General features: G+C 47.6%; 1 protein-coding gene across 1 annotated transcript; it reads left to right on the top strand.

The window, feature by feature from the left end:
- Positions 1-3056: 3056 nt before the first annotated feature.
- hipk3a (homeodomain interacting protein kinase 3a) lies at positions 3057-53623 on the top strand. The gene is made up of 13 exons (XM_078220921.1): positions 3057-3173; positions 3909-3995; positions 5914-6098; positions 15474-15633; positions 17944-18067; positions 18488-18609; positions 22258-22382; positions 24161-24328; positions 29546-29848; positions 37718-37864; positions 40449-40708; positions 48217-48344; positions 49599-53623. The coding sequence occupies exons 1-13, from the start codon at positions 3168-3170 to the stop codon at positions 50073-50075; spliced, it is 2292 nt and encodes a 763-aa protein (XP_078077047.1). The 5' UTR covers positions 3057-3167; the 3' UTR covers positions 50076-53623.
- Positions 53624-62427: the final 8804 nt, after the last annotated feature.

Here is a 62427-nt window from a genome sequence, read left to right as displayed (position 1 = left end):
CCCATTAAGTCTGCACTGGCTCTCTGAAAGAGCATTTTACCTCTTCCCACTCCTCTGCCTTATCCCCGTAACCTTGCACGTTATTTCATTTCAGATAGTAATCCAATTCCCTTTTGAATATCCCGATCAAACCTGCCCCCACCACCCTGTCAGGAAGTTCGTTCCAACCACCCTCTGGGTGAAAAACCTTTTCCTCACATCATTCCTACTCCTTAGCCACTTATTTTGAATCTGTGCCCTCCAGTTCTTGAAGAAATTTTAAGAAAGTCATTAATAAGTCTGATGAGGATTCCAGGATAAACTTCTTTATCCAGAGAGTGGTGAGAATGTGGAACTTGTCACCAGAAGGAGTGGTTCAAGTGAATAGCAGATTTAGTTGAGGGGAAACTGGATTAACACATGAGGAATAAAAGGAGACAGTGATGGGGCTTAGATGAAGAAGTGTGGGAGGAGGCTTGTGTGGAGCACAAACACCGGCATGAACCAATTGGGCCAAATGGCTTGTTTTTTGTGTTGTAAAATTCTATGTAAGAAGAAGAAATATATCTAAGCAAACTGTGCTATTTATGTCGCAAAACACTTTGGCACTGACCAGTGGATCTCGATGCATTTCTAAATTTATGATTTCTATGTATAAACATGATGACTTTGCACATAGCTGGAGTGTTAAGTGAGATGACACAATCTCCTTGGCACAGCAACTGAATGCCAACTCACTTAACTCAGCGTTTTCAAATTAGTCCAGTGGAACGTCGCTAATGAAAGTCCACTCCCCTTGGTTCGATGGCAGTGTCGCCACACTTGGAGGCCTTACCTCATTTCCCAATCCCTTGAAGTCAAGCTGCTTTAACCCTGCCTGTACTGTAGCGTGCCACTCGTTCATTCTTGTCTGCAATTCCAGTTTTGTTCACTGGCACGTACCCATCGTAGAATGTTCGCAAGCTCTAGCGTTCCAGCTCCGAAATGCCACAAGCTCTTTTCAAAGCAACATGCGCTTTGAGGGAAAGGTTGTAGAGCTGTATTTGCAGCGTCTGCTAGTGAAGCACACAGTTTAGAGTAAAAGCATGGTCTCCATTAGGTCAGACATTGCGATAAAGACCCTACGTGGGGGATTAGTACCTGTTAAAAACAGCATTGCACCTGATATCAGATTAAGACTATAACCACGTGTGAGCCAAAAGAATCTGATCTGAACTTGGAGGATAATACATCTAGTACAACATGTATCAATGCTTTCTCATTGCAGAAGATTGCAAGCAGTTATTGCGCTGGTGTGATTCTTAGCACTGCTATTTTTCTTCCCCACGGTAAATCACATTTTAAAGTAACTGCATTGAAATCTCTCATGTCTGCACAGTCAGTGCAAAGTCACGATTAGCTAGGACCATACCTACTAGCCTGCAAACTCAAAAAATAGCAACACAAATTTAAAATGTTCCAGCTAGACAGATAACGTCTTATTACCTGTGCATCACATGTTCAAATTCTCCCATCCTGCGCCTGCTTCATCAGCACTGCTATAATTCCACTGGGCATCGATGTATGATGCAAAGTAGTTTAACCCTTTGCCCAGCAGGCAAATAGAGTTCCAAACCCACTTCAGACTTTCAATCTCCAATCGTTCAATCTCATTTCTAATAAACTGCATGCAAACCAGGAACAGAGAAGCCCAGGAGATATGTCGCAGTGAGAGGATAATGTGATTCCAATCAGGAACAAAGGGTTTTTATGGAATGGACCACGGGTAGCATCTTAAAATTTCGCAGCGGTGTTCTACTGTTGAAGATTGATCTTCAAAGTCAGGAGGTCCTGATTCAACCAAGACTTTTTATAGATAGGGCCTTTTGTCACTCAGCAGTTTTGGTGCCTTTTAGGCCTCCAACAGAGCTCTCCCCCTCTTTTTCTCTCTCTCTCTCTCCTTCCAGATACTATCTTCGAAGAAAGCATTGGTGACCATGGACTTCCATGTGTTTGTCCATGGTTATGCTTGGCAAGGTACTGCAGTAGCTTGCTGACGACTTCTGCAGGTCATGGCTGATCAGGAGACCTCCCCGCTCTTAGTGCCTGCCAAGGGCATATTGGAAGGATTTGGTTGGGTTGATAATTAACTGTTGGGTCACATTATGAACATACTTTGTATGGCCATCAAATCAGAGTGGGGCTTGAACCCGCAGCTTCTGGCTCAAAGTTAAAGGCACTGCCACTGCACCACAAGATGTTGCCTTGAGAGGTCTCAGATTTGGAAGGTGCTGTTGATGGAAGTTTCTGCAGTGCGTGGATGGTACACACTGTTGCCACTATGTGGTGATGATGAAAGGAATGAATGTTTAGGGTGGTGGAATAGCCTCCTCTTGTATCAATCATAGAAACCCTACAGTGCAGAAGGAGGCCATTCGGCCCATTGAGCCTGCACCGACAACAATCCCACCCAGGCCCTATCCCCATAACCCCATGCATTTACCCTCCTAATCCTCCTGACACTTAGGGGGAAATTAACATGGCCAATCAACCTAAAGCACATCTTTGGACTGTGGGAGGAAACCGGAGCACCCGGAGGAAACCCATGCAGACACGGGAAGGAGGTGCAAACTCCACACAGAGAGTCACCCGAGGCTCGAATTGAACGCGGGTCCCTGGCGCTGTGAGGCAGCAGTGCTAACTACTGTGCCACGATGCCGGGCTGCATTGTCCTGATGCTGTCAAGCTTCTTCTTGAGTTGTTGGAGCTGCACTCTTCCAGGCAATTTGCAAATATCCTTAATGTACCAGCCGTGAGATGTTCTCTGGGAGAAGAGGATAGGGTAAATGAGGATAAGGTACCTTGGGATGCTGCAGCTGTCCTAGCCTTTTGGGTTGTGAAGTTGTAACAGTCTCAGCAGTATTATTGAAGAGTGTTTAGTACGTGGCTCATTAGTGTTGCACTGTTTTTCATTAGTGTTGCAAATGTTGGACGAATAACTGTTCGAATGAATCACGACTTCCAATATTTATGCTTTGCTCACATTTCACTAGGTTTACCACATGGGGTAATTCATCTATTTTTTTATTCTGCAGATACGTTATATTTCACAAACACAAGGGTTGCCGGGAGATCATCTATTAAATGTGGGGACAAAAACAACACGGTTCTTCTCGACAGAGACCGACACATCATATTCAGGGTGGAAAATGAAGGTAATTGTGAACTCAGATCAAAATTCGATGCATATGAACTAAGAGCAAGAGTAGATCATTCTGCCTTTCGACCTTGCTCTACCATTTGATAAGATCATGGCTGACCTGATTGTGACCTCAGCTCCACTTTCCTGCCTACCCCCTTAGATTTTTGACTAACAGGGGAGTCAATCTGAACCTACCTTTGAAATATTCAATGACTCTTCCTCAGAGTTCCAGAGACTCATGACCTTCTGAGAGAAAAAGTTTCTCCTCACCTCGGTCTTAAATGGGAGACCCCTTATTTTTAACCTGTGTCCCCCGAGGTCTAGTCTCGCCCATAAGGGGAAACATCCTTTTAGCTTCCACTCCTATCGACCCAAGATTGAATCATGATTGAGCCTGTCTGGTTCTGGTTTACTGACATGGAATTTACTGTTCCTGAGGTATTTTTAGTTGTGCGTTTCTCCCCGATGCAACTCCTGCCCCTTGGCATCTAAAGATGTAAGCATACGCTTGCAGAGAGCTGATGTTAGGAGGTTTGTGGTTATCACTGAGAAATGGAAAGCACTGGACTAAGTCCACGTTATTAAGGAGAGCTCTGCATTTTGTAACTAATCAACTGCTGGCATAAAAAACTTGAATTGACTAACCAGGGCTGCTAAATGAAAGTCAGCTGTGAATTTGTGGGGATTTTCGTCCTCTCGTGTTCTTTATTTGTTAATTTTATTTTTCAATCCTCCGTTTTTGCTCTAGACTCCGGAAGAGCATGAGGCAGAAACAGGGATGAAGTCTAAAGAAGCCAGAAAGTATATCTTTGGTTGTTTGGATGATATAGCGCATGTAAGTAAAAGCAGTCCAGAATTAGTTATCGTGCTGAGAGTGAGGCCTCCTGCAGGAAACCTGCTGTGTTAGGGACAGAGAGGCGGATCATTGAGGGCATTCCTCCTCAGGATAAATGCTAGGGGAGAGACTGCACTCGCAACATCCGTCTATTTGAAAGTGTTCTGGGGCTACCTATGATCACAAGATTCGTGTTTTTAATTCTCAAAAAAAGGCACAATAGTGTACTTTACAAAATCATTGTACATGAGAGTTCACATTTATTTTATGAAAAACATGTGCACTTCTGATTTCCATCATCCTCCCACTGGTGGTCATGCCTTTAGCTGCCTATACACCATGCTGTGGAGTTCCCTCCCTAAAGCTCGCTGCCTCTCTACTTCTCACCTCCTTGAAGACACTCCTTACAATCTATCTCTGTGACCAAGCTGTTTGTCACATCAGAACGCCAGAAAAAGGAGCAGGAATAGGTCTCACAGGCATCCACGCAGACATTGGGAGAATGTGCAGATTCCGCACAGACAGTGACCCAAGTCAGGAATCGAACCCTGGTCTGTGGTGCTGTGAGGCAAGGAGTTTGCACGTTCTCCCTTTGTCTGCAAGAGTTTTCTCCGGGTGCTCCGTTTTCCTCCCACAATCCGAAAGATTTGCTGGTTAGGTGCATTGGCCATGCTAAATTCTCCCTCAGTGTACCCGAACAGGCACCAGAGTGTGGCGACTGGAGGATTTTCACAGTAACTTCATTAAACTTTGCGTAGAATGGTTGCAGCTCCGAAAGAGGCCATTTGATCCATTGAGTCCGTGCTGACTCTCTGCCAGAGCAATTTATTTAGTCCACTCCCCCCAACCTTTTCCAGTAGCCATGCAGTTGTTTATCCAATTTCTCCCTGAAAGCCATGATTGAATCTGCCTCCATCAACCTTTCTAGCAGCGCATTCCGGATCCGAGCCACCCGCTGCATTAAAAGGACTTCCCCTCATGTTACCTTGTTTTATTTATTTTCCAATCATCTTAAATTGGTGTCCTCTGGTTCTTGACCCTTCCATCAATGGGAACAATTTCTCTGTATCTATTCTGTCTGGACCCCACATGATTTTGAATACAACCCCATTTTCTCCAGTCTGTCCACGTAACTGAAGTCCCTCACCCCTGGAACCATTCTCCTAAATCTTTTGTGTATATGTGTCGACGTGTGTAGTAGAGACGAACAGCGTAGGTGCTTTAAGGTGAAGCTCGATAAATACAGGAGGGGGAAGAAAATAGATATGTAAATTGGGTCGGATGAAGTAGGGAGGCCCACGCGGAGAATAAACACTGGCATGGGCTAATTAAGCCAAATGACCTTCTGTGCTCAATCATAAAGCTCCTAGTACAACTCCACAGTGTCACAGCTAAAAGGAGGGAATCACCTATCAGCTCTCTGCTAAGAACTGAGATATTGCTGACAGATGAAGAGTCATAGAATCCCTACAGTGCAGAAGGAATCCATTCGGCCCATCGAGCCTGCACTGACAACACACCCACCCAGGCCCTATCCCCGTATTTACCTTGCTAGTCCCCCTGACACTAAATGGGAATTTAGCCTGGCCAGTCAGCCTAACCCAGCACGTCTTTGGACTGTGGGAGGAAACGGAGCACCCGGAGGAAACCCATGCAGAGACAGGGAGAACATGCAAACCCCACACAGTGACCCGAGGCTGAAATTTAAGATGATTGGAAAATAAATAAAACAAGGTAACATGAGGGGACGTCCCCAGCATTGTGAGGCAGCAGTGCTAACCACCGTGCTGCCTGTAAGCCCTTCTATATGCTCAAAGAAATAGCGGGTTGGGAATTAATTTTCAGTGAAGTGATGAGAGTGAGATTACCCTGCCCTGTCCCATCCTGCTGCTAAATTGCAATTGTTCTCTTGTCTCAGGTGAACATGGTGATGGATTTGGAGGGAAATGACCTACTGGCAGAGAAGGCAGATCGCATGGAATTTGTCAGCCTGTTGAAGAAGATGTTGCTGATTGACGCAGAGAAGAGGATCACTCCGGTGGAGACGATGAACCACCCCTTTGTAACCATGCAGCACTTGCTGGACTTTCCGCACAGTAACCAGTACGTCCTCGCTGTAAATACGTGCTTTGCCTATGCTCCTCCCCTTGGATGGATAAAACGTGCCCTGCAGGAATATCTTAGCCATTCAGTCCTTGAATCATTTGTCACAGACCCTTTACATTCAGTTGATGGGCTAATGATTTACTTTAAAATAGCACCTTACTGTTGCTAGGGCATGTCAACATGCCTGAGGAAATGCTTTTGAAGAACTATGATGTTATGCAGGCGAGTTATTTGGCTCGTACATCTATGCCAGTGTGAGCTTTTATTATTTTTTTCTGAGATGGGACATTGCCAGTTCTTGTCTATCCCTAATTGCCCTTAGGAAGGTGGTGTTGAGCCGCCACCTTGAACTGCTGCAATCCATTGGTATAGATAGAGGGGGAGTTTGAAGATTTTGACCCATCGAATGTGAAGGATGTATTCCCCCAAATCAGGGTTTTGTGTAGCTTGCAAGTGAATAGTAGGTGATCCCATGCATCTGTTGCCCTTGTCCGTTTGGGTGGTAAAAGTGACAGGTTTAGAAGATGCTGTCGAAAGAGCCTTGACAAGTTGTTACAGTGCATCTCGTAGATGGTGCACACTGCTGCCACTGTGTGTCGTTGGTGGTGGAAGGAGTGAATGTTTGAGATGATGGATGGGGTGCCATTCAAATGAGCTACTCTTACCTGGATATTAAACACATTATACATGGAATGTGCCAACATTTTAGCGTTTGAATCTTGTTGCTGGCATCCTGGAGGGGTCAGAAGAGGTCATGTTGGGCGAGATTCTCCAGTCTCCCAGCCGAGTGTTTCCCGCCATCGGGAGCTGGCGGGTTGTTTGCTGGCAGTGGGATTCTCTGGTCCTGCCGCTGTTGATGGGAATTCCCATTGACGTCACCCCACGTCGGCAGGAAACCCATCGGCAGGGGCATGCTGCCGGCGGGACTGGAGAATCCCGCCAGCGTGAACTGCTGGAGAATTCCGGACGTTAAGTCTTAGGAATATCCATCTGCATGAATGTCTTGTGGACCAAGAGACCCCACAAGACCTGTGCAGTTACAACCTTCTCTCTACCCCCATCCCACCACAGAAACACCCCTGATGGTAAAGCTCCTTCCTCCCACTAACATGCCGGGAACTGTTCATGTGGTCCTCAGCTGAGACCCCCTCCAAACATAATCATGTCTGCTGACTTGGAACTAGAGTTGGATGTTGTGCAGCAATTTAATTTAAACCAAGCTCTGGCATTAGGATCAGAAAAGGCTACCTGTTATTACCCTCCCCAACACCGTTCTGGCCCCCTGACTGAAAGTCCCACATCGAGGCTGATATTTCAGTGCTCCTTCACTCACCATCAGTAACAGATTGACTCATTATTCATTTTGTTACTTTTTGTAAAATCTCACACTGCAAAAAGGGGGACAGATAAAACACTGCGGATGCTGGAATTCTGAAATAAAACAGAAAAGGTTGCAAAAATTCTGCAAGTGCGGCAGCATCTGCGAAGAGCGAAACAGAGTTAACCGGCGCAATCTTACTGGCGCGCCATGTCGGTCGATCAGCGTGATGAGCTGGGGAGTTAGCATGCGAGGCCAAAAATCTGATTCGTGTCTGGAGGATCCCCCCTGCCCCAGCCCACCCACCCCCAACCCACCAGCAAAGCTCCCAGCTGTCAAGGAAAGTGACAGAGTGCCGGAATATTGCAGTGCTGAGCTCGCCCGAAGGACTGGCATGGAGGATTCCCATTTTCACACTCTTCTGACACCTAGAAACTTTTTGGGAAAACTCCATCCAACATTTTGAGTCCAATACTCTTCTTTATTGGATTCAAATCATTAACTAGGTTTCTTTCTCCACAGATACTGCAAGACCTGTTGAGTTTTTCCAATATTTTCTGTTTTTATTGTAAAAGGACTGTTGTGTTCACTCATATAATACTGCAGTTCAGATTACTTTATTGCATGCAAAGCACCTTAAGGTGTTTCTGAGGGACGCAATACCATGTTTGATAAATTTAACAAATTAATCCTCCTCCCTTTTTTTCCACCCTTCCTCTCCCTGCCCTGCACTCTCTCATCCACGTCATCTCCTGCACGTCTCCTTACTCCCTCTCCCCTCCCTATCCCACTCCACCCCTACGTACAATGATGTGCAATGAACTATATAAAACACTGGTTAGACCACAGCTGGAATTTGGTGTACAGTTCTGGCCACCACATCACAGGAAGGACAGAGGATATTTGGAAGAATGTTTCCAGGGCTTGGAAATTGCAGCCACGATGAGAGATCAGATAGGCTGGGGTTGTTTTCTTTAGAACAGAGGAGGCTGAGGGGTGACCAAATTGAGGAGAAAATGATGAGGGGCTTCGACAGCACAGACAGGAAAGGCTTGTTTCCCCCTAGCCAAGGGGTTAATTACCAGGGGGCATAGAATTAAAGTGATTAGTAGAAGGGTTACAAGGGACATGAGGAAGAACCTTTCACCCAGAGGATGGTGCCTCATTTGGTGGTTGTGATTGAAACGCTCAACTCATTTAAAAGTTACCTGGATCTGCATCTGAAATGCTGTCATCTGCCAGGCTACAGATCAGGTGTTGGGAAGCGGGGTAAAAATGAAAGGATAGTTTCTCTTCTATGGGCTGGTACAGATACATGGGCTGAATGGCCTCTCTGCACTGTATATTCCTATAGTTCTATGCTTTCCCACTCCTCCCCTCCCTGTCCCACTCATCCCCTCCCTGTCCCACTCCTCCCCTCCCTGTCCCACTCCTCCCCTCCCTGTCCCACTCCTCCCCTCCCTGTCCCACCCCTCCCCTCCCTGTCCCACTCCTCCCCTCCCTGTCCCACTCCTCCCCTCCCTGCCCCACTCCTCCCCTCCCTGCCCCACTCCTCCCCTCCCTGCCCCACTCCTCCCCTCCCTGCCCCACTCCTCCCCTCCCTGCCCCACTCCTCGCTCCCTGCCCCACTCCTCCCCTCCCTGTCCCACTCCTCCCCTCCCTGTCCCACTCCTCCCCTCCCTGTCCCACTCCTCCCCTCCCTGCCCCACTCCTCCCCTCCCTGCCCCACTCCTCCCCTCCCTGCCCCACTCCTCCCCTCCCTGTCCCACTCCTCCCCTCCCCCTCCCTCCCTCCCCCTCCCTGTCCCACTCCTCCCCTCCCCCTCCCTGTCCCACTCCTCCCCTCCCCCTCCCCCTCCCTGTCCCACTCCTCCCCTCCCCTCCCTGTCCCACTCCTCCCCTCCCCCTCCCCCTCCCTGTCCACTCCTCCCCTCCCCCTCCCTGTCCCACTCCTCCCCTCCCCCTCCCTGTCCCACTCCTCCCCTCCCCTCCCTGTCCCACTCCTCCTCCCCTCCTGTCCCACTCCTCCCCTCCCTGTCCCACTCCTCCCCTCCCTGTCCCACTCCTCCCCTCCCTGTCCCACTCCTCCCCTCCCTTCCCACTCCTCCCCTCCCTGCCCCACTCCTCCCTCCCTGCCCCACTCCTCCCCTCCCTGCCCCACTCCTCCCTCCCTGCCCCACTCCTCCCCTCCCTGCCCCACTCCTCCCCTCCCTGCCCCACTCCTCCCCTCCCTGCCCCACTCCTCCCCTCCCTGCCCCACTCCTCCCCTCCCTGCCCCACTCCTCCCCTCCCTGCCCCACTCCTCCCCTCCCTGCCCCACTCCTCCCCTCCCTGCCCCCACCTCCCTCCCTGCCCCACTCTCCCCTCCCTGCCCCACTCCTCCCCTCCCTGCCCCACTCCTCCCCTCCCTGCCCCACTCCTCCCTGGCCCCACTCCTCCCCTCCCTGCCCCCACTCCTCCCCTCCTGCCCCACTCCTCCCCTCCCTGCCCACTCCTCCCCTCCCTGCCCCACTCCTCCCCTCCCTGCCCCCCTCCCTGCCCCACTCCTCCCCTCCCTGCCCCACTCCTCCCCTCCCTGCCCCACTCCTCCCCTCCCTGCCCCACTCCTCCCCTCCCTGCCCCACTCCTCCCCTCCCTGTCCCCCTCCTCCCCTCCCTGTCCCCCTCCTCCCCTCCCTGTCCCCCTCCTCCCCTCCCTGTCCCCCTCCTCCCCTCCCTGTCCCCCTCCTCCCCTCCCTGTCCCCCTCCTCCCCTCCCTGTCCCCCTCCTCCCCTCCCTGTCCCCCTCCTCCCCTCCCTGTCCCCCTCCTCCCCTCCCTGTCCCCCTCCTCCCCTCCCTGTCCCCCTCCTCCCCTCCCTGTCCCCCTCCTCCCCTCCCTGCCCCACTCCTCCCCTCCCTGCCCCACTCCTCCCCTCCTTGCCCCACTCCTCCCCTCCCTGTCCCACTCCTCCCCTCCCCCTCCCTGTCCCACTCCTCCCCTCCCCCTCCCTGTCCCACTCCTCCCCTCCCTGCCCCACTCCTCCCCTCCCTGCCCCACTCCTCCCCTCCCTGCCCCACTCCTCCCCTCCCTGCCCCACTCCTCCCCTCCCTGCCCCACTCCTCCCCTCCTTGCCCCACTCCTCCCCTCCCTGCCCCACTCCTCCCCTCCCTGCCCCACTCCTCCCCTCCCTGCCCCACTCCTCCCCTCCCTGCCCCACTCCTCCCCTCCCTGCCCCACTCCTCCCCTCCCTGCCCCACTCCTCCCCTCCCTGCCCCACTCCTCCCCTCCCTGCCCCACTCCTCCCCTCCCTGCCCCACTCCTCCCCTCCCTGCCCCACTCCTCCCCTCCCTGCCCCACTCCTCCCCTCCCTGCCCCACTCCTCCCCTCCCTGCCCCACTCCTCCCCTCCCTGCCCCACTCCTCCCCTCCCTGCCCCACTCCTCCCCTCCCTGCCCCACTCCTCCCCTCCCTGCCCCACTCCTCCCCTCCCTGCCCCACTCCTCCCCTCCCTGCCCCACTCCTCCCCTCCCTGTCCCCCTCCTCCCCTCCCTGTCCCCCTCCTCCCCTCCCTGTCCCCCTCCTCCCCTCCCTGTCCCCCTCCTCCCCTCCCTGTCCCCCTCCTCCCCTCCCTGTCCCCCTCCTCCCCTCCCTGTCAACCACCTCCCCTCCCTGTCAACCACCTCCCCTCCCTGTCCCCCTCCTCCCCTCCCTGTACCCCTCCTCCCCTCCCTGTCCCACTCCTCCCCTCCCTGTCCCACTCCTCCCCTCCCTGTCCCACTCCTCCCCTCCCTGTCCCACTCCTCCCCTCCCTGTCCCCCTCCTCCCCACCCTGTCCCCCTCCTCCCCCCCTGTCCCCCTCCTCCCCTCCCTGTCCCCCTCCTCCCCTCCCTGTCCCCCTCCTCCCCTCCCTGTCCCCCTCCTCCCCTCCCTGTCCCCCTCCTCCCCTCCCTGTCCCCCTCCTCCCCTCCCTGTCCCCCTCCTCCCCTCCCTGTCCCCCTCCTCCCCTCCCTGTCCCCCTCCTCCCCTCCCTGTCCCCCTCCTCCCCTCCCTGTCCCCCTCCTCCCCTCCCTGTCCCACTCCTCCCCTCCCTGTCCCACTCCTCCCCTCCCTGTCCCACTCCTCCCCTCCCTGTCCCACTCCTCCCCTCCCTGTCCCACTCCTCCCCTCCCTGCCCCACTCCTCCCCTCCCTGCCCCACTCCTCCCCTCCCTGTCCCACTCCTCCCCTCCCCCCCCTCCCTCCCCCTCCCTGTCCCACTCCTCCTCTCCCCCTCCCTGTCCCACTCCTCCCCTCCCCCTCCCCCTCCCTGTCCCACTCCTCCCCTCCCCCTCCCTGTCCCACTCCTCCCCTCCCCCTCCCTGTCCCACTCCTCCCCTCCCCCTCCCCCTCCCTGTCCCACTCCTCCCCTCCCCCTCCCTGTCCCACTCCTCCCCTCCCCCTCCCTGTCCCACTCCTCCCCTCCCTGTCCCACTCCTCCCCTCCCTGTCCCACTCCTCCCCTCCCTGTCCCACTCCTCCCCTCCCTGTCCCACTCCTCCCCTCCCTGTCCCACTCCTCCCCTCCCTGCCCCACTCCTCCCCTCCCTGCCCCACTCCTCCCCTCCCTGCCCCACTCCTCCCCTCCCTGCCCCACTCCTCCCCTCCCTGCCCCACTCCTCCCCTCCCTGCCCCACTCCTCCCCTCCCTGCCCCACTCCTCCCCTCCCTGCCCCACTCCTCCCTCCTCCTCCCCCCCTGCCCCACTCCTCCCCTCCCTGCCCCTCCCTGCCCCACTCCTCCCCTCCCTGCCCCACTCCTCCCCTCCCTGCCCCACTCCTCCCCTCCCTGCCCCACTCCTCCCCTCCCTGCCCCACTCCTCCCCTCCCTGCCCCACTCCTCCCCTCCCTGCCCCACTCCTCCCCTCCCTGCACGACTCCTCCCCTCCCTGCCCCACTCCTCCCCTCCCTGTCCCCCTCCTCCCCTCCCTGTCCCCCTACTCCCCTCCCTGTCCCCTCCTCCCCTCCCTGTCCCCCTCCTCCCCTCCCTGTCCCCCTCCTCCCCTCCCTGTCCCCCTCCTCCCCTCCCTGTCCCCCTCCTCCCCTCCCTGTCCCCCTCCTCCCCTCCCTGTCCCCCTCCTCCCCTCCCTGTCCCCCTCCTCCCCTCCCTGTCCCCCTCCTCCCCTCCCTGTCAACCACCTCCCCTCCCTGTCCCCCTCCTCCCCTCCCTGTCCCCTCCTCCCCTCCCTGTCCCCCTCCTCCCCTCCCTGTCCCACTCCTCCCCTCCCTGTCCCACTCCTCCCCTCCCTGTCCCACTCCTCCCCTCCCTGTCCCCCTCCTCCCCACACTGTCCCCCTCCTCCCCTCCCTGTCCCCCTCCTCCCCTCCCTGTCCCCCTCCTCCCCTCCCTGTCCCCCTCCTCCCCTCCCTGTCCCACTCCTCCCCTCCCTGTCCCACTCCTCCCCTCCCTGTCCCACTCCTCCCCTCCCTGTCCCACTCCTCCCCTCCCTGTCCCACTCCTCCCCTCCCTGTCCCACTCCTCCCCTCCCTGTCCCACTCCACCCCTCCCTGTCCCACTCCTCCCCTCCCTGTCCCCCTCCTCCCCTCCCTGTCCCCCTCCTCCCCTCCCTGTCCCCCTCCTCCCCTCCCTGTCCCCCTCCTCCCCTCCCTGTCCCCCTCCTCCCCTCCCTGTCCCCCTCCTCCCCTCCCTGTCCCCCTCCTCCCCTCCCTGTCCCCCTCCTCCCCTCCCTGTCCCCCACCTCCCCTCCCTGTCCCCCTCCTCCCCTCCCTGTCCCCCTCCTCCCCTCCCTGTCCCCCTCCTCCCCTCCCTGTCCCCCTCCTCCCCTCCCTGTCCCCCTCCTCCCCTCCCTGTCACCCTCCTCCCCTCCCTGTCCCCCTCCTCCCCTCCCTGTCCCCCTCCTCCCCTCCCTGTCCCCCTCCTCCCCTCCCTGTCCCCCTCCTCCCCTCCCTGTCCCCCTCCTCCCCTCCCTGTCCCCCTCCTCCCCTCCCTGTCCCCCTCCTCACCTCCCTGTCCCCCTCCTCCCCTCCCTGTCCCCCTCCTCCCCTCCCTGTCCCCCTCCTCCCCTCCCTGTCCCCCTCCTCCCCTCCCTGTCCCCCTCCTCCCCTCCCTGCCCCCCTCCTCCCCTCCCTGCCCCCCTCCTCCCCTCCCTGCCCCCCTCCTCCCCTCCCTGCCCCCCTCCTCCCCTCCCTGCCCCCCTCCTCCCCTCCCTGTCCCCCTCCTCCCCTCCCTGTCCCCCTCCTCCCCTCCCTGTCCCCCTCCTCTCCTCCCTGTCCCCCTCCTCCCCTCCCTGTCCCCCTCCTCCCCTCCCTGTCCCCCTCCTCCCCTCCCTGTCCCCCTCCTCCCCTCCCTGTCCCCCTCCTCCCCTCCTCCCCTCCCTGTCCCCCTCCTCCCCTCCCTGTCCCCCTCCTCCCCTCCCTGTCCCCCTCCTCCCCTCCTCCCCTCCCTGTCCCCCTCCTCCCCTCCCTGTCCCCCTCCTCCCCTCCCTGTCCCCCTCCTCCCCTCCCTGTCCCCCTCCTCCCCTCCCTGTCCCCCTCCTCCCCTCCCTGTCCCCCTCCTCCCCTCCCTGTCCCCCTCCTCCCCTCCCTGTCCCACCCCTCCCCTCCCTGTCCCACCCCTCCCCTCCCTGTCCCACCCCTCCCCTCCCTGTCCCACCCCTCCCCTCCCTGTCCCACCCCTCCCCTCCCTGTCCCACTCCTCCCCTCCCTGTCCCACTCCTCCCCTCCCTGTCCCTCTCCTCCCCTCCCTGTCCCACTCCTCCCCTCCCTGTCCCACCCCTCCCTTCCTGTCCCACTCTTCCCCTCTCTATCTCTCCTCCTCTCCCTATCCCTCTCCTTTCCTCCCTATCCCTCTCCTTCCCTCCCTATCCCTCTCCTTCCCTCCCTGTCCCTCTCCTTCCCTCCCTAACCCTCTCCTTCCCTCCCTATTCCTCTCCTTCCCTCCCTATCCCTCTCCTTCCCTCCCTATCCCTCTCCTTCCCTCCCTATCCCTCTCCTTCCCTCCCTATCCCTCTCCTTCCCTCCTTATCCCACTCCTCCCCTCTTTATCCTACTCCTCCCCTCCCTATCCCCCTCCTCCCTATCCCACTCCTCTGCTCTCTATCTCTCTCCTCGCCTCTTTATCCCATTCCTCCCCTCCCTATCCCTCTGCTCTTCTCCCTGCCTCACTCCTTTTATCCTTTCCTCCATTTCCTGCCTCTGCCTTTACATATCGAGTCGCAGCATGTCACCCTTCCCAAAAGAAACAGTTGGGAGAGTCTGCGTACCTTTCAGCAGAGACAGGGCGACACGATGGCACAATGGTTAGCTGCCTGCTGCCTCACAATGCCAGGGTCCTGGGTTCGATTCCCGGCTTGGATCACTGTCTGTGCAGAGTCGGCATGTTCTCCCTGTGTCTGCGTGGGTTTCCTCCGGGTTTCCTCCCACAGTCCGAAAGATGTGCTGGTTAGGTGCTTTGGCCATGCTAATTTCTCCCTCAGTGTAGCCGAACAGGTGCCGGAGTGTTGCGACTGGGGGATTTTCACAGTAACTTCATTGCAGTGTTAATGAAAGCCTACTTGTGACATTAATAAATAGACAAACTTAGAATAAGGAGGTGAAGAATCTCACTGAGCTGGTGGTCTGCTGGCAGAGAAACAACTCTTGCTGCATCATTCCAGTTGAGGTAGAATCATAGAATCCCTACAGTGCAGAAGGAGGCCATTCAGCCCATTGAGTCCGCACCAACCACAATCCCACTGAGGCCTTATCCCTGTAACCCCTCATTTACCCTGCTAATCCCCCTGACACTAGGATTAATTTAGCATGGCCAAACAACCTAACCTGCACATCTTTGGACTTCAATCTGGGTACACAAAGGTATTCAATCTGTGTGGAAGAAAGGATCATGCTTGAGCTAGAGAATGCTGCAAGCCTATAAGGAGAGAGCGCAGGGCAATGGGATTATTCTAGCATAGGGCTGGAACAGACTCAATGGGCTGAATGGTTGTCTTCTGTGTGGTAAACACACCTGTGATTCTAATCACAGTGCAAAAGTTGAAAATTGTGATTCCTGCAAATAACCTCTGGGTTGTTTACATTTTTCCCGCAGCGTCAAGTCTTGTTTCCACATAATGGATGTTTGCAGATGGAGGCCAAACCTGTACGATGTAATAAACCGCAATAAGATGCCATTTATGAGACCCATAGCCTCAAACAATGCCACAAATCTGAGCATGGCTTTCAATAAAATGGGCTCTGTACATAGCCAGGTAAGGAGAAAGTCTGCCTTTCAGTCAAGAACTTGTTGGGTGTGTGTGTGTGTGTGAGGGAAGGGGCGGGGGGGGGGGGGCGTTGTGGAGTAGTGGATGAGTCGGTGGTGGAAGAGAGTGGGGGCAGTGATTTAAAATGACTGCGACAAGAGAATGAGTAGTTTCGATTAGAAATATCTTTGCACAGTGGTTGAAGGAGAGAGGCTTCAAGGAAAATTTGGCAAACCATTTGAAACAGAGCAAGGTTCAGAAGTCATGACTGCGTTTTGGACCAACTGGCCCTTCCTGTGATGGCTCCGGAATTACGGATTGGCATGGCCCTAGATTTTTTTTCTCCTGCATACCCCTGGCTTTGCATTACCACTCATCCCCTCGGAGAGATGCTGCACCAGTTCAACAGGTCATCAAAGTCAGACATCGACCCCCCCCCACCCCCGCAACCCTAACCATAACCCCCACCCCCTCCAAAGCCTCATCTGCACAGCTGTCCCCAGCTGGTCCTTAGGGTTGAACGGAAGGCAATCCTCCTTCAATCCTCACAGTGTTTAATCTAACTGGGTGAGGCCCACAGCTCTATGAACCCCTAATTGAATCACTGCCAATGCTTCATACTTTCCCTTTCTGGCAGAAACTTGTGAATTTTCCGAATTCACTCGGCCAACAGCCCAGGAAGATTCAGTAAATAATTGCTTTACTCTCTAACTTGAAGTCCAGGAGTTTGCACATTCTCCTGGAGTTTGCACATTCTCCTCGTGTCTGCGCGGATTTCCTCCGGGTGCTCCGGTTTCCTCCCACAGTCCAAAGATGTGCGGGTTAGGTTGATTGGCCATGCTAAAATTGCCCCTTAGTGGCCTGAGATGCGTAGGTTAGAGGGGTTAGCGGGTGAAATATGTAGGGACATGGGGGTAGGGCCTGGGTGGGATTGTGGTCGGTGCAGACCCAATGGGCCAAATGGCCTCTTTCTGCACTGTAGGGTTCTATGATTCATAACTCTTGTGGCCTCCCTCAGCCCTGCGACCGATCACTGCAGTCACCCCTGATTTTCTGCACTGCAGCACTGGCAGCCATGCCTGTAAGTTGCCAGACCCTAAGCTCTGGAATTCCTTCCCTTAACCTCTCCCGCTCTCTCTCTCTCTCTCTCTCTCTTTCATCCTTTAAGACGTGCCTTGAAACCAAGCTTGTGGCCACCTGTTCCATTATCTTCGCACGGGGTTCGGTGTCTAATCTTTGTGAGAAACACCTTAGAACATTATTCTGCGTTAAAGATGCTATATTGGCACAATTTGTTGTTGCTTGATCCTAAAACTGGCTGTAAAACTCTTATCTCAGATACAGTGAAACCAACAACTGAACATGAAACAGCATTAGTATCTTGAGTGGCAGAAGAGATGGCCATTACTCAAGAGACTGCTTTAAAACAACGTGAGAATTATCCGTACATTACTCAACAGCACTACCTTGTGGTGACTGGCAGTTAATACAGCCACTGTACCATTACTGAGCAGAGACAGAATCATAGAACTCTACAGTGCAGAAGGAGGCCATTCGGCCCATCAAGTCTGCATCGACCACAATCCCACCCAGGCCCTATCCCCATAACCCCATGCATTTACCCAAGCTAGTTCCCCCTGACACTAAGGGGCAATTTAGCATGGCCAATCCACCTAACCCGCACGTCTTTTGGACTGTGGGAGGAAACCGGAGAACCCAGAGGAAACCCACGCAGACACGGAGAATGTGCAAACTCCACACAGACAGTGACCCGAGGCCGGAATTGAACCCGGGTCCCTGGTGCTGTGAGGCAGCAGTGCTAACTACTGTGCCACCGTGCCGCCCTTTCAAGGTTCCTGTTGGACAGGTCCTTGGTCCTGCCTGGTTAGACGGAAAGGTGATGAACTAACCAATGAACTTGCTGTATTTTAATCCCCAGTTCAAATGGCGGCAGCGAAACAAGTTTGCTTTCGACCAATGGTGAGTGGTGTTGGTTACTGGAGAGGTAACATTGTATTAAAGGGTAGCGAAGCAATGGGCAAGCATAAACAGATACACCCTTGTTGACATGAGCAACTGTGTGGCTGGTATGAGTCACTCAGCTATTATTCAAACGTGTGAGCAGCTCAGAGGTTTAACATACACTGCAGGGCGTAAGGGTATACACGTGTTGAGTTGTCGTGAGGAGCATCTCTGCTTCAGTTGTCTGTTGTGTATGAAACTTTGAGCTGTGGTCCACAGCACACGGAAGCTTTATGAAAACATTGGTGCTGTGTAGTTTTGAGACTGTGACACTGATGCTGTACTGTGTTCATTCAGCATATACCACCGACTGGACCTTCCCTGATGCACCATGGGATACCACTGCAGCCAGGGACTACTCAGTTTGGGTGCAACGAGTCTTTCCAGCAAACTCTCATCCTGTGCCCACCCACACTTCAAGGTACGAGGGAGAAACAGTGACTGCGTGCTAGATCAGAATGCTCAAGTACTCTGAATTTTAAAGTTATTCAGAAAGCAACAGTAATCTTGTTATTCACAGTGTAAGCAGATTAAATATTAATATATGAATTGGATATAGACTTGAAACCTGCAGAGCTCTTGGAGAAAGTGCAGGGAGAGTGGGACCAGCTCTTTGAAAGAGCCAGCACAGACATGATGGGCTGATTGGCCTCCCTCTGCCTTCTGATTCTATGTGGTGGGTTAGGAATGCTATGAGTAGGAAGGGCAGGCCAGTAAGAAAGTTACACGTGGGTTGGAAGAGATGGTGGTTCAGCTTCGAGTGAAATGTCAGGCTGTGACCTGTCGGGCTGTTGTGCCTATAGAAGAGATAGTCTTACTCCCCTTGTTCTTCTACCTGCAGGCATCCCAACTAACCCAGGTAAACACACAGGATTCTCTGTTCGAATGGACAACACAGTGCCTCTTGTTACACAGGCACCTACCATGCAGCCACTTCAGCTGAGGCCTGGAGTTTTGACACAGGTTTGTGCTTTCTGTTCAGGTTATATGGAAGCAAGTTTCCTCAGGTGCTAAAATCACACCTGCCTTTCAAAATAAATCCGCATTTCATAAGTAGCAGGTTTGGCAAGGTGGGTAGCACCCACCCCCATCTCTGAATCAGAAGTCTCTAGGTTCAAACTACACAACTTTGGTGCATATTTTAGGTTTATAATTAACTGGTTTACTAATGTCCTTTAAGGAAGGAAACTTGGCGCTCTTATCCAGTCGAGGCCTATAGGTAACTCCAGATGAAAGCAAATGTGGTTGGCTCTAAGCTGCCCAATCAATTGGTTCAGCAGCCCAGTCATTTGCATAAACTATTGTCACCTTCTCAAGGGCAACCAGACGATGAGAAATGAGTACTGGCCTTGCCAACAACTTCCACATCTCACGAATGGAAGTTATTTTTTACAAGTACCATTTAAACTCTGAGGTAGAATTTTCTTTAAAAAATGACTCTTTCATTTTGGGCGAGAAAACCATGCCAGCATGTCCGGCACGAATCAGATCGCAATTTTACCACACTTAGTCATTTTTTTGGGAGAGGGGCAGCTTTTGCACTGGTTCTGAGCGAGGCAAGGGCCTAAACATGCCGGCAAGTCCGGCTTCACCGAGATCGGGCACCGGTTTTAAAGCCTCCTCCTTTCCTAAACATCGGGAATCACCCCCCCCACCCCTCCCCAGTCCACCAACCCACTCTCCCCAACAGAGATTGCTGGCATTGGGGTCCTCCCAATGGGTCCCCCTTCATGCACCCCCCCCCCCCCCACTTCATGCTCCACCCCCTTCATGACCCACCTCAGGCCCCACCCCCTTAGCACTGCCTGATGCCAGTTGGCACTGCCAGGTTGGCACTGCCCATCTATGCACGCGATCACCCGGGGGCTTCAATGGCCTCTGAACTCCCTGGTGTGGCCATCACAGTGATTGTGGAGACCAGTAGTGATTCTCGCTGGGTTCCCACCACACCCATGGGTCGGAGAATCCCGGGAGCTGGGAGAATCGGCTTGAAGCAGACAAAGCATATGTAAATGCTCATTTAAATATGCTGAGGGCAGGAAGCAGATTACATGCAGGCGTGGTGGCTGGGAGAATCCCAAGTGGGTTCACGCCAGTGCTAAATGCAAAAGGCCTCTCCCCTGTAATTCTCTGACCCCGTGCCACCCCAACGCAACCTGCACCAGACACAAACCGGCCAGAAAATCACGGCTCTTGTCTTGCTCGTGGTTTTATAATTCTCATCTTTGTTTGCACGTTCCTCCATGCTCTCACCCCTCCCTATTTCTGCCATCTCCCAAATCCTACCACTTTCAGAGGTTTCTGTGCTCCCAAATCTAGGACCTTGCACGTCTCTCATTTTCATCACTGGATCGTTGGCCCGATAATATAAGCATTGCAATACAAAACCGGGTGTCCATCAGCAGCAGCAGAACTGTGTACCACCACCATCTGTAACCTTGTGGGCCCGGCACATCTCCCACTCTACCATTGCCGTTCAGCTGGGGGGATCATCATTCAATGAAGAGTAGAGGAGGGTATGCCAGGAGCAGCATCAGGCATACCTGAAAGTGAGTTGTTAACCTGATGAAGCTACAACACAGGATTACTTGCATACCAAACAGTGAAAGCAGATACAATAGTCAGAGCTAAGTGATCCCACAACCAATGGATCTACGGTCCTGCTAGATCCAGTCGTGAATGGTGGTGAAAATTAAACAATTAATCATAAGGGGGAGGATCTACAAATATCACCAGCCGCAATGATGGGGGAGCCCAGCGCATCAGTGCAGAAGACTAGGCTGAACCATGAGCAACAATCTTCAGCCAGAAGTGCCGAGTGGATGATCCATCTCAGCCTTCTCCAGAGGTCCCCAGCATCACATCCCAGTCCTTCAGCTAATTCAGTTCACTCTACATGATATCAAGAAATGGCTGAAGACATTGGATATTGCAAGGACTGACAATATTCGAGTATGCTCCAGAACTTGCCGCGTCCCTAGCCGAGCCTTTCCAGTACAGCTACAACACTGGCATCTACCCACAATGTGAAAAATTGTCCTGACATAGCCTATCTGCCAAAGGCTGGACAAATCAAGCCAATTACTGCCCATCGGTCTGCTCCTGATCATCAGCACAGTGATGGAAAGTGTCGACAGTGCGATCAAGCAATACTTATACAGCAATAACCTGCTCACTGATGCTCAGTTTGGGTTCCGCCAGGGCCATTCAGCTCCTGATGTCATAAACGCCTTTATCAAAACAAGGAGAAAAGAGCTGAATTCCAGAGGTGAGAATGATTGCCCTTGACATCAAGGCAGCATTTGACCAAGCATGGCATCGAGGAGCCCTAACAAAACTGGAGTCAATGGGAATCAGAGTAAACTCTCCATTGGTTGGAGTCATACCTTGCAGAAAGGAAGATGGTTATGGCTGTCAGAAGCCAATCAGCTCAATCCCAGGACATCACTGCAAAATTTCCTTAAGGTAGTGTCCTAGCCCCAACCATCTTCAGCTGCTTCATCACTGACCTTCCCTCCATCATCAAGTCAGAAGTGGGGATGTTCACTGATGATTGCACGAGCTTCAGCATTTGCAATCTTCAGATACCGAAGCAGTCCATGTACATATACGGTAAGAATTGGGACAATATTTAGGCTTGAGCTAATATCTGGCAAATAACATTCGCATTCCACAAGTTCCACACTGTGACCATCTCCAACAAGAAAGGATCCAACCATCTCCCCCTGACATACAGTAGCATCACCATCACTGAATCCCCCACTTTCAATGTCTTGGGGGTTACTATTGACCAGAAGCTGAACTGGACCAGCCATATAAATACTGTGACTGCTAGAAGAGGTCAGAGGCTGGGAATTCTGTGGAGAGCAACTCACCTTTTGACTCCCCAAAGCCATCTACGAGGCACAAGTCAGGAATATGATGGAATGTTTTCCATTTGCTTGGACAAGAGCAGCTCCAACAACACTCAAGAAGATCAACACCACTGTGTACAAGCAGTTTGTTTGATTGGCACCCCATCCACTCCCTCCAACATCTGTGTACGGTGGCAACTGTGTGTGGCATCTACAAGATGCACTACAACAACACACCACAGCTCCTTCAACAGCAACTTCCAAACCCATGCCTCTCCCATCTAGAAGGACAAGGGTAACAGATGCGGGGGGGACCATCACCACCTTCATGTTCTCCTCCAAGCCACAAACCATCCTGACCTGGAATTATATCACCATCCCTTCACTGTTGCTGGGTACCTCCCAGATAGCACTGTGATTGTGCCTTCACCACATGGATTGCAGCGGCTCAAGAAGGCAGCTCACCACAACCTTCACAAAGGTGTTTTGGAATTGGCAATAAATGCTGACTGAGCTAGTGACACTCACAGCCCGTGAAAGAATTTTTAAAAGTTGTCTCTCCCATTTTAAGATGCTCCTTAAGATCTACCTCCTTTACCAAACATTATAGTAATTTTATATGGTTTTGTATCAACATTTGAATAACAATGCTCTTTTGACGTACCTTAGGTTGTTAAAGGTATATTTATATGTTCACATGCCATTTGTCATTGCTGTTGTTTTGAATGTATGAAAAGCTGTGTTTTAATTGTTGTAGGCATGGTCTAGTCGAAGCCAGCAATTACTGGTCCCTACCTGGCAGCAAGTGACACCTATGGCACCCTCCACGACATCACTGCCATCCGATACTGTGGCTGGTCCACAGAGACTGGGCGACTGGGGGTATGTAAGATGCAAGAGAGAAGGAGTATGGGGTAGCAAAGTAGTTTGTCTTATATTCTCATTATACTGAAAATGCAGGAACAGGGGAGGAAGAGTAAGCTATTGAGCCTATTCCACCATTCGTTTAGATCGGGGCGGATATGTATCTTAACTGCGGCACAGTGGTTAGCACAGCTGCCTCACAGTGCCAGGGACCCAGGTTCAATTCTGGCCTCGGGTCACTGTCTGTGTGGAGTTTGCACATTCTCCCCATGTCTGTGTGGGTTTCCTCCTGGGTGCTCCGGTTTCCTCCCACAGTCCAAAGATATGTGGATTAGGTTGATTGGCCATGCTAAATTGCCCCTAAGTGTCTGGGAGATTAGCAGGGTATATATGTGGGGTTACGGGGAGAGGGCCTGGGTGAAATTGTTGCCCGGTGCAGGCTCGATGGGCCAAATGGCCTCTTCCTGCAGTGTAGGGATTCTATAATACCCAGCTTTGTTCTATAACTTTTAATGCTTTTACCCAACTAAAAATGTATCACTTTGTGTAAAGAAATGTTTCCTTCCTTTCTCCTGAACGACCTAGTTCTAGTTTTAAGTTAATGCCCACTTACTCTGGAATGTCTGCAACTGAAGGGAAGACTTTCTCTCCATATATCCAATTGAATTCCTAAACACCTCAATTGGATCACCCGTTAATCTTCTAAATTCCAGGGAATACCAATGGCTGTTAGTATCATTCAAAAGATCCACAAGGTCAGAGTTTTGGTGCTGATTGCCTTATCAAAACAGGGAATCTCGAATGATGATCAACTGGCCCAGTGAGTGCATGTTCAAGCTGTACCCTGGGCTAGTACAGAATGCCAGGCATTGTATCCGGAGCTCAATAGTCGCAAACAGCACAGGGCCAATCAGCACCTGCAGTGCCGACTGGTGAAAATGGGTCATTGGTGCTTGGTACCCCATCTCTCAGCAGCGTGTGGAATCTAAACGGTGTATAGTAGCAGTGCATGACTGCGTTACACCATGTTGCAATTCATAATTCAGGGGACCTTTGTGTAAAGTTAGTTGTTGGTGTCGTTAATGGGATTAGAGTAACTCATGTTTGCCCTGGAATTCTTAACAGTGCTAAAAGGTAGCGCATCCCAGACTGGCTTACAGGTCATCACCTGGGCCACGCTTTGAGATTCCTGCTTGGAATAAACAAACATTGCAGCTGCTCTCTTCCTGTTGCATTTAACTTGTCTGTTTATTTCAGTTTTAATTATCATTCATAAAAGCAGTCTGTTTAAATTAATGTTGCCTCGCATTTACCATGGGTCATAGAAGTAAACAAGCATTTTATACACTGTTGTGACAAATCCTTTCTCCCTATTTAAACTCTCCTATTTCTCCCTTGCTTTCTATTTCATTCTCTCTTCCCACTTTCTCTCTCGCTCTCGCTTTCTTTCTCTCAAAAACTCTTTCTGCTTACAATTCACTTACCCTTTCTGGTTCTCTGCTTTTGCACTGTATTCTAATTTAGATTGAAGGACTGGAAATAGAATATTACCCATTCATTCATATTCTGGTCATTGTCCTTTGATTGTTACCAATATAACTTGACGAGCATTTGAGCATTAACATGGCTAACATTGCTGCCTCCCCTGTTTGAACATGGGTTTGAGTCCATTCACATTCTTAGATGGAGAACTATTGTCCCACTGCGTTAAGCATTCAGTCTCTAGGTTTGCTAAGCCGATGCATGTTATTCCTTGTGCCTATGAGTGACCAGTGTGTTTCCTTCTTTCCCCACAGGAAGGTGCATGCCCCTGGCAGCCATTACAGTTCCATGTTGCCGCAGCATCTTTTAACCAACCAAATGGCACTTTCAGCCGCGAATCCCATCAGTGTGGGAATAGCCCAGGTGATCTGGGCTCAGCCCTCTGCAGCTAACCGGAAGAGAAATAAGCACTGTCAGAAGAGGTAAGTGACGGGTAGGCTTTCAAATGGCAGAGAAGCACCTCAGTCTATAACAAGGTGTCCTGGCTTTAGCAAAAGGCCACCAGTGTAAGACTGCTGTCAATAAATCCAGCAGGGGGGAATTCAGGAGAACCGTTTACCCTGACAGTGGTTAAAATGCAGAAATTGCAATCACAAGAAGTGGTTGAGGTGACTAACTTGGATGCATATAAAGGGAAGCTGGATAAGAACTTGCGGAAGAAAGGAGTATAAGGAAATGGTGATTAAATTAAGATGGGAGGAGGTTGCTTTGGGGCATAAACACTGGCATGGACCTGTGCTGTGCTGAAAATTCTCATTTCTGCCCTACTTTGTCAAATGCAAGCCATTTTACTTCAAGGCTGCATCAGTATAGAACATAGAACATAGAACATTACAGCGCAGAACAGGCCCTTCGGCCCACGATGTTGCACCGACCAGTTAAAAAAAAACTGTGACCCTCCAACCTAAACCAATTTCTTTTCGTCCATGAACCTATCTACGGATCTCTTAAACGCCCCCAAACTAGGCGCATTTACTACTGATGCTGGCAGGGCATTCCAATCCCTCACCACCCTCTGGGTAAAGAACCTACCCCTGACATCGGTTCTATAACTACCCCCCCTCAATTTAAAGCCATGCCCCCTCGTGCTGGATTTCTCCATCAGAGGAAAAAGGCTATCACTATCCACCCTATCTAAACCTCTAATCATCTTATATGTTTCAATAAGATCCCCTCTTAGCCGCCGCCTTTCCAGCGAAAACAATCCCAAATCCCTCAGCCTCTCCTCATAGGATCTCCCCTCCATACCAGGCAACATCCTGGTAAACCTCCTCTGCACCCTCTCCAAAGCCTCCACATCCTTCCTGTAATGTGGGGACCAGAACTGCACACAGTACTCCAAGTGCGGCCGCACCAGAGTTGTGTACAGTTGCAACATAACGCTACGACTCCTAAATTCAATCCCCCTACCAATAAACGCCAAGACACCATATGCCTTCTTAACAACCTTATCTACTTGATTCCCAACTTTCAGGGATCTATGCACACATACACCTAGATCCCTCTGCTCCTCCACACTATTCAAAGTCCTCCCGTTAGCCCTATACTCAACACATCTGTTATTCCTACCAAAGTGAATTACCTCACACTTCTCCGCATTAAACTCCATCCGCCACCTCTCGGCCCAACTTTGCAACCTGTCTAAGTCTTCCTGCAAACTACGACACCCTTCCTCACTGTCTACCACACCACCGACTTTGGTGTCATCAGCAAATTTGCTAATCCACCCAACTATACCCTCATCCAGATCATTAATAAATATTACAAACAGCAGTGGCCCCAAAACAGATCCCTGAGGTACACCACTTGTAACCGCACTCCATGATGAATATTTACTATCAACCACCACCCTCTGTTTCCTATCCGCTAGCCAATTCCTGATCCAATTTCCTAGATCACCCCCAATCCCATACATCTGCATTTTCTGCAGAAGCCTACCATGGTGAACCTTATCAAACGCCTTACTAAAATCCATATATACCACGTCCACTGCCTTGCCCCCATCCACCTCCTTGGTCACTTTCTCAAAAAACTCAATAAGGTTAGTAAGGCACGACCTACCTGCCACAAAACCATGCTGACTATCACCTATCAATTCATTACTCTCCAAATAACTATAAATCCTATCCCTTATAATTTTTTCCAACATCTTGCCGACAACAGAAGTGAGACTCACCGGTCTATAATTCCCGGGGAAGTCTCTGTTCCCCTTCTTAAACAATGGGACAACATTCGCTAACCTCCAATCTTCTGGTACTATACCAGAGGCCAACGACGACCTGAAGATCAGAGCCAGAGGCTCTGCAATCACTTCTCTTGCCTCCCAGAGAATCCTTGGATAAATCCCATCCGGACCAGGGGATTTATCTATTTTCAGACCCTCCAGAATATCCTGCACATCCTCCTTATCAACTGTAATACTGTCTATTCTACTCCCTTGCAACCCAGTGTCCTCCTCAGCTATATTCATGTCCCCTTGCGTGAACACCGAAGAGAAATATTGGTTCAATGCTTCACCAATCTCCTCCGGTTCCACACATAACTTCCCTCTGCCATCTATAACTGGCCCTAAACTTGCCCTAACCAACCTTCTGTTCTTGACATACCTATAGAACGCCTTAGGATTCTCTTTAACCCTATCCGCCAAAGTCTTCTCATGTCCCCTTTTAGCCCTTCTAAGCTCGCTCTTCAACTCCCTCTTAGCCAATCTAAAGCTTTCTAGTGCACTACCCGAGTGCTCACGTCTCATCCGAACATAAGCCTCCTTTTTCTTTTTAACCAACAAAGAAACTTTTTTGGTGCACCACGGTTCCCTAGCCCTACCAATTCCTCCTTGCCTGACAGGGACATACCTATCACAGACTCGCAGTAGCTGCTCCTTGAAAAAACTCCACATGTCGGACGTTCCCAGTCCCTGTAATCTCCTAGTCCAACCTATGTTTCCTAATTCTCTCCTAATAGCCTCATAATTACCCTTCCCCCAGCTAAAACCACTGGCCCGAGGTTCATGCCTATCCCTTTCCATCACTAAGGTGAACGTAACCGAATTGTGGTCACTATCACCAAAATGCACACCAACTTCCAAGTCTAGCACCTGGTCTGGCTCATTTCCCAGCACCAGATCCAATATAGCCTCACCTCTAGTTGGCCTGTCTACATACTGAGTCAAAAAACCTTCCTGCACGCTTTGAACAAAAACTGACCCCTCTAACGAGCTAGAGCTATAACAATTCCAGTCAATATTAGTCAAGTTAAAATCCCCCATAACAATTGCCCTATTACTTTCACTCCTAAGCAGGATTGACTCCGCAATCCTTTCCTCAACCTCTCTAGAACTTTTAGGAGGTCTATAAAAGACTCCCAACAGGGTGACCTCTCCTCTCCTATTTCTAATCTCCGCCCATACTACCTCAACAGATAAGTCCTCATCAAACCTCCTCTCTGACACTGTGATACAATCTCTGACCAATAATGCTACCCCTCCCCCTCTTCTACCTCCTTCCCTACTTCGACTAAAACATTTGAACCCCGGGACCTGCAGCATCCATTCCTGCCCCTGCTCTATCCATGTCTCTGAAATAGCCACAACATCGAAGTCCCAGGTACTGATCCACGCTGCAAGTTCACCCACTTTATTGCGAATACTCCTGGCATTGAAGTATACACATTTCAAACCCTGCTCCACCCCACCTCTGCAATGCCGTGCATTGCAGTCCCCATCCATGCATCCCTCACTTTCAGCCCCACTACTCAGGATCCCTCACCCCCCCCCCCGAGTCAGTTTAAACCTCCCTGCATGGCCTTAGCAAATTTACCCCCCAGGATATTGGTCCCCTTCTGATTAAGGTGTAGACCATCCTTCTCATAGAGGTCACACCTTCCCCAGTACGAGCCCCAATTGCTTAAGTACCTGAACCCCTCCCTCCTGCACCATCCCCTCAGCCATGAATTCAAACCTTCCCTCTCCCTATTCCTCTCTAAACTATCCCGTGGTACAGGCAAGAGTCCAGAGATAACCACTCTGTCAGTCTTGGCCTTTAGTTTCCACCCCAACTCCATAAATCCCTGCCTAATATCCCCTTCCCCTATCCTCCCTATGTCGTGTGTCCCCACATGTACAATAACTTGTGGTTTATCTCCCTCCCCCCTAAGAGTCCTGAATACCCTGTCAGACACATCCCGGACCCCAGCCCCTGGTAGGCAACACACCAACCCTGAGTCCCTACCTTTAGTATATTTAAGTTTATTGCTGAAAAAAGAGACACGCTGCCATGGCTTTTCATCAGAACAGATACAAGAATGTCAAATTTCTTTAGAACAGATGAGGAGGCCAAGGGGAGATTTAATTGAGGTGTATAAAATTACGAGGACGCGAGATAGAGTGGATAGGAAGAACCTATTTCCTTCAGCAGATAGAAAAGTAACCAGGGGCCATGGATTTAAAGTAGATTTAAATAGATTTAAAGTAATCGGCAGAAGTGGAGTTGAGATGTTTTTTCACCTAGAGTGTGGTGTGAGTCTGGATTTCACTGCCTGAAAAGGCGGTAGCGACAGAAACTCTCATTGCATTTAAGAAGTATTTAGATACGCACCTGAATTGCTGTAATCTACAGTGCGATGGACCAAGAGCATTTTCCAGCTGGCACAGATGTGAAGAGCCAAGTGGCCGCCTCTTGTTTTACAAATTTTTCATGATTTTATAAATGGTATCTACTTTTCTCTAAGGGCATGACCAACACAGCAGTTCGCTAAATCAATGTGCCTTCCTTGGCACACCTCAAAAATGTACTTTAGTTTGAACATTGAAACAGTGCTGAGCTTGGGGGTGTCTGCTGCACAGGCTGGAATATCGAACATCAAATTTGCCTGATCAGCGAGTGTTGTTACCCACTTGAAATCTGTCAGAACTCACTTAAAATCATATAGGGCAGGAGACCATTCGGCCCATTCTGCATGTGCTGGTTCTTTGAAAGAGTTCTCTGATTACTCTCACTCCCTTTGCTGTTTCCCCATAGCCCTGTAAATGTTTCCTTTCCAAACATTTATTCAAATCCCTTCAGAAATGGACTGTACAGTCTGCTATCACCACTCTTTCAGACAGAAGACAACTCGCTGTGTAAAAACATTCTCCTCATCTCCACTCTAGTGATTTTGCAAATTAGTTTAAATCCATGCCCTCTGATTACCATCCCACATGCCAAAGGAAATAGTTTTCCCCTTGTTACCCAATCAAAACGATTCGTTATTTTAACACCTCTATTAAATCTCCCCTTAGCCTCTTCTAAGTAGAACAATTCCAGCTTCTCTAATGTCTCCATATCACTGAAGGCCCTCAACCTTTGTACCATTCTGATCCATCGTCTCAGCACCCGCTCCAATGTCTTGGCCTCCTTCCTGAAGTGTGGTACCCAGGATTGGGTGCAATATCCCAGTGTGGCCCAACAATGATTCATAAAGATACTTTTGTGGTCTATTTATAAAGTCCAGGACCTCTGTTAGGAAGTCCTGGAAGATTAAGGGAGCAGACTGCAAGCCTCTTGACATTTGTGAAGAGCATAGATATGCATTAACTTGCTCAGGTGGACACAGCCCCTTCAGTTTGTACTCAACATTGTTCTTTTTTTATTGTTTCCTGCCAGGAGCAATATATCACACTACAATAACCTGCAGGACTCTGCGCCACTGTCTCCAAAGATCACCAACAGTCCAAAGACCGGCGAGTCAGAAGGCTGCCCAGCAGCACAGGACAATCACAGTGGGAAGAATGGAGAGGGCTGTTGCCTTGAGGGCTCAGTGGGGCAGGACCTGGATGGCAATCTGATCGCCAACAAGCAACGCCAGACCATCATAATTGCTGACTCCCCAAGCCCTGCCGTCAGTGTCATCACCATCAGCAGCGACACGGACGATGAGGAGGCTTCCCAGAGCCACTCACCAGAAGAGTGAGTCTTCGAAAGACAATCTGTGCTTCTGATTCAATGTGCGCTCGTAACATTAGACATAGGAGAACGAGGCCATTCAGCCCCTCAAGCGTGTTTCTGCCAGTCAGATCACAAATTTAGACTCCATTTGCCAACATTTGTTGTACATTACCTAAGAAAAATCTGACACTGTCAGTTTTGAAAGATCCAATTAATCTGCAACCTTTTGGGAAAGAGTTACAGATTTCCGCTGATCTTTGTGTGGAAAAGTTCTTTCTGACTTTATCCCTGAAAGGCCAAGCTCTGATTTTAAAGTTATCTCCCCTTGTTCTGGAGTCTCCCACCAAAGTAAATACTTTCTCCATATCTACTCTTGTTAAATTCCGTTAACATATTGCACACCTCGATTAGATTGTAAAATCACAGAGCACAGAGGGAGGCCATTGGCCCATGGTGCCTCTGCCGGCAATTTGAAAGAACTATCCAATTAGTTTCATAAATTTTGGACTATGTTCAAGCCCACTGTGAATAACATTTGAAGTTAGCGGATTTTCACAAATGGCTGTCCTTTGCATATCACTCACTCGATCGGAAAACACAATCGTCCAAGCCTCACAAAATGCAGACTCCATCAGACCTCGAGAGTTAAATTTGTTCAGCAGTTTGTGAAGATGGTGACACTGTATGCCACCCTGTGGTTTAAAAATATAACGCCACAACAATTAACCCATCTCTTCTCCGCAGTGTATGCAGGCACACACAAAGCCTCTGCAAACAATGAAAGGCTAAACAGAGACCAGGTCACCATTCGGGGACTGCTGAGTCTTTCTTGCTGAATGGCCCTTTGTTTTATTGATTGTGGTTCGGACAGTTGAAAGCTACAGCTTGTGCCTCATGGGACCCTGCAATCCCACCCACCAGGCAACTCACTTCCTTTATCATTATGTTCCTCGCTTTTATTTAAATGTTGTGGATCTAGAGAATGGAGTATGTTGTGGAAGACAATGTGTGCTATGTTCAGAGGTCAAGGTCATGTTCATTTATCTCATGGAACATTGGCTTTATTCTCGCTCCACAGATGCTGTCAGATTGGCTGAGATTTTCCAGCATTTCTGTTTTTGTTTCAGCTACAAGCATTCGCAGTATTTTGCCTTTAGCATTGAGCTTATCTAATGCTCTGCGGCCCATGGAACGCTATTTGAACCTGCCAAAAGCTTCCAACTCCATACCAGCTCCATCACCAAGACCACCTATCACCTATCCCTACTTCCATATCCCAACACTGCCCCTGCCTCAGCTTATTGGCTGCGGACACTTGTGTCACTCCAAAACCCAGCTATTCATAGCTCTCTCGGCTGACTTCCCATCTTCCACTTTCCAAAAAACGTGAGCTTATCTCATCAGAAAATGCTGGACAATCTCAGCAGGCCTGACAGAATCTGTGGAGAGAGCATAAAGCCAACGCTTTGAGGCTGGATGACCCTTTGTCAGATGACGAAGGGTCAGTCAGACCCTGGTTCTAATCTCGCTCCGCAGATGCTGTCAGATCAGCTGAGATTTTCCAACATTTTCTGTTTTTGTTTCAGATTCCAGCATTTGTGGTATTTTGCCTTTATTTTTCAGCTTATCTAATGCTCTGCTGCCCATGTCTTAACTCACATCAAACCCCAATCACCCATATCTCCCGTGCCCAATGACCCACATTGGCTCCCAGACCAGCAAAGCATTGATTTTAAAATGTTCAATCTTGTTTTCAAATCCCTTCTTGTCTCACTGTTCTCCTCAGTTTCTATTTTTCCAAGCATCTTTCTTTAGTAGCATCCTTCTATATCTCCTGTCACTGAGCCGGATCTGTTTCAGCTCTGTAAAGGGCCTTGGGCTAGATTTAAAGTTTGATAAAAATGCAAGTTGCTGTTGCCTCCCTCACAATGCAGCTCAGTTGTGAGGAGCCTAATGATTGTTTTCAACCACTTGTACTTAATTCTTGCAATTTACGATAGAGTCTACCTCATTTATTTAATCCCATGAGAGAAACGTCTGCAAAATTTCTCTATCCCCAAGGCATTACTCCATGCCTCTACTTGCCATCCATCATTATGAAGTGCTTCGAAAGGCTAGTCATGGCACAAATTCATTCCAGCCTCCCGGACTACCTGTTTGCCTACAGTTTGTCTACCGCCGCAACAGGTCCACAGCAGACGCCATTTCCCTGGCCCTGCACTCAACCCTGGAACACCTAGATAGCAAAGACACCTATGTCAGACTCCTATTTATTGACTACAGCTCAGCCTTCAACACCATTATTCCCACAAAACCCATCATTAAGCTCCATGGCCTGGGCCTCGGCACCTCCCTCTGCGACTGGATCCTGAACTTCCTAACTCACAAACCACAATCAGTAAGGATAGGCAACAACACCTCCTCCACGATCATCCTCAACACCGGTGCCCCACAAGGCTGTGTTCTCAGCTCCCTACTATACTACTTATACACCTATGACTGTGTGGCCAAATTCCCCTCCAACTCGATTTTCAAGTTTGCTGACGACACCACCGTAGTGGGACAGATCTCAAACAGTGATGAGACAGAGTACAGGAATGAGATAAAGAATCTGGTGAACTGGTGCGGCATCAATAATCTTTCGCTCAATGTCAACAAAATGAAGGAGATTGTCATCGACTTCAGGAAGCGTAAAGGAGAACAGGCCCCTATCTACATCAACGGGGACGAAGTAGAAAGGGTTGAGAGCTTCAAGTTTTTAGGTGTCCAGATCACCAACAACCTGTCCTGGTCCCCCCATGCCCTCATTATAGTTAAGAAAGCCCACCAATGCCTCTACTTTCTCAGAAGTCTAAGGAAATTTGGCATGTCAGCTATGACTCTCACCAACTTTTACAGATGCACGATAGAAAGCATTCTTTCTTGTTGTATCACAGCTTGGTATGGCTCCTGCTCTGCCCAAGACCGCAAGGAGCTACAAAGGTCATGAATGTAACCCAATCCATCACGCAAACCAGCCTCCCATCCATTGACTCTGTCTATACTTCCCGCTGTCTCGGCAAAAAAGCCAGTATAATTAAGGACCTTATGCACCCCGGACATTTCTCTCTTCCACCTTCTTCCGTCGGGAAAAAGATACAAAAGTCTGAGGTCACATACCAACCGACTCAAGAACAGCTTCTTCCCTGCTGCCATCAGACTTTTGAATGGACCTATCTTGCATTAAGTTGATCTTTCTTTACACCCTAGCTATGACTGTAACACTACATTCTGCACTCTCTCGTTTCCTTCTCTATGAATATCGTTTGATAAGGTTCACCATGGTAGGCTTCTGCAGAAAATGCAGATGTATGGGATTGGGGGTGATCTAGGAAATTGGATCAGGAATTGGCTAGCGGATAGGAAACAGAGGGTGGTGGTTGATAGTAAATATTCATCATGGAGTGCGGTTACAAGTGGTGTACCTCAGGGATCTGTTTTGGGGCCACTGCTGTTTGTAATATTTATTAATGATCTGGATGAGGGTATAGTTGGGTGGATTAGCAAATTTGCTGATGACACCAAAGTCGGTGGTGTGGTAGACAGTGAGGAAGGGTGTCGTAGTTTGCAGGAAGACTTAGACAGGTTGCAAAGTTGGGCCGAGAGGTGGCGGATGGAGTTTAATGCGGAGAAGTGTGAGGTAATTCACTTTGGTAGGAATAACAGATGTGTTGAGTATAGGGCTAACGGGAGGACTTTGAATAGTGTGGAGGAGCAGAGGGATCTAGGTGTATGTGTGCATAGATCCCTGAAAGTTGGGAATCAAGTAGATAAGGTTGTTAAGAAGGCATATGGTGTCTTGGCGTTTATTGGTAGGGGGATTGAATTTAGGAGTCGTAGCGTTATGTTGCAACTGTACACAACTCTGGTGCGGCCGCACTTGGAGTACTGTGTGCAGTTCTGGTCCCCACATTACAGGAAGGATGTGGAGGCTTTGGAGAGGGTGCAGAGGAGGTTTACCAGGATGTTGCCTGGTATGGAGGGGAGATCCTATGAGGAGAGGCTGAGGGATTTGGGATTGTTTTCGCTGGAAAGGCGGCGGCTAAGAGGGGATCTTATTGAAACATATAAGATGATTAGAGGTTTAGATAGGGTGGATAGTGATAGCCTTTTTCCTCTGATGGAGAAATCCAGCACGAGGGAGCATGGCTTTAAATTGAGGGGGGGTAGTTATAGAACCGATGTCAGGGGTAGGTTCTTTACCCAGAGGGTGGTGAGGGATTGGAATGCCCTGCCAGCATCAGTAGTAAATGCGCCTAGTTTGGGGGCGTTTAAGAGATCCGTAGATAGGTTCATGGACGAAAAGAAATTGGTTTAGGTTGGAGGGTCACAGTTTTTTTTTTTTAACTGGTCGGTGCAACATCGTGGGCCGAAGGGCCTGTTCTGCGCTGTAATGTTCTATGTTCTATGTTCTATGAATGGTATGCTTTGTCTGTAGAGCGCGCAAGAAACATTGCTTTTCACTGCATGCTAATATAGGTGACAATAATATATCAGTCATGAACTCTGCTAGCTGTGTTTCACAAATTGCATACTCTTGACCTCTGAACATAGTAGCCATTGTACTCCATAAAGGTTTTGATCATATCTGTCCATACTTATCCCTATAATTTCTGTTATAAACTAAGCTTTCAAGTTTGGAAGCCCATCCAGGCAGACTGACTAAAATTCTCTCTCTCATAAAAGTTCCAAGCATCTACTGAATTTGAAGATTTTCAAACCAAATCTAGTGGACTTGCATTCATAGCAGGATGGCGTGGTGGCACACTGGTTAGCACTGCTGCCTCACAGCGCCAGAGACTGGAGTTCGATTCCCGCTTTTGGCCACTGTGTAGAGTTTGCATGTCCTTCCTGTGTCTGCGTGGGTTTCCTCCGGATGCTCCTGTTTCTTCCCACAGTCCAAAGACATGCTGGTTAAATGCATTGGCCATGCTAAATTCTCCCTCAGTGTACCCGAACAGGCGCCAGAGTTTGGCGACTAGGGAATTTTCACAGTAGCTTCATTGCAGTGTTAATGTAAGCCTACTTGTGACGAATAAATAAACTTAAAAAACTTGCTGAGAGCACTGTTTTGGATGATTAAATCTGTAATTTTCTGGCCTTGCACACCCCGTCGCTGCTGCCAGCGAGGATGGAGAATGTGGCGCTCAGCCAAATCTCCGTTCACTGCAGCGGGGCCAGAGAACTCTGCCGGTGTGAATGGCCGGAGAATTCCAGCCATGTGTCTTTACATTGTATTGTAAGAGATGAATCGCTGAATTTTGCAGGACAGAAAGCAGCCCATCACCATTGCACTCTATTGGAATGACTGTTGACTGGGTTACTGTAAAAGTATCTGCCATGACCCAGTCAGTAACTTTCTCATTTCTGAGACAGTCATGTGTTCAAGCCCCACTCCAGGAACTTGAGCACAGTGGTTAGTACTGTTGCCTCACAGCGCAAGGGACCCGGGTTCAATTCCGGCTTCGGGGCACTATTTGTGTGGATTTCTTCCGGATGCTCCGGTTTCCTCTCACAGTCCAAAGATGTGTGGGTTAGGCTGATTGGTCGTGATAAATTGTCCCTCGAGTCAGGGGAATTAGCTGGGTGAATGCGTTCACTCAGCTAATTCCCCTGACTCAAAGGGGCAATTTATCACGGCCAATCAGCCTAACCTGCACATCTTTGGACTGTAAGAGGAAACCGGAGCACCCGGAAGAAACCCAGGCAAACACGGGGAGAATGTGCAAACTCCACACAGACGAGGCCGGAATTGGACCCACGTCCCTGACGCTGTGAGGCAGCAGTGCTAACCACTGTGTCACTGTACCGTCCAATTTTAAGAAATGAAATGCACAGTGTAGTAAAACCTTGAAATGCCTCATGACCAATTCTTTGTTGGGGTCATGTGAGTCTCCTACTTTGTGCATGTGTGTGTCACCAGAAAACAGGAACAGCGCAGGGAGATGGGGCCTGTCCCTGGCATGGTGACGAGGAGTCCTAAAATAATAACACTTGAAAATATAAAGCAAAATGCTGCAACTGCTGGAAATCTGAAATAAAAGTAGAAAATGCTGGAAAACCTTCAGGTTGGGCAGTATCTGCAGAAAGGGAAACAACGTTAGTGTTTCAACAACAACATTGCATTTATATAACCTTTAATTTGATAAGGTGGCGCACAAAAGATTAATAGGTGAGATAAGGGCTCATGGAGTTGGGGGTAATATGTTAGCGTGGATAGAGAATTGATTAACAGATAGAAAGTAGAGAGTGGGCATAAACGGGGCGATGTTAAGTTGACAGACAGTGAATAGTGGAGTGCCGTGAGGATCAGTGCCGGGGCCTCAGCTATTTATGATTTAGGTGAAGAGATGACACCAAACTGGGTAGAAAGGTAAGCTCTAAGGAGCACACAGAGAGGCTGCAAAGGGATAGAGACAGGTTAAGTGAGTGAGCAGCAAGATGGCAAATGAAGTATAGTTTAGGGAAGTGTGAAGTTATTCACTTTGGTTGTAGGAATAAGAAAGCAAAACATTTTTTTGAAGGGTGACAAACATGTAGGTGTTGATGTTCAACAGAAACTTGGGTGTGCTTGTACAAGGAACACAGAAGGGGGAATTTTCCCATCTCTCCTTCCATAAGGTCCATGGACATTGGATGGAATTTTCCGGTTTTGGGGCGAGCGCGGCTGGAAAATCCCACCCAGAAAGTTAGCATGAAGGTGCAGCAAGGAATTAGGGAGACAAATGACATGCTGGCTTTTATTGCAAAGAGATTGGAGTATAAGAATAAAGAAGTATTTTTACAGTTGTACAGGGTTTTGGTGAGACCACACCTGGAGTAGTGTGTGCAGTTTTGGCCTCGACATTTAAGAAAGGATATACTTGCATTGGAGATAGTACAGTGAGAGTTCACTAACTTAGTACCTGGGACGAGGGGATTGTCCTCCGATGAGAGGCTGTGTAAATTTGGCTTATGCTGTCTGGAGTTTAGAAGAATGAGAGGCAATCTCATTGAAATCTTCAACATTTTGAAGGGACTTGAAAGGGTGGATACTAAGAGATTGGTTTTATTAGTCGGAGAGGAATCTAAAACATGAGGGAACAGTCTCAGAGTAAGGAGCCGATTATTTAGGACCGAGGTGAGGATTGTGAATCTTTGGAATTCTCTACCCCAGAGGGTTGCAGATGCTCCATCGTTGAATTCATTTAAGGGTGGAATAGAAAGAGTTTTGGCCTCAGGAAATTAAGAGATATGATGAACGGGTGGGAAAATGGAGTTGGAGCTAAGATCAGCTATGACCATATTGAATGGTAGAGCAGGCTCTATAGGCAGAGTGGTCTACTCATGCACCAATTTCTTATGTTCTTAACATTAATATAGTAAAGCATCCCAAGGTGCTTCACAGTAATTATCAAGCAAGGTTATACACTAAGCCACATAAGGCCAACTAACAAAAAGCTTGGCCAAAGCAATATTTTTAAAGATGTGTCTTAGAGGAGGAGAATTTCAGGTCAGTGGCCTTTTATCAGAAGTGTAAGATGTTAAAAGTTATGAAACAAGTTCAGAACCAGGGAAAGAGAGAAGGGTTGCAGTGAAGAACAAAAAAGACAGGGTGGATGGCAGGAGTGATTTAGTCATAAAAGGGAGGATTGTAAGACAAAGGGTGTGGTAATGGAATGAGTGAAAACTGGTCCAGTGGAGGAACAAATAATTCCAACAGAATAGCAGATAGGGTGGGAATCAGAACACACGGGGCAAAGAGGAAATGTTCCAGTGTACCTGGGATTTTGCAGAGTTATTTAGTCACAGGTTGATTGCCTTATCTGAGGTGATATTGTTTCTTTTTTTACCCACCCCACCCATCATCAGATGTAAAGGCAGTCCAGACTGTGAAGCATGCCAGAGCACCCTCAACATCGACCGAGTGTGTTCGTTAAGTAGCCCCGACAGCACCCTGAGCACCAGTTCGTCCAATTCTGCACAGTCCAGCCCATCTCCCTGCAAGAGGCCTAACAGGTACAGACAGTGTGTGTCGGCAGATCTGGATGGATGGAGGAGGTTGTGGGGGGGGTGCATTGTTCACATTTTCAAATAAATTCCCTGTCTGAGCTATTCTGACATGGTCGGCAAACCACCTAAATTCGATGGGTTCATAACTTATCAAAACAGTGGGGAGCAGAAATTATTGAGTAATGAATGCAGCAGGGCCATGATGTTAGTGCCTTTCACGCAGTGCCATCGCCAATCTCAACAACTCACTGCATGAAAACACTTTCTCCTCATCTCCCCTCTGGTTATTTTGACAATTATCTTAAATCTGGTTTCCGATCTTCCTGTCACTAGAAGCAGTTTCTCTTCATTTATTCTGTCAAAACTCTGGTTAAATCTCTCCTTCACCTTCTTTGCTCGAAGGAGAATAATTGCAGCTTGTCCTGTCTCTTCACATAACTGAAGTTCCTCATCCCTGGTAAGATTCTTGATGGTCTAAAAGACTGATATCAGAAACGCCTGGGTATACTTTATCAGGAAAGATTTGACAGGTCGGGACTCCTCTCTTGTAAGGGTGAGAGGTGACCGAATAGAGTTCTTTAAAATTATGAAAGGTTTTGACAGTGTGGATACAGAAAGAATGTTTCCTGTGTTGGGGAAGAGCACAACTAGAGTTTATCAACATAAAATAATCACCAAGAAATCCAACAGGGAATTCAGAAGAAACTTCTTTATCCAAACAGCGGTGAGAATGTGTCACTCGCTTACCACAGGAAATGGTTGAAGCAAATAGTATGGATGCATTTAAGGGGAAACTTAAAAAGTAGAAGTTTATTTATTAGTCACAAGAAAGGCTTACATTAACACTGCAATGAAGTTACTGTGAAATTCTCCTAATCGCCACAGTCCGGCGCCTGTTCGGGTCAATACACCTAACTAGCATGCTTTTCAGAATGTGGGAGGAAACTGGAGCACCCGGAGGAAACCCACGCAGACACAGGGAGAATGTGCAAACTCCACACAGACAGTGACCCGAGCCGGGAATTGAACCCGGGTCCCTGGCGCTATGAAGCAGCAGTGCTATTCACTGTGCCACCGTGCTGCCCGTCTAGACAGTTAGACAAATGTATGAGGGAGAAGGGAATAGAAGGTTGCAGTGGAAGATTTAGATGTGGATAGATGGGAGGAGGCTCAGTTGGCCGTGAACACCTGCACAGACTGGTTAGGCCAAATGGTGTGTTTCTGCCCTGTATATCCAATGTAAAAGAGATGCTATTCATAGTGCAATAAGAAATGGAACCCACCAGAGGATGAAATTTAACTGTGTAGACGTTTGACAAAAATGGGGTTTGAAGAGTGATAACTTATTTCTCAGGATTAAATTGTGGCCGAGTGAATTTCAGCTCTTTGTCAAATAATAGGATTATTAACCTGAATTGTGACTGATTGGATTTCTGATTAATATCACAATGAAATTATCCCTCCACCTCTTTACTTAACTCGTGTTAGTCTTAAGTCACGCACTCAAATCCGATACTTATTTTGTATATTGATGAGCTGCAGTAATAATTACACTTATGGCAAAATATGACATGTCTCTTGTTGTTCCTGACATTACTATAAGCTCTGATGGACCTACAAAGCACCACTACGTCAGCCTTGTGTTGCGGAGTATTCCTGTCCAGGCATGGCCTAGTTTCAGAAATGCAAAGCCCATCAGTACTACTACTGGGCGTTTGCTGTCAGCTAGACCTGATATTAAACTGCTACTGGTGAAACACTGCCTCAGGCTAATGAACGAGTTCATACCTTTTGATAGCTTATATGCAGGACTGCAGGTTGGGCGAAGGAGCAGGTAGGGAGCTGAGGCACACGGTCCCTCCCTGCCAGAGGTCATAATGTCCTGCTGTTAGTGTGACAACTCTTTGAAACAATTCTTGGGTCGGGGATGGAGCGGAATCCTCCTCAGAGCTGGTCTGCCAACCTGCATTTTTGCACCTTTAAAATGGGAAAACATTGACAGAAGCTGCGCAGATAGGAAGCAGGCAATGGATGGTGGAGGAGTTAGGAGAGATGAATGACGCATCTTCAAGTGGTTCACACTTCGCTCATGATAATGCTGCATGCAGCCTCCGAGTTGGAAGGTGGTAGGTTCAAGTCCTGCCCCAAGGACTTGAGACCACAATTCAGGCTGATGTCCTTGTCCAATAGTGAAGGAGTGCTGCATCTTTTAAAACAGGCCCGGTTTGCCCTTTCTGGTACACCTAAATAATTCTCAAGACACTTTCTTGAAGAGGAGCAGGTGAGTTTTACCTGGTATCCTGAGACCAATATTCAACTAACATCACTAAAAAAAACAATGACCAGATTGCTGTTTGTGAGCCCTTGTGTGCAGTATAGCTGCAGTCTGTTCCTGCATTATGACAGTGATTAAACATCAAAGAAAATGCACGTCATTGACTGTACAGCATATTGAGGATATCTCGGGGTCATGAAAGGTGCTGTATAAATGCATGTACTCCTCATGCAGTGACAGTGTGATTTTAACTGTGTGAATAACTTGATGCTGACCAGTATCTGAATCAACATGTCGCAATCATTGACATTCCAGCATGTCAGAGGATGAGCCGGAGAGCGGCTGCGACACCGTGGATGGATCCCCGACCAGTGAGTCTTCGGGGCAGAATGAAAGTCCTTTCCTGGAAGAACGGTTCCTTCAGGATGCGGCTAACCAGAATTCGAGTGGCATGGACTCCAAGGGAACAGACAGCACCAAGCCCGCTGTGCGCACCATGGTGGTGCCACCGATGAGGGTGCAGAACAGCAATTCAATCTCCGTAACAAACTTGAGCGAGCAGGTCTCAAACGCAGGTAAGGATCTACTTTTTCATGCATTGTCACAGAGAAATGAAATTGTAATTGCAGTGGTATAAGAATTGATTTAAAACCATATCGTGCAAGGAGCGTTGGGGCGAACAGGGTTGGGCAGAGGTTAAAGGGTATTAGAATCCAGTCCTGAAGAATGACAGTATGTTCTTCTCTGCCTGCTTGCTGTGAGGAGAAGCAATCGGAATGATAGTATTTTGAAGGGGTTGTGGGGAGCATGCAAGAGCAGGGAGATATTCAGATGCTTTTCAAAATCCTTGATGGTAGTAGGGCTACCATCAGGGGATTATGCAGTTCAGAAAGTATTCAGGATACTTGGCTTTGGAAGTAGGGACAGTTGAACACAAAACAAGGAGGTGATGTGAAATCTTTACTGGAGTACCATGGACAATTCTGGGCATCACACTTTAGGAAAGGGTAGGTTCAAAACTAAGATAATACGAGGGATGAGGAAGTTCAGTTTAGAGGAGGGATTGGACAAGATGATATTGGTCTCTTTGGAGGAAGAAAAGATTAAGGGAAGACATCATACAGCTATTCAAAAATATAATATTTGATTGAGCGAGTCGGGACTGGAGGGGAAATTTTCCTCCAGGGTTGTTAAGATTCGGAATACACTCATTGAGCGGGTGGTGGAATCAAATTCCAAGGAAATTCAAAAGCCAATTAGACTTGAAGGGTTAATTTCCATGGTTATAAGGAATAACCTGAGGTGGGGGACCGAATTGGAAAGCTCTTTCAAAGAGCTGACACAGGCACTATGGGTCCCCTTCTGTGCTGGAAGCTTCTATGATTCTATAAGGCTCCTATAGTTTAAGCAGCATCTGCCTAGCTTTAAACAGGCAGGAATCCCCAGTGCTAAAAGTGCCCACAACCCAAACAACCAAGCTCAAGACAGGTCACAAGGGGATGGCTGCTATCAGAAAAAAAAGTCAAGATGAGAGCAACAGAGGCTGCTATGCCAGGATTGAAAGTAGAAGTGGGAAGAAAAAGGAAGAATTAACGTGCAACCAACTCATCAAGCCAACGCTTGATGGGAACTGAGTTCTGCTGACAGCTCCTGACTCACTGGCTTTTCTCCATAATCTTCAGTTGTTTTGCTTCCCAAGTACAGATCTGTTTCCTAATTAAACACTGTCTGAAAGCAGTTGGAGTTTTTACATAGAACATAGAACAGTACAGCACAGAACAGGCCCTTCGGCCCACGATGTTGTGCCGAGCTTTATCTGAAACTAAGATCAAGCTATCCCACTCCCTATCATCTTGGTGTGCTCCATGTGCCTATCCAATAACCGCTTAAATGTTCCTAAAGTATCTGACTCCACTATCACTGCAGGCAGTCCATTCCACACCCCAACCACTCTCTGCGTAAAGAACCTACCTCTGATATCCTTCCTGTATCTCCCACCACGAACCCTATAGTTATGCCCCCTTGTAATAGCTCCATCCACCCGAGGAAATAGTCTTTGAACGTTCACTCTATCTATCCCCTTCATCATTTTATAAACCTCTATTAAGTCTCCCCTCAGCCTCCTCCGCTCCAGAGAGAACAGCCCTAGCTCCCTCAACCTTTCCTCATAAGACCTACCCTCCAAACCAGGCAGCATCCTGGTAAATCTCCTCTGCACTCTTTCCAGCGCTTCCACATCCTTCTTATAGTGAGGTGACCAGAACTGCACACAATATTCCAAATGTTGTCTCACCAAGGTCCTGTCCAGTTGCAGCATAACCCCACGGCTCTTAAACTCCAACCCCCTGTTAATAAAAGCTAAGTAAGAAGTTTAACAACACCAGGTTAAAGTCCAACAGGTTTATTTGGTAGCAAAAGCCACACAAGCTTTCGAGGCTCTGAGCCCCTTCTTCAGGGCTCAGAGCCTCGAAAGCTTGTGTGGCTTTTGCTACCAAATAAACCTGTTGGACTTTAACCTGGTGTTGTTAAACTTCTTACTGTGTTTACCCCAGTCCAACGCCGGCATCTCCACATCAATAAAAGCTAACCCACTATAGGCCTTCTTCACAGCTCTATCCACTTGAGTGGCAACCTTTAGAGATCTGTGGATATAGACCCCAAGATCTCTCTGTTCCTCCACAGTCTTCAGAACCCTACCTTTGACCCTGTAATCCACATTTAAATTAGTCCTACCAAAATGAATCACCTCACATTTATCAGGGTTAAACTCCATTTGCCATTTTTCAGCCCAGCTTTGCATCCTATCTATGTCTCTTTGCAGCCTACAACAGCCCTCCACCTCATCCACTACTCCACCAATCTTGGTGTCATCAGCAAATTTACTGATCCACCCTTCAGCCCCCTCCTCTAAGTCATTAATAAAAATCACAAAGAGCAGAGGACCAAGCACTGATCCCTGTGGCACTCCGCTAGCAACCTGCCTCCAATCCGAAAATTTTCCATCCACCACCACCCTCTGTCTTTGATCAGACACAGTAAGAAGTCTCACAACACCAGGTTAAAGTCCAACAGGTTTATTTGGTAGCAAATACCATAAGCTTTCGGAGCACAGCTCCTTCGTCAGATGGAGTGGATATCTGTTCTCAAACAGTGCAAACAGACACAGAAATCAAGTTATACAATACTGATTAGAATGCAAATCTCTACAGCCAGCCAGGTCTTAAATGTACAGACAATGTGGGTGGAGGGAGCATTCAACACAGGTTAAAGAGATGTGTATTGTCTCCAGACAGAACAGCTAGTGAAATTCTGCAAGTCCAGGAGGCAAGCTGTGGGGGTTACTGATAATGTGACATAAATCCAACATCCCGGTTTAGGCCGTCCTCATGTGTGCGGAACTTGGCTATCAGTTTCTGCTCAGCGACTCTGCGCTGTCGTGTGTCGTGAAGGCCGCTTGGAGAACGCTTACCTGAAGATCCAAGGCTGAATGCCCGTGACTGCTGAAGTGCTCCCCCACAGGAAGAGAACTTGCCTGAATCATAGAAACCCTACAGTACAGAAAGAGGCCATTCGGCCCATCGAGTCTGCACCGACCACAATCCCACCCAGTCCCTACCCCCCTATCCCTACATATTTTACCCACTAATCCCTCTAACCTACGCATCTCAGAACTCTAAGGGCAATGTTTAGCATGGCCAATCAACCTAATCCGCACATCTTTGGACTGTGGGAGGAAACCGGAGCACCCGGAGGAAACCCACGCAGACACGAGGAGAATGTGCAAACTCCACACAGACAGTGACCCAAGCCGGGAATCGAACCCAGGTCCCTGGAGCTGTGAAGCAGCAGTGCTAACCACTGTGCTACCATGCCGCCTGGTGATCAGACAGCCAGTTACCTATCCAATCGGCCAACTTTCCCTCTATCCCACACCTCCTCACTTTCATCATACATACATACTGTAACTTCTCCAGTCCTGAAAGCTTGGCACCAAGTCACTTCTGAATTTGGCATTTTCAGAATCACAGAATATCTAACCTAAGTGTGTAAATTGGAAAACATCATAGGTATAACTATTTACCTGAAACATAAAACAGTGATACAACATTAGGAGCGTCACAGTGGCACAATGGTTAGTAATGCTGCCTCACAGCACCAGGGACTCCGGTTCAAATCCAGCCTCAGGTCATTGTCTGTGTGGAGTTTTCACATTCTCCCTGTGTCTGCAAAGATTTCCTCCGGGTGCTCCAGTTTCCTCCCACAGTCCAAAGATGTGCGGGTTAGGTTGATTGGTCATGCTAAATTGACCCTAGTGTCAGGAGGAATAGAGGGTAAATAAGTGGGCATACGGGAATAGGACCTGGGTGGGATTGTGGCTGGTGCAGACTCGATGAGCCGAATGGCCTCCTTCTGCAATGTAGTAGGGCTTCTATGAACATTATAAATCAGTAAGAAAAATTGTTTCACTCACCCAAATGCTATACCTTCCATACACCTATAGCATTGCACTAAAATGGTACTTGAGTCTGCTGAACATATTTCCAGACACCTAGATGTTTCCGAGCAATAGAATTCCAGCCTGGAAAGGTTACAAGGTATTGGATCTTCCAAAACACTCCTATTTGTCCCTCGAATCGTCTTGATAAAAAAAAATGACGTAGACCGATGGGGGAATTAAACCCTAAACTACCATCACCTTCTCTACTCCCCATATCCGTCCGAGTTTAATGAGAATTCCTGCATGAGTTCCTGCCATGTCTGTTTACCAAGCAAAGGGAATTGGATTGTACTGCTGATGGACAATTGACTAAGTGCTCAATACCTTTTGTGCAACAGGATTCATAGTAACTCTAGAGGCGGTTAATAGGTTTCTTATTGTAACTTCCCTTTCTTTTAATTTATCTAACTGATTATAAAAGATTTTGAGCCCATTACAGTTCCAACTTCACATTTCAATGCGTTGAGCATATAAAATTTGCATTTATATAGCCCCTTTAGTGCAGTAAAACATCCCAAAGCACTTCAAAAGAGCCTTATCAAGCAAAATTTGACACTGAGCCATGAGAGATATTCGGGCACAAAGAGACATGCTTTATAGAGCATCTGAAAGGAGCAGAGAGAGAGGCAGGGAGATTTAAGAAGGAATTACACTGCTGTCGGGCCTTGGCAGCTAAAGGTATGGCATTGGGTATGTGCAAGAGATCAGGAATTAGAGGAGCACAGAGATCTCAGAGGGCTGGAGAACATAGTGAAAGCTTTCTCATAATGCAACTGAATTTTATACCAGTGTAACTTCTCACAGCTGCCTTTTAAAACATCTCAGAGGTGGGCCTGGGCCCCAATCAGAAATTGCTGGGCCTCTGATGGAAATCTTTGTTGCTTCTTTGGACACGGGTGAGGTCCCTGAGGATTGGAGGATAGCGAATGTGGTCCCGTTGTTTAAGAAGGGTAGCAGGGATAACCCAGGAAATTATAGGCCGGTGAGCTTGACGTCCGTGGTAGGGAAGTTGTTGGAGAGGATTCTTAGAGACAGGATGTATGTGCATTTAGAACGGAACAATCTCATTAGCGACAGACAGCATGGTTTTGTAAGAGGGAGGTCGTGCCTTACAAATTTGGTGGAGTTTTTTGAGGAAGTGACAAAAACGGTTGATGAAGGAAGGGCCGTGGATGTCGTATATATGGATTTCAGTAAGGCATTTGACAAAGTCCCACATGGCAGGTTGGTTAAGAAGGTTAAGGCTCATGGGATACAAGGAGAAGTGGCTAGATGGGTGGAGAACTGGCTTGGCCATAGGAGACAGAGGGTAGTGGTCAAAGGGTCTTTTTCCGGCTGGAGGTCTGTGACCAGTGGTGTTCCGCAGGGCTCTGTACTGGGACCTCTGCTATTTGTGATATATATAAATGATTTGGAAGAAGGTGTAACTGGTGTAATCAGCAAGTTTGCGGATGACACGAAGATGGCTGGACTTGCGGATAGCGAAGAGCATTGTCGGGCAATACAGCAGGATATAGATAGGCTGGAAAATTGTGCGGAGAGGTGGCAGATGGAATTTAATCCAGATAAATGCGAAGTGATGCATTTTGGAAGAAATAATGTAGGGAGGAGTTATACAATAAATGGCAGAGCCATCAAGAGTATAGAAACACAGAGGGACCTAGGTGTGCAAGTCCACAAATCCTTGAAGGTGACAACACAGGTGGAGAAGGTGGTGAAGAAGGCATATGGTATGCTTGCCTTTATAGGACGGGGTATAGAGTATAAAAGCTGGAGTCTGATGATGCAGCTGTATAGAACGCTGGTTAGGCCACATTTGGAGTACTGCGTCCAGTTCTGGTCGCCGCACTACCAGAAGGACGTGGAGGCGTTAGAGATAGTGCAGAGAAGGTTTACCAGGATGTTGCCTGGTATGGAGGGTCTTAGCTATGAGGAGAGATTGGGTAGACTGGGGTTGTTCTCCTTGGAAAGACGGAGAATGAGGGGAGATCTAATAGAGGTGTACAAGATTATGAAGGGTATAGATAGGGTGAACAGTGGGAAGCTTTTTCCCAGGTCGGAGGTGACGATCACGAGAGGTCACGGGCTCAAGGTGAGAGGGGCGAAGTATAACTCAGATATTAGAGGGGTGTTTTTTACACAGAGGGTGGTGGGGGCCTGGAATGCGCTGCCAAGTAGGGTGGTGGAGGCAGGCACACTGACATTGTTTAAGACTTACCTGGATAGTCACATGAGCAGCCTGGGAATGGAGGGATACAAACGATTGGTCTAGTTGGACCAAGGAGCGGCACAGGCTTGGAGGGCCGAAGGGCCTGTTTCCTGTGCTGTACTGTTCTTTGTTCTTTGGTGCCATTTTCAGCAATTGTTTTGATCTAATGTAATATAAGCAGGAAAACCTCTGCAGGTGCATGATAAATTCAGTACTGCTGATGGCATCCATCTATCTTTCAACAACAAACAGAATAAACTCCCACAGCAGCCCACTCCAAGTAAATATTTATTTTAAGTTTAAAGCTTTCAAGTTTGTTTATTAGTGTCACAAGTAGGCTTACACTAACACTTCAAAGTCTGGTGGTGTCCTCAAATTTTGAAATTATGCCCTGTACTGCCTGGTGTAGAGCATTAATATGTATCAGGAGAAGGAATGATCCTCGTACCAATCTCTTAGGAACCTCAGTGTACCACCTTCCTCCAGTCCCAAAAACTATAATTTACCATTACCCTCTGTTTCCTGTCACTCATCTAACTGTGTTCATGCTGCTACTTTCCCTTTTATTCCATAGAATTTTGCTTTGCCAACACGTTCATTATTTGGCACTTTTAGAAGACTATGTATACCACATCACCCATATTACCCTTATCAACCCTCTATTATATCTTCAAAGTACTCAATCAAGTTAGCAACACATGATTTGTCGTTAACAAAACCATATTGACTTTCCCTAATTAACCTGCAGTTGTCCAAGAGACTGTTAATTTTGTCCCACATTATCATAGCTTTGCCACCACCAAAGTTAAACTGACTGTGCTGTAGCCTTTTTTGAAGGCAATTCTTCAACCTCTGTTGTAATATTCACTATTCTACTCATTTTTCCCTCATTTTTTTGCCAATTATTCTAAATCTATGGCCTGTATCTAAGGAGAATGAGAATATTATGACCAGTAGTTCTGCATTTTCCAGCCTTACTTCCCTCAGCACCCTCATCCTCCCACAAAACTTTGACGGCATCTTCTTCCTTGGTAAAGACAGATACAAAGTACTCATTTATCTCATTGTTTTTGGACTTTGCTGTGTACAAACTGGCAGTTGGGTTTGCCTAAATGACATATGCAATACACTTAGAGACATTCCTTAGAGATGTCATAAGGAACTATATAAATGTGTGTTCTTTAATGGAAGGGGAAAATGAGATAGCAGGAAGCAATGACTATTTTTCGTGGAAATTTCATACATTTGGGGACGTTATTTGTTGGCACAAATTGCAGATTTTGAAACGGCTTGATCTTGCCTTATTTAGAAGCAATCTCATAGTGCAGTCTAGAGATTATACCTTTTCAAGTATTGAATTGGTTTTCACCTTCCAGATACGACATGTCAGTCATTGACAAAGGGCCGATCTGCTCCGGGAAGAATAAGCCAGCCTTCAGCTGTAGGTATTCGCCAGCAGAAGTCTGTATCAGCATTCCAACAGCAACACATGAATTTTGGTCAGGTATGTGTCAAGTCAAAAGCAAAATGTTGCAAATGCTGGAATCTGAAACAAAAACAGAAAATGCTGGAAAGTCTCAGCAGGTTTGACAGCATCTGTGGAGAGAGAATCGAGCCAACGATTCGAGTCTGGATGATCCTTGGCCAGAGTTCTGACGAAGGGTCATCCAGACTCGAAACGTTGGCTCTATTCTCTCTCCACAGATGCTGTCAGACCTGCTGAGATTTTCCAGCATTTTCTGTTGACGTGTCAAGTCAACATCTTCAGACCTCCTTCTCTGGTTAACAATAGCTCCCTTTGAATAAGCATAGGATGGCTAATATTGAACTAAATTGATTAACTTTATTCATATACAACATAGGTGATCACTCTATACAGTGTAACATAGTAGCTCTTCATTGCCCTCTCTTTCTCAAGAACATAAGACATAGGAGAAGCTGTAGGCCCTTTGGCCCTTTGAGTCTGCTTCGCCATTCAAAAAGATCATGACTGCTCCTCTACGTCGGCTCCACTTTCCCAGATGATCCCCATAATCCATTCATTTCCTTCGGACCCAAAGAAGTATCATTCTCCGCCTTGAAATACTCAATGACTGAGCATCTTTACAGCTCTAGGAGGTAGAGAATCCTTTGAGCGAAGAGATATCTCCTCCTTTTAGTCCAAAATGACCTACCCCCTTATACTCTGACCCTATGTTTTAGCTTCCCCATTTTCTAAGCATCGATCTGTCAGACCCTGTATGAATGTTATATGTTTTAATTAGATCACCTCCCATTCCTCCAAACTCCAGAGTATTTAAGCCCAGCTTACAACACCTCTCCTCATAAGACAATCTCTTCATCCCAGAAACCAATGAACCTTTGTTGCATCCCCATAGGGCAAGTATATCCTTCCTTAGGTAAGGGCCCCAAACTACACACAGTACCCTAGATGTGGCCTCACTAATGCCTATATACTCGAGCTTGGGAGACCCATTCCTTTTACACACCCCATTCGCAATCTTTAAAGTAACATTTCACAGGTAAGTCATCATGATTTATTTGTGCTCAGTTCCTTTCATGAACATTTTTATTGAGAGCTTATTTATCTAAAATCCACTTTATACCACTGTTAATTGATCCCTCTGCCTATGCAAATTACAGCTGTCACTAAATAAACCATCAATTGCTCACGTGGTCTGTAGACTGCTGATTTATTCTCAGTGTCTTACACTGAGTCATTTGGGTGACTACTGATTACGATGATCTATTTCTGTAGGTTCAGCACTACGGATCGATGCCTCAGGAATGGAACGGCAATTATGGACACTGGAGAAAGCAGGCCTTCATCACACCCACAATCGCCAGCCACCCTTTCTCCCTTGCTCATGGGAGCCCCAACCACACTACAGCTCATGGACACCTGACCGGAAACACACACCTTGGGGGCCAGCCCGCCATCTTATCCTACCCGCCATCGGGACCCCTGGGCAACACCGCCCCAATGGCCCATCTGTTGGCCTCCCCATGCACTTCAAGGCCTGTCATGCAACCCACGGCCTATAGTATTTCTCACCACAATGGCCTGCTTCACCAAATCCCCATTGGCCTCAACCCCCGTCTGCTGCCTTCTCCGACCATTCATCAGAACCAGTACAAGCCAATATTTCATCCTCACTCCTACATTGCAGCATCTCCCGTCTACACTGGATTCCCACTAAGTCCAACAAAGCTCAGCCAGTATCCTTATATTTGAAGATTACAGAACAAAACAAAAAAAAAAACTGGCCTTCGGCTCAGTCATGTGTAAAGCATCTGGAATTGAAGGAACACGTTACCGATTAAAGAATAATTCCAAGCCGTGGCACAAGAAATTCATTTCTTCATTGCATTTTTGTTAATCATGGTACATAAAAGGTGCATAAGCAAAGAAGCTGAGCTTTAAATCAAACCCAGTTTTAATGTGTCTTTGCACATTTCGACGATACAGCTCTTAGAACCGTTGTGTTAGGTCCAAGGATCTGTGTAGCGATTGGAAGCTGCAGGGAGCACAGGGCGAGAGAGAGAGAGAGAGAACGCTCTCTCCACTTTTTGTATTGCCTTGTTGTATCCACTGCAAGACACATGTAACACATACACACACTTGTGAAGCCATGCTATTAACCCTGTGAGGGCGACAGGTGCATATTATGTCTGCCGTATGGTGTACAAGCAAATATACTTGTGGTTTCCCCTGTGTCTTTGGTGTTTTTTCAGTGTTGAGTCATTAACCTAAAAGGGTCGGGGAGGGCCGTGGCTCTCCACACCTGCATGTGTTTTGCATGGGCGAGAAATGCCTAAAATTAGGTTTTTTACTCTTCGGTGTCATCAGTAACGATGGTTTTCACACACATAGTGCCTTAAATATTTTGAGGTTGTTAATGTTACTACTATGTTATGGACTGTAGCACTTGAATTCTTATCTAATCCAGTGATTGAAAAACAATAAACGGATGGGGAAAGGAGTGGGGTGGGGGAGGGGGGGGGAGGGGATGGTGGGGAGGGGGAATAATAGCGCTTTAGTTTTTTGGGTTTGCCGTGTGGTATGCTTAAAAGTATCCTCCGAGGGGTAGAAGCCGTTTTGTTTTGTACCTTGCCGGTTGTGAGCCGAGTCCGCTTTCCTCCTTTCAGAATGACCTAGAAGTACCGTAGGTATAGAGCAAGCGTTTAAGGAATTGACTGAGATGAATTTTTTGATCACTGGTTTCTACTTTAAACTCGTCTATAATGAGCAGTGTTTCTACTGTCAGAGAAAAACAAAAGAATAATAATCTGCAATACAATCGAAATAGAAGTGTGCGCGTGTGTGTCTCTTTTTAAAAAGAAGTTTGCTGTTTATGGAATTTAGTGAAATGATTAGATATGTGGTGGCATGGCTTTTGATTAGAAAATTGAGAAGAAAATTGCAATCCATAATATCCAATGACTCACGATATGGTTTTACCTTAGCTTGAGCAGACCATGCAGTATTTGATATACGTAGTAATATAATATTTAGTCCTGAGGCTTAACCAAGTGCAAGTTTTTCGTGTGCAATTTTTTTTTCATTTATGCATGTGACAAATTTTACCCTCTTTATCATTTTGGGTTTATCTTTTTTTTTTGTTGTTGTTTTATCTTTAGCTTTGTTCACCGTCTACTCGCTTGTTTTATACATTCCGTCAGGGAGATAAAATGAATTAACGCGCTCTGTGCATTTTCTTTCTGGTATGTGCGTCACACACACAAAAAAAAAGAAGACAAAAAACTTTTTGGTTCTTTTTTTTTTGAAAATGAAGTTGCTTTACGCAGCACCAAAGACTTTTCCTGTCATCCCATTTCCTTAGCAAGGTTAGCAACTTTGCATAGACCTCAAGAAAAAAAAAAACCACAAAAAAAATGCGGAGTAGCAAAGAAAGGTGAATTTAAAAAAAAATAAAACTTTTTTCACGATTTCAGTAAAAAAGGTTGAGGCTATGTTTTAGTTCTCCGGGCAAGTAATAATAAATTGTAACATTTATCTTGAATGTATCATAGATAAGCTGCTATATAATGATTGCCACTTCAATTAGCTGTGAAATAGGTGATTATTAACTGTTCTTACTTAGCCTTCTCATTTCTGTAAGTCTGATTACATTAACTAGAAGTGGGTTTTGATTAATTTTGGCGTTACTGTTTGGAGTGTCTTTGTAACTACTGTATTGTAAATGATGAAACTTTTAATTGCTTTTGTTTTTATTTTGGGTGTGTGTTTTTTGCATCAGTATTTTACCTTAAGTAACTTCGAGCTCATCACTGCATATAAATGGATGTATTGATGTAACTTAATTTTATGTTTTCTTATTGGCATTGTGTTAGAGAATCTGAATCGCTGTAGCTTGCAGGATTGACTTAACTTTGGTTTTTATTTTGCTAACGCAGTTCACTGCTCCATTTTAATTATTCACTGGAACCAACAGTCAGTGTGCAGAACCTGATTTCTGTATACTTCATTTACGCTTTCCAACATTCAAGGAAACATTAAAGATCCTTACACACCACTAATAAACAGCACCAGTTTGACTTCAATAAGCTAACTTGGGTAGAACCGGTTTTGGAGAGGGGGCTGGCACATCCTTGTAATAAATGAAGCAGTGTTTTATTCAATATTAGCCTTTAGTCATAGCCAAGGAGGACAATGTGCCTAAGTGCAAAAGGCTTTTAAACCACAACAGTTGTACAGTTAAATCAGATTTATAAAGTATATAGTACCTCTTGAGAAATTTGGTGCTTTCTAGCATAGTTCTATTTTTATCAACAGACACCATATGTTTATAAAAAAAACAAAAGGACTCTAAATACAGGGACTGATAACTTGAAGGGAAACAGCTAGAGCAAGCTAGATAGGCCATAGCACTGTGGAATGTTAAAATCACGACTGCTGAGTACTTCATCAAAGTGTAGCATTCAGTTTTTTCTTGCGTTTTATCCACTGGTTGATGCCTTAAAGTCATTCTTAAATAAGACACTGTGAAATGCAGGAGGGGGAGGGGGAGGGGCGGGCGGGGGGTGGGGGGGAGTAACGTAACACCCACTTTATTTTAAATTTGGAATTTTATTTTACGTACATCTCAGATTTTAATTCCGTTTTAGTCATGCTTACAAATCAAATTCAGGGTCCTTGTGTGATTGAAAGTGCTATTGTCATTTTGAAAATAAAAATATGTCTCAAGGATTTTGGTTTTAATCGCTTTGTACCAAGTCATTTTAGTGGGGGGGGGCTGGGGGCTCTGAATTTGTTGGATACTTTAGGGAACGGGTGACTGAGAGGTATCAATCTTTTCATTGCCTATCCCCATCCTCTCCTGTATACCTGCTTCCCTCTCACCTTAACTAGACAGTTGTTCAGTGAAAGTTAACTCAACACTGCAAGTTATAGAAACCTGTTGTTTAGATTACACAACAACGTAGACTTGATTATTAAGTTGGAACTGTTACTGTTAAAAAATTGTAGAATTTTTCGTGGCTTTTTGCTTTTGATTTTAATGCTACACTAGTTTGCCATGTAGCAATTGCACTGTGCAATATTTACAATATGAGGACTGGGAAAATTTTTATGGATGTATGTCTCTTACAGTTTGCGATAGTATTTCTCGCTAGTTCTCAGTGATTTAAATGTGACCAAGCCTTCGTACCTTGTCACATAAAGCGGGTTTTCCAGGTGACTATTTTGGTGAGTGTCAAAAATAAGAGTTTATGGTGTATTATTGTCGAGATTCACTTTGAATTAAAATATATATTGCTGCAGCAGATGAGTGTGGTGGTTATTTTGTGCAAACGTATGGAAACGGTGAGCAGTTTGTCCATCAATACTGCCCTGCGCCATGATAGCCTCAGAAAAATGTAAGAAAAAGGAGCTGGAGTAGACCATTTGGGCCCTTGAGCCTGTTCCGCCATTCAGTATGATGACTGATGATCTTTATCTCAGCTCTGCCTTCTTGTGTTACCCAAAAATTCAGTTTTTTCCCTTAATACCCAAAAACCCTTCGATCGCTATGTTGAATATGCTCGATAGTTGAGCCGTCACAGCACCATGTGGTCGAGAATTCCAAAGGTTCACAGCACTTAGACTTAAGAAATTTCCACTTATCTGAGTCCAATGTGACAGACCTATTATGACACTGTGGCCAAAATGTTACCATCCTGTCCGCCACAGGAATCGGAGCAGGTGAGGGGCGGACCATGGAAAGATCCGTTGACCTCGGGTGGGATTTTAAGGTTTCAGGATGAGCGAGGCCATAAAATGTGACTGTGATCTAGATCCGCCAACCAGAGGAAGCATCCCCTCAGCATCTACACTCTGAAGCCCCTCAAGGTTTTTTTATGTATATAGAAATATAGAAGATAGGAGCAAAAGGAGGCCATTTGGCCCTTTGAACCTGCTCTGCCATTCATTACGATCATGGCTGATCATCCAACTCAATAGCCTAATCATGCTTTCTCCCCATTACCTTTGATCCCATTTGCCTCAAGTGCTATATCCAGCCGCCTCTTGAATACATTCAATGTTTTGGCATCAACTACTTCTTGTGGTAATGAATTCCACAGGCTCACCACTCTTTGTGTGAAGAAATGTCTCCTCACCTCCGTCCTAAATGGTCTACCCTGAATCCTCAGACTGTGACCCCTGGTTTTGGACTCCCCCACCATCGGGAACATCCTCCCTGCAGCTATCCTGTCTAGTCCAATATTTATTATGCATTTCATACAAAAACATATATACATATTTTGTATAAAAAGCATATATGTGCACACATAAAAATATATATTTATGTGCATGCATTGCGATTAAACGTTTCCTTTCACTGCACCCCATACCCTTCCTCCTCACCCCAGAGCCACGTATCTCCGAGGAGCGATTTTAAAAAAAACCTCAGAAAAATCCTAGTGCAATTAGGGAAAAATGTCCTACGAAACATTCCTCTCACACCCCCAGGCTTTAGATCACGTGGGCCAAGTGTTATAAAGACACTGGACAGGATTTTCCGATCTCCGCCCTGCTGCCAATGAGAATGGAGAATTTGACTCTCAGCCAAAACTCCATTCACTGCGGTGGCGCTGGAGAATCCCAGCCGTGGGTGAGGTCGGGGGCTTTCGGCAACTTACTTTCTGTACCATGCCATCTCTGTTTATTATGTTTCAGTTTCCTTTTAGGCTTGTATCACGGATCAGAGCTGGCCTGTGTCGAAGGTGTTTCATTTGCCGCACTGAGGTATGTAATTGTGATCCTGCGCCTGCCTATGAGGATAAAAGAACAAAACTTACATTGCACTCATGCTGCACCTTTGACATCCCAAAGAGTTTCCCGTGCTTTGAAATGCATTCACTATTGTTAAAAAATAGCATGTTGCATTGCATTAATATTCAGACTAATGTTAATTTATTCTAATTTTTTTTGCTCGGGTTTGAAATATCCACATCATTCACATTGGACCTGTTAAATAACAAAGCACAAGCAGGTCTGTTTTGTACAAAATAATTGGAATTAATCAATAGTAATTTCAGATGAAGGGTATGCATAAGTCCTAACTGGTTACGACTGACCTGTTTATTTGCAGATTTTCCTTCTTCACATTTTCAAAGTGCAGATTGAAGGTAGAAGATTGTATGTCGGAATATCAGGAAGAGGAATGTGCCGTTCACCACCTCGAATCTATAGTGCCTTATGCTAACAAATGAAATAGGAACACTGCAGATGTAGGTTACGGCCACTGAGCTTTCCAGCCATTCCCTAAGATCTCATAAATCTATTTCCTGATCCAGGCAAGTTTTGATTTGATTTATTATTATTATGTCACATGTATTAGCATACAGCAAAAAGTATTGGCCGGAATTCTCCCATCCTGCCCGCCATTGAAATTTTAGCGGGCTGGTTGCGGACAATGTGAAACCCCATTGACAGCCGGGCGGGATTTTCCGGCTTTTGGACTAGCACGGCCGGAGAATTCTGCCCATTGTTTCTTGCGCGCAATACAGACAAAGCATACCGTACATAGAGAAGGAAAAGAGAGGGTGCAGAATAGAACATAGAACATTACAGCGCAGTACAGGCCGTTCGGCCCTCGATGTTGCGCCGACCACTGAAACTAATCTAAAGCCCTTCTAATCTACACTATTCCAATATCATCCATATGTTTATCCAATAACCATTTGAATGCTCTTAATGTTGACGAGTCCACTACTGCTGCAGGCAGGGCATTCCACGCCCTTACTACTCTCTGAGTAAAGAACCTACCTCTAACGTCTGTCCTATATCTCTCACCCCTCAATTTAAAGCTATGTCCCCTCGTGCTAGCCATCATTATCCGAGGAAAAAGGCTCTCACTATCCACCCTATCTAATCCTCTGATCATCTTGTATGCCTCTATTAAGTCACCTCTTAACCTTCTTCTCTCTAACGAAAACAATCTCAAGCCCCTCAGCCTTTCCTCATACGATTTTCCCACCATACCAGGCAACATCTGGTAAATCTCCTCTGCACCCTTTCCAACACTTCCACATCTTTCCTATAATGCGGCGACCAGAACTGTACGCAATACTCCAAGTGCGGCCGCACCAGAGTTTTGTACAGTTGCAGCATGACCTCCTGGCTCCGAAACTCAATCCCTCTACCAATGAAAGCTAACACACCGTACACCTTCTTAACAACCCTATCAACCTGGGTGCCAACTTTCAGGGATCTATGCACATGGGACACCCAGATCCCTCTGTTCATCCACACTACCAAGTATCTTACCATTAGCCCAATACTCTGTATTCCTGTTACTCCTTCCAAAGTGAATCACCTTACACTTTTCCGCATTAAACTCCATTTGCCACCTCTCAACCCAGCTCTGCAGCTTATCTATGTCCCTCTGTAACCTGCCACTTCCCTCCGCACTGTCTACAACTCCACCGACTTTAGTGTCATCCGCAAATTTACTAATCCATCCTTCCACGCCCTCATCCAGCTCATTAATAAAAATGACAAACAGCAGTGGCCCCAAAATAGATCCTTGCGGTATACCACTAGTAACTGAACTCCAGGATGAATATTTCCCACCAACCACCACCCTCTGCTTTCTTACAGCTAGCCAATTCCTGATCCAAACCACCAAATCACCCTCAATCCCATGTGTCCGTATTTTCTGCAAAAGCTTACCATGGGGAACCTTATCAAATGCTTTGCTGAAATCCATGTACACCACATCAACCACTTTACCCTCATCCACCTCTTTGGTCACCTTCTCAAAGAACTCAATAAGGTTTGTGAGGCACGACCTACCTTCACAAAACCGTGCTGACTATCCCTAATCAAATTATTCCTTTCTAGGTGATTATAAATCCTATTTCTTATAATCCTTTCCAATACTTTGCCCACAACAGAAGTAAGGCTCACCGGTCTATAATTACCAGGGTTGTCCCTACTCCCCTTCTTGAACAAGGGGACAACATTTGCTATCCTCCAGTCTTCTGGCACTGTTCCTGTAGACAATGATGACACAAAGATCAAAGCCAAAGGCTCTGCAATCTCCTCTCTAGCCTCCCAGAGAATCCTAGGATAAATCCCATCCAGGGGACTTATCTATTTTTACCCTTTCCAGAATTGCTAACACCTCTTCCTTATGAACCTCAATCCCATCCAGTCCAACAGCCTGCATCTCAGTACTCCCCTCGACAACACTGTCCCTCTCCAGTGTGAATACCGATGAAAAATATTCATTTAGTGCCTCTCCTATCTCTTCAGACTCCACGCACAACTTCCCACTACTGTCCTTGACTGGCCCTAATCTTACCCTAGTCATTCTTTTACTCCTGACATACCTATAGAAAGCTTTAGGTTTTCCTTGATCCTACCTGCCAAAGACATCTCATGTCCCCTCCTGGCTCTTCTTAACTCTTTCTTTAGGTCCTTCCTGGCTAACTTGTAACTCTCAAGTGCCCTAACAAGTGCCCTAACACGTCTCATCTTAACGTAAGTCTTCTTCCTCTTCACAAGAGATTCAACCTCCTTAGTAAACCACGGTTCCCTCACACGTCTGCTTCCTCCCTGCCTGACAGGTACATATTTATCAAGGACGCGTAGTAGCTGTTCCTTGAACAAGTTCCACATTACAATTGTGCCCATCCCCTGCAGTTTCCTTCCCCAACCTATGCCAGCTAAATCTCGCCTAATCGCATCATAATTTCCTTTCCCCCAGCTATAACTCTTGCCCTTTGGTATATACCTATCCTTTTCCATTGCTAAGGTAAACGTAATCGAATTGTAGTCACTGTCACCAAAATGCTCACCTACCTCCAACTCTAACACCTGGCCTGGTTCATTACCCAGTACCAAATCCAATGTGGCCTCGCCTCTTGTTGGGCTATCTACATACTGCGTCAGGAAGCCTTCCTGCACACATTGAACAAAAACTGACTCCTCTAAAGTACTTGAACTATAGCTTTTCCAGTCAATATTTGTAAAGTTAAAGTCCCCCAGTACAACTACCCTGTTACTTTCGCTCCTATCCAGAATCATCTTTGCAATCTTTTCCTCTACATCTCTGGAACTTTTCAGAGCTCTATAAAAAACTCCCAACAGGGTGACCTCTCCTTTCCTGTTTCTAACCTCAGCCCAAAATACCTCAGTAGACGAGTCCTTATCAAATGTCCTTTCTGCCACTGTAATACTGGCCTTGACTAACAATGCCACACTTCCCCCTCTTTTACCACCTTCCCTGCACTTACTGAAACATCTAAACCCTGGAACCTGCATCAACCATTCCTGTCCCTGCTCTAGCCATGTCTCCGAGATGGCCACAACATCGAAATCCCAGGTACCAACCCATGCTGCAAGCTCACCCACCTTATTCCGGATGCTCCTGGCGTTGAAGTATACACACTTCAAGCCACCTTCCTGCCTGCCATTACACTCCTGCGACCCTGAAACCTCATCCATGACCTCACTACTCTCAACCTCCTGTACACCGGAGCTACAATTCAGGTACCCACCCCCCTGCTGAATGTAGTGTTACAGACATAGCTAGGGCGTAGAGAAAGATCAACTTAATACGAGGTAGTTCCATTCAAAAGTCTGTTGGTGGGTGGTCTGGGTTAGCTCCAGGTCAGGGGTCTTCTGAGTCCTAAGGATCGCCAACTCTAAGAGATTGAATTAAAGCATTGTTACAGAGTTTAAGGGGAGGCGATGGCCCGGTGGTATTATCACTAGGGTATTAATCTAGAAACTCAGCTAATGCTCTGGGGACCCAGGTTCGAATCCCGCCATGGCAGATGGTGGAATTTGAATTCAATAAAAAATATCTGGAATTAAGAATCTACCGATGACCATGAAACCACTGTCAATTGTCAGAAAAGCCCATCTGTTTCACTGATGTCCTTTAGGGAAGGAAATCTGCCGTCCTTACCTGGCCTGGCCTACATGTGACTCCAGAGCCACAGCAATGTGGTTGACTCAACTGCCCTTGGGGAAATTACGGATGGGCAATAAATGCTGGCCAGCCAACGATGCCCATGTCTCATGAATGAATAAAAAGAGTTAGAATATAGTTTTAAAAGCATAGAACGAGAGTAAAAGATAGAATTGGAGAGTACACTGGGCAAGAAGTTGCCACACTCCAGATCATTCTTGCAATATACACCGTAACTAAGCAGTCACAGCCCTTAGTGATAGAGAATTCCAAAGTTTTTACAATGCTCTCAGTGAAGAAACGACTTCTTATCTCAGTCTTAAGTGACTGGCCCTGAGACCAGTTCTAGACTCCCCGGCCAGGAGAAACAGTCTCTTGGCATCTACCATGTCAAACCCCCCCAAGAACTTTATATATTTCAATCAGATTTCCTCTCACTCTTCTAAACTCCAGAGAATATAGGTCCATTCTAGTCAATCCTCATCACAGGAATCAAATTCAAGAACCATCATTGCACCCCTCCAAGGCAAACATATCCTTCTTTAGGTACACAAAGCTCCAGTGTTTTCATTCATGGGATGTTGGCGTCAAGGCTAGGCCACCATTTATTGTCCATCCCTGATTTTCCTTGAGAAGGTGGTGGTGAGCTGCCTTCTTGAACCGCTGCAGTCCATGTGGTGTAGGTACAGCCACAATGTGGTCTCACCAAAGCCCAATATAATTACGGCAAGACTTCCTTTAATCTTGTGTTTCAAACTCTCGCAGTGAAAGCTAATATACCATTTGCTTTCCAAGATGCATGCTGTACCTCCATGTTAACTTCCTGTGATTTGTGTACAAGACCCAAGTCCCTCTAAATATTCTGCTTAACAGACAGTGTATAGGGTTTCATGGCCCCCAGACTGGCGAAGATTATTGTGGGCACGACGGGAAAATTTGGAGAGCCATGAAAAATTAATGACTCCTTAAATTTTCCTGTCGTGCCCGTCGGTGTCAGGGCCACAACACCCCGGCCAGTGAATTGATTCAAAGTCTAGTTGCTGCTGAGGAGGCATGAACACTGAACGTTGTTCAATCATCAAGCGAACGTCCCAACTTCTGTCCTTATGATGGAGCGAAGGTCGGTGGTGAAGAAGCTGAAGATGGTTGGGCCTAGGACATTGCCCTGTGGAACTCCTGCAGTGGTGTCCTGGGGGTGAGGTGATTCTATACGCAGTGCCAGGATAGTGCCGATCAGTGGGCCCACATTAACCAAGACTTTCAAATGAGACAAATGGTGTGCGGACCAGAAATGGATGTCAGGCAGAACTTCATTTCCCAGAGCAGTGAGCTACAGAAACACATTGCCGGTTGGTGCAGTAGGTGTTGAATAGGCAGAACATGATTGTAAACTTGATCTTTGAGGGGGGAAATCTTCAACGGTTTTGGATTGCACAGTATCTCTTTCCATCTCTCAGCCAATTTTCTCAAACTGTCTCCCTGGTGGGGAGTGATAGCGATTTGTTTTTTATTCATTTGGGGGACATGGGCGTCACTGCCTGGCCAGCATTTATTGCCCATCCCTAGTTGCCCTTGGCGGGCTGTTGCGAGTCAATCACATTGCTGTGGTTCTGGAGTCACATGTAGGCTAGATTGGGTAAGGACAGCAGTTTCCTTCCCTAAAGGACATTAGTGAACCAGATGGGTTTTTCCAACAATTGACAATTGCCACTTGACCTTTTCGAAAGTAGATTGTTCCCTCCTCCCAGAATTCCAGCTCCTCATCCCAACTATTCCCCTTTCTCTCACTATGTGGGGAATGTATTTCGGCTCCTCTCCGCACTGTAGCACAGCTGAGATGAGTAACTAAGTGTCCAAGGGCTATCCCACTGAATCTCTAAGACTCTGCACCCAAAAACAAACAACAACTTGCATTTATATAGCACCTTTAACATAGCAAAACATCTCATGGCGCTCTACTGGAGTACTATGTAATAACTCCACAGAGGCGAAAGTCCCGTCACCAAGTTACTTTATTTACACCATACATCTGTACACAGCCAGCTCTCCAGTTGCTCCCTGCTGAATGCAGGCTGGGAGTCTGACACACCTGCTTTAAATAGGGAGCATGAGGCTCCCTGATTTAATCATCAATTAGGACTCATCAGACATGTCTTTTGACACCAACCAAGTAAACGAACTCAAATTAACTTGGGGACAAATTAAAAGGGGGCAGCTCCCCAAAAGGAAGGGGGAACAGCCCGAACCAAAAACAAAGTCGAAAGGAAACTTAAAACATCAAACCAAAAGGTGATTGTCAGGGTCGATAATACACCCCAGCCCCTGCGGTGCCCGCGGTCGCGGAAGGCGTCAACTGTGCCCGTGGACACCGCATGCTCCCTCTCCAGGGACACCTGGCCGTGAATGTAGCCGCGGTAGAGGGGCAGACAGTCGGGATGGACGGCCCCGTCGATGGCCCGCTGCCTGGACCTATTGATGGCGCGTCTCGCCAGGCCCAGGAGCAGGTTCACGAGCAGGTCGGCATAGGACTCATCAGGCACTTCGTACTCTAGCAAGCCAACCTCATTAGCCTGGCTGAAGTCATCTATCAGATGGAATTTGACACAGGCATCTAAGGAGATAGGAGTGATGACCAAAAGCTTGGCCTAAGAGATAGGTTTTAAAAAGCATTGTGAAAAAGGGGATAGCAAGGCGGAGAGGATTAGGGAGGGCATTCCAAAGTTTAGGCCCCGCCTGAGCTGAAGGTACTTCTGTCTATATATAATGGCTTTTTACCTGGAAATTTCCAGCTTGGACCTTCAGCTCTTCTCAATCTTTAAACAAGCTGTTAACGCATTTAAGCTAAATGAGCCTGCCATCTGTGTTAAAATAGCAGAGAGGGGTTGGATTATCCATTGTTCATACAATGACACATCATCAGCAGTCATTCCAGGCTATTTTGTTCTACCTGTTTTGCTCAAACGTACATATTTATGTCCATACCCAAGCAATGTGGTGACTCTTAACTGCTCTTTGAAATGGCATAGAATGCCACTCAGTTCAAGGGCAATTAGAGATGGGCAATTAATGCTGGCCTTGCTAGTGATGCCCATATCCCATGGAGGAATGAAGGAAAAATAAATGTATCAAAATGAATTAGAAGTTCGTCGTTCGGTCCCTCAA

This window comes from Mustelus asterias, chromosome 9 (assembly GCF_964213995.1).
Source record: "Mustelus asterias chromosome 9, sMusAst1.hap1.1, whole genome shotgun sequence".
NCBI classification, from domain to species: domain Eukaryota; kingdom Metazoa; phylum Chordata; class Chondrichthyes; order Carcharhiniformes; family Triakidae; genus Mustelus; species Mustelus asterias.
This window is presented reverse-complemented; position numbering and strand designations above follow the sequence as displayed.

Coding starts and splice junctions, on each gene's coding strand:
- hipk3a (XM_078220921.1), top strand. Junction 15,634..17,943: donor TGGGCTCTGTACATAGCCAG/GTAAGGAGAAAG, acceptor GTGTTCATTCAG/CATATACCACCGACTGGACC. Junction 48,345..49,598: donor AACACATGAATTTTGGTCAG/GTATGTGTCAAG, acceptor CTATTTCTGTAG/GTTCAGCACTACGGATCGAT.